This window comes from Sorghum bicolor, chromosome 9, assembly GCF_000003195.3.
Source record: "Sorghum bicolor cultivar BTx623 chromosome 9, Sorghum_bicolor_NCBIv3, whole genome shotgun sequence".
NCBI lineage: Eukaryota > Viridiplantae > Streptophyta > Magnoliopsida > Poales > Poaceae > Sorghum > Sorghum bicolor.
This window is the reverse complement of record NC_012878.2, coordinates 4,872,002-4,944,090: the sequence shown is the minus strand read 5'-3', so window position 1 is coordinate 4,944,090 and position 72,089 is coordinate 4,872,002. Positions and strand designations below refer to the sequence as shown.

General features: G+C 43.9%; 4 protein-coding genes and 2 pseudogenes across 4 annotated transcripts in view; 3 read left to right on the top strand and 3 right to left on the bottom strand.

The window, feature by feature from the left end:
* Positions 1–12,594, bottom strand: part of LOC8076007 — a 15,927-nt pseudogene extending 3,333 nt beyond the window's left edge.
* LOC110430366 lies at positions 5,780–10,980 on the bottom strand. The gene is made up of 2 exons (XM_021447995.1): positions 9,944–10,980; positions 5,780–6,179 (listed from the first exon to the last, which is right to left on the bottom strand). The coding sequence occupies exons 1-2, from the start codon at positions 10,962–10,964 to the stop codon at positions 5,995–5,997; spliced, it is 1,206 nt and encodes a 401-aa protein (XP_021303670.1). The 5' UTR covers positions 10,965–10,980; the 3' UTR covers positions 5,780–5,994.
* On the top strand, positions 13,452–15,631 carry LOC110430379 (translation initiation factor IF-2-like). The gene is made up of 2 exons (XM_021448036.1): positions 13,452–13,843; positions 15,100–15,631. The coding sequence occupies exons 1-2, from the start codon at positions 13,452–13,454 to the stop codon at positions 15,629–15,631; spliced, it is 924 nt and encodes a 307-aa protein (XP_021303711.1).
* On the top strand, positions 23,099–33,238 carry LOC8076004 (annotated as a pseudogene).
* On the bottom strand, positions 35,160–42,097 carry LOC8069531 (kinesin-like protein KIN-13A). The gene is made up of 12 exons (XM_002439266.2): positions 41,615–42,097; positions 40,343–40,576; positions 40,053–40,226; positions 39,865–39,969; positions 39,024–39,101; positions 38,837–38,918; positions 38,568–38,730; positions 37,739–38,074; positions 37,433–37,651; positions 36,731–37,340; positions 36,586–36,651; positions 35,160–35,795 (listed from the first exon to the last, which is right to left on the bottom strand). The coding sequence occupies exons 1-12, from the start codon at positions 41,792–41,794 to the stop codon at positions 35,613–35,615; spliced, it is 2,430 nt and encodes an 809-aa protein (XP_002439311.1). The 5' UTR covers positions 41,795–42,097; the 3' UTR covers positions 35,160–35,612.
* The window catches only part of LOC8069529, a 6,876-nt gene continuing 4,568 nt past the window's right edge, over positions 69,782–72,089 (top strand). The window contains exon 1 of the mRNA XM_002440576.2: positions 69,782–70,275. Within this exon, the coding sequence (XP_002440621.1) occupies positions 70,080–70,275 (196 nt within the window). The 5' untranslated portion in view covers positions 69,782–70,079. The remainder of the gene's footprint in view (positions 70,276–72,089) is intronic.

The following is a 72,089-nucleotide window of genomic DNA, read 5'->3' as shown; positions in this document are numbered from 1 at the left end:
GTAAAAGATTAGGGGAGTATGTGTATTTCCAGTGCAGAACCATATATGATGAGTTTGTCAATACTCTAAGATTCACGGCAATTGGGATGACAGATTCACGTTTAATACTCACTTTATTTTCTAGTAATTGAAGATTTTGGATATGGTATAATTGAATTGAAGACTCCTCAATAAAAATGATGCTCAAATCTCCTTTCTCCGTTCCAATAAAAATGATGCTCAAATTTCTTTTCTGGTCGAATGCAAGGAAAGTTGCAGCAGGTGGAGGTGACGTGAAAGTAGCCATGACCTATGAGAGATACCACGAAATCAGTGAAGCCAAAGAAAGGCCCTGCAACTATGAAATAAAAAATAATTTACGGAGGTAGTCATGGATGATTTGTAAGAGATCAGTCATGGAATTAACTACTTGTTGGAAAAGACATACCTTGAATGTCTTCATGTTGAACAATGAGACTTTGCCACCAGAAGCAGAAACTAGATAGCTGTCATCTTTTGATAGTGCAATGCAGGCTGTTGCTTCTTCCGGGTTGTTGCCATTAGTAGTGTTGTTTGTCATTAGGATGCCATTTTCCGGTTGCCATAATACAGGTGGAACAGATTTGGACAACTAACGAAAGTAGTGATGGATGGTTTTTAGGAAACAACCAAACATAACTGCAGTGTTGAAATTAAAATAAGCTAGTGGTCCTATCTAACCTCGCCACGTGGATTCTTATCACTCTGCTCCCATTTCCACAGCTTATGAACAGCATTGGAGCAGAGAGCCAAAAGTTCCATCCCATTATCTGTGTACAGCAAGCGCATAACCTATGAAGAAAACAAATAAAACACAATGCTTATCAGAATTATACCCTGCTCTGAATATGACTACAACAGTTAAATTCTACTGAACCAATCGGTGACTCGGTGTGTGCTATGTCATCAAAATCATAAGCACATCAATATATACTCCTGTGTGATATTCCTTGCATGTAATAGAAGATGTATATGCAAACGTTGTTGAACATACTTTGCTTGGAGATGCTTCCGGATCTGGCATACGCAGTATTTGAATATGTTCTGAGCCAACGATGTCCGCCAACTTCCATGCCTCCGTTACTAACTCAGGGGCTCTGCTCATTTCCATACATGCCTACCATTTGTTTGATACTGTTAGGAAATAAATATATTTTCATACAGCAGTTGTAAGGATTGACTTGTCTTTAATTCACATACAACTAGAAAAATGTAATTTCCTTTTTGAATGGCAGTTTAAAAAAAATCTCCAATGTTTAAAAAACGTATTTGTAAAAGTATTTGAGTAGAAAACACTTATTTTTTCATAGCTCAATCTTATTCTTTAAGAAAATTAAGATTATTTTATAGTGGCAACAAGCGTACAAAAACAAAAATGGGTTCACAATTTTGGTGAAATTTCATCAAATTCCCTAAACATCTTCTTTTCTATTGGGGTCTGATAAATTTTTGTATCGGCCGAATATTGGTGAAATTTTTTTATCTCCCTTTCCCACACTTGACGCCACCAGCATAGGCCACTCACCCGTCGTTAGTCCATCTTACTACCATTGCTCTACCTATGTGATAGGTGTTATGTATATAATTGTCGTGCATGATGTTGACAGTCTTTCTTGTGAAATGAGGCCATTTTTTTTAAAAAAAAGAATTTGATCTAAAATTCCGTGATTATTGCTAGGGGCCGAAATTTTATTTATCCATATTGTAAACCCTGTGACCATGAAGGTCAAACCATCATAAATGAATTTACTGTGAGCCGCGCGAAGTGCACAACACAAGTACAACCAATCGGATGGCGAACTATATGGCATCTACTAGAAGACGACTCCTCTGTGTGAAGGAAAATCCGGACTACCTTTTTTTTGTATTTTCAGCCTTTTTAAAATATTTTTGGCTCTTTTGATGAAATTTAACTGTTCATATTTGGCCAGAGGTGTTGCGTAATAGGAGTAGGATGTCCACAACAGGGAATAAACGGTAATGCTATATATAGAGCGTCTGATGCGCCTCATTCTCTCCAGACGGACGGACGTGGCACACGCCACACCATATCTTATCCTTTGCTGCATCCTCATCCACTCTTGTGTCTCTCTCTCTCTCTCTCTCAGTATCCACCGGCTCATTCTCTCCCACCTCGGCTCCTCCTCCCCACACCTGAGCATGGCCATGGCTGCCTCCCCGTCACCGCCGACAGCCTCATGCACCCCGGTGCACCCTCCTCCTCCTCCTGCTCCTCCACCTAAGCATCTCGTTCCCTCACCACGGCGACGCCATCCATCCACCCCAGTGGATCTCGAGCCCAACGTGCCTCCTTCACCCTAGCTCGCCTCCCCAACCTCGACGGCAGCCATGGTGGCCTTCCCGTGGTGAATCCATGGAGCAGTGGTCTCCTCATGGTCGATCCATGGAGCACGATGCAGATCTAACGGCGTGGTGGTCTTCTCCACCTAGCAGGCGACGGCAGCCCATCCCCAATCCCATCCATGGAGGCGGCTCGATCAGTACCCTCGATGGTGCCCCCAACCCATGTGCCTCCCCTCTTTCTCTTATCTCGCGGTTGCAGGAGATTTTGCGGTGTTGCAACATGTGTTCATGAATGTTGCAACTGTTGATTTGAGATGTTGAATCATGATTTTTTTTAATATTTTGCAACAATCGTTTCTGAGATGTTGTAATATGTTTTTCTGATGTTGCAACAATCAATTTTAAGATGTTGATTAATATGTTTTTTTATGTTGCAATTGTCGATTTTAAGATGTTGCAACATGTTTTTTATGTTGAACTGTCGATTTTGAGATGTCTGTAACATATGTTTTGTGGATGTTGCAATAGTTAATTTAAGATGTTGTAACAGTTGATTTTTTTTATGTTACAACAAGTTTTCTCTGAAGTTGCAACATGTTTCTTTCGATGTTGCAATGGCCAATGCCATTGTGGTGTCCTACCCCGGTCCCGTGACAAACGGCACCTGCTCCCCCAACAGGGAGACCCTAACCGGGCACGACGTCCTTTTTCCCTTTCCTTCACAGCTTCGCTGGCCGTGGATGCGGGGGGGGGGGGCGAGTGTGCTGGACAGGACGCGGGATGGAGGGTGGGGCAGGGGGGCGTCCGCACGCGTCGGGGCGGGGACGTTAGGCGGATGGGTTGGGCGAGCAAGCCTCACCATATGTCGGGGTGAGGGTACGCTTAACTTCGGGCGTGTTAGTGAACGGGGGAGGGCGTCCGATGGAATTCATCCCCATTAGACATCCGGGCGCCAGCACTTCCGGGGAAGAAAAGCAGTAAAGAAGGAAGCTTATTACCTACGCCCTTCGTCCCTTCATAAGTGTTGTCAAGATTTTTGTACATATCAAACATTTTTAAGTTTATCTAGATTTATAGAAAATTTTGTTCGCTGATTTATTGTTAGAGAAAAATACTATTGGCTGATAGAAAAAGTACAGCTTATAAGACAAGCGAATAGGCTATGAATAACATTTATGTATCCTAAAAGTTTATTATACAAATATACAATGATTAATCTAGTGGCGAGCTGATCATAGATCATCTGGTAACAGGTTTCTTATGGGTCAAGTTCAAGTCCTCGACTTGGTATGGGTGTTCGCATTCTCCTAGATTTATTCCTGATTTTTTTGGCGCTATACTTTTAGGGGTAATTTCAGTGGTAGGCGCCGCTCCCGTCGATAGCGAGGCGCCTATGGTAACTTCGTAAATCTCGTGATCTGTCGACTCAGTCTTTTTGGAGGTGCTCATAAGGGGTAGGATTTGTGTACGTGTGTTTATAGGGATGAGTGTGCTTGCTTTGTGAGTGTCTACGTTGTACTGTGTAATTTTCAAAAAAAATGTAGTGATTGTCACACAAGATAATTATCAATAGTGAACTGATCATAGATCAGTTGGTTATGTTTTTTGTAGTGGAACCTACTAATCCGGGTTCAAGTTCCTGACTTGATATGGGTATTCACATTTTTTTGATTTATTTTAGGATTTAATGGCATTATGCTTTCAGTGGTGGGCGATGTACCCGTCAAAAGCAAGGCGTTTGTGGATTTGAGATAAATAAACTTTTTTTTGTGGCTATTGCAAAGAAAGGGACATGAATTAATTAAAGAAACAATTAACAGTTATTTGGAGACAGTAGCGTTTGAAAGCACGATCAGTTCATACCTCATGGTAGCGTGACAACATTTCTCCATTTATCCTGTTGCTTAGAACGGTGGGATGTTTTGGATGGACTGTGGCCGCATGCTTCAAAGCAGCCTCCGCTTCGTCCACCTCACAGATACTGGCATCCTCACAATCCACTTCGGCTATAACTCTCTGGAGCGAACTTGTTCCAATGTTCTGGAAGCCAAGCAACTTGTCAAAACCAAGGTGCAGGTTCTCATCTTTTAGAGACCGCACACGGACATGAAACTCAAGGGATTCAAGACTTGGCATGAAAGTATTAGATGATGCTACCCTGCTGCTGTTGCACTCGCTGCCGCACAGATCAAACCAGATAGATGGACCATATATCTTTATGATTCTCAGCTTGCGAAAGTAGACAACACCTTCATCAGTACGAATCTTTATGCTAACTACTGACTTGGTGACGGTGTCACTAGAACGCAGTATGAGGCAACTGAGCTCGGGCAACTTGGCAAGGGTTTCCATGTCCTGGTCTTTCACAGCTACCACTCTCACATCCAGATAGGAGAGGTTTGGAGCAAGCGACGAGTTAATCCATGCCGGCAGTCCAGCGAACACCATGGAGTCCAAATGCAGGAAACGGAGATGCCGACAGGTGAGCGATCCTGAGTCGCTCACCAAGTACTCAAATGAAACGCTCTTAATTTCGAGTTCCTGGATATTGTGCTGATGGCCCAGGGACTCCAGCAAAGCACTCCCGATGCTCTCACTGATCCTAAAACCACGAATAAAAGCCCGGAGCACCCTCAGTTCCCTCAACTGACCCAGCTCCTTCACAAACCGCATTGCAGCATCTTCATCAGCTTCACACCATATACAAAGCTCTTGCAATGATGTCAGCTTACCGATCAAACCAGCCGGCACTCTTGTGGCAGGACATCGTAGGCAAAGAAGTTGCGTCAGAAGTCCCACCTCCTCAGGCAGTTCCTTTGTCCAGTCGTTCGGTACTTCCAGTGTTTGCAGAAACCTCAGATATCTTGCCTCCCTAGGCAGCTGACTGATATCTTGTCTGAGGTACCTCAAGTGAAGTAAACTCCCAAGATAATCCTCCGGCAGATTTTCGATGCAGTTTCCGTCCAAAGCATGACAATTTACCATTTCAACTACACGTAAAAATGGGAGGCGTGGGCTTAATGCACAAAAATCGCACCGACTGGCAAAGATGGATCTCACTTTGTCCACAGCGATATTAGCCAGCTGACCAGCGTCGTGCTCTTCAACACACTGCAGGGCTACCCTGCGAGAAATGCTCCCCTGTAGTTTCTGTCGCTCACCACCATTAAATACAGTGACAAAATTTTGTTCACTCGACACTTGATGTATCAAATCAAGAACCATGTCATGAACTGAGCATGCATCAACGTACCCTCCATGTTCTGTCTCTTGTGCCTGGATCATGCTTCTATTTATCAATTCATTGAAGCACCTTTCCCCGAGCTCAAATAATCCTAACCCTTCTGCTGCTGCTTGTTCCTTAGAGATGAAATCTTCAGCAATCCACATCCATATCAATCTATTTTTCTCTATGATACTATCTTCCGGAAATATGCTTAGATACAATAAGCAAGCCTTTTTTTAGACCAAAGGCGTTCACCCAGCTTTATTAGAAAGCGTAACGATCACCCAAGGCCTGAGCACTGGGGTTTCCAGTTTTACAGAAAAAGGCACACCTGAACAGCGAAAAACAAAACTCGAAACACTCCAAGAACCTCTAAGGTCCGAGCTACACCAAACGATCAACCAGACAAACACTCTAAAAGTGGACACCCAACACCAACAAAGAAGCTACTGTAGGTTGGAGTCTAGCAGATTGATCATCTCGTGCGCCGTAGGGTCCAGCTTTGTTTTTAGAAGTGGGCGCCATGTCTTGATCAACATCAGTGTCTTGAAGATGATCACCTTGGGAGACGAAACAATTTTTTTGTTGATAGCCATGTCATTCCTCGTCTTCCAGATTGTCCATAACGCACCTGCACATATAAAAAGCGTCACCTTGCGCTTAGCACCTCTACAATCTTCAGCAAACTCCATTAGGAAATCTGTGCAATTGGTCGGGGAGGCCGACCAGCTCAAGGAAACTCTCAAGAATGACCAAAGATATACTGCAAGTGGGCACTGGAATAAAATGTGATCGGTTGTCTCCAAATTATCACAAGCAGCGCATTCCTCCGGCCCTGACCACTGTTTTTTCTTAAGCTGGACCCCTGATTGGATTCTATCATGTGCCGCCATCCAGATAAAAATCTTGACTTTCAGAGGGATATTACATTTCCACACATTCATCAATCGCTGATCTCTAACGCCTCCAAACGTAATAGCTCTATATAAAGAACCTGAGGTGTATTTCCTGGATTGTTCTAAGGCCCAAAACATTTTATCTCTACCTTCATCCAAGTTAACCTCCATCAGCATCCCCTGCAACTGCTCCCACTCCACTCCATAAATCCCCCGGAGTTGTCTTCTAAAAAGTATACGCCATTGTCCCTCAGTAAAGGCCTGGTAAACATCTATATCAGGATGCAACGCAATACTAAAGATATTGGGGAAAAGGACCTTCAAAGGACATTCCCCCATCCAGCAGTCTTGCCAGAAACGCGTTTGATGGCCACTGACTACTTGAATCATTCTACCCCTCTGGAACCAAACTCGTATGTCAAGTAAAGACCTCCAAAATTGGGAACCCTGTCTATTTCTGATTTGGAAGATACTCTTCTCCCCCAGATATTTTTTCCTTAGAAGTTTGCAGCAAATATTGTTGTCTTCTCTCTCTAGTCTGTCAATCCATTTTGCAAGCAAACTAGTATTCATAGCTCTAACATCCGTGAAACCCAAACCTCCAGCTTCTTTAGGTCTACTCAAAGCTTCCCATTTGATCATGTGATACTTACGTTTTTTTCCAGTACCTTGCCAAAAAAATCTCGATCTAATAGAGTCAATAGTCTGGTAGTTGCCTTCATACAGCTGGTACACACCCATCGTGTACATAGGGATAGCAGATAAACAAGACTCAATCAGGATGGACCTGCCTCCGGAGGACAGATAATCACACTGCCAAGTCCCCAGCCGTTTTTCAGCTTTGTCACTGACATATTTGAATTGTGCTTTAGTTATCTTACAGTCACTGACTGGCATTCCTAGATATTTCATTGGAAAAGAGCCCATTTTACACTTAAGAACTCTAGTAACTTCCAGTTGATCTTCCTCAGTCACACCCATTGTGTAAACCTCACTTTTGTCAAAGTTTATTTTCATCCCCGACATTGCCTCATAGCAATTAAGGATTAATCTCAAGTTGTTCACATTCTCTAGAGAAAAACTCAGAAAAATAACTGTGTCATCTGCATACTGTAAATGGGTTAAACCACCATCAATTAGATTTGGAACCAGCCCCTGAATTATGCCTGCCACACTTGCTCTGGACAGCATAGCAGAGAGTGCATCCGCAACCAAATTAAATAGTAGAGGGGAAAGAGGGTCTCCTTGTCTCAAACCCTTGAAACTTCTAAAGAATTCTCCACGTTCACCATTGACATCAATACACACTCTACCACCTCTAACAGCACAATTGATCCAATGTATCCACCTCTCATCAAAGCCTTTTGCCCTCAAAACATCTTCCAAAAAGGACCAACTAACTTTGTCATACGCCTTCTCAAAGTCCAGTTTCAGAATAATTCCAGGTATTTTTTTTCACCCTCATTTCATGCAGCACCTCTTGGATAATCACTACTCCCTCTAAAATATTTCTCCCTGGAATAAAAGCTGTCTGAAATGGACTAATCAGCTTATCCACCACTCTTGTCAATCTTATAGTGAGGACTTTAGTGATAATCTTGTATATTACATTCAGGAGACAAATTGGCCGAAACTGCTTTACATTTACAGCTGGCTTCACTTTAGGTATCAAAATAATAACACCATAGTTCAGTCTCCATAACTCTAACTGACCACTGTGCAGGTTATCCAACATTTCCTTTATGTCACCTCTGATATAACTCCAAAAGGTCTTAAAAAATTCCACACTAAACCCATCAGGGCCAGGAGCTGTGTTACTCTTCATTTCTTTAAGTGCAAAATCAAGTTCCTCAAGACTAAAGGGTCTAACAAGCCATTCATTCTCATCACCAGATAACCTCTGATCCACAGGCCACATGTCAGACTCAAGACGAATATCTGGTAGTTCTACTCTTCCAAACAATTTTTTGTAGTATTCAGCGATATGGGCTTTTAACTGATCTAGTGTATCAAACATCCGATTATTCTGCTCCAGCACTGATATATGCATTTTCCTTTTTCTCCCATTAGCTATTTTATGAAAGTAACCAGTGTTCATATCTCCCTCTAACAACCAAGTTTCCCCCCCTTTCCTTTGCCATTGAATTTCTTCATCAGCCAGAACTTTTAAAAGATCTTTTTCCAGGACATATCTTTCTTCCCATTCTGATTGCATAAGATCTCTGGTTTCACTTGACTCATCCAACTCTGTGATCCTTCTCATAATATTCTGTTTGTATTTCTTCTGGTAACTGTCTACATTCTGGCCCCAACCTTTAATGGCTCTCCTTAATCTACCAGAAACTATGTGCCAATGATCTAAAGGGTTCACCTTATATCTGGAAGGCCATTTACTTTTCACCCAGTCACAGAACCCTTCTTGTTTGGCCCAATGAGCACTATACCGAAAGTAGAAACCTTTAGTAACATTTCTAGTCTCACTATTGGAATCCAGAATAAGGGGATTGTGGTCAGACCCCAATCTTGGAGTTGTCAAAACAGAAGCTAAATTAAACTCATCTTCCCAAGCATTTGAAATCAGAACTCTATCCAGCACACATAGGATTGGGGGAGTCTGTTTATTAGACCATGTATATCTGCTCCCAGTACGATTCAGCTCTCTCAGAGCAGTATTACTGATCATATCATTGAAGGCATCCATTAGACCCACATTAACATTTCCAGTAGACTTTTCTTCCACTCTTCTGACCAGATTAAAGTCACCACCTAAGCAAACAGGGAAATCTGTATCCAAAATTTTTTGCTGAATTTCCTCTAGAAAGTCTCTTTTCTGCTCCTTATGAGCTGGACCATAAATGTTAAAGAGAATCCACTCAAAACCTCCATTTCTCATTGTCAGTTTCATATTCTGAAAAAATCTACCCTGATCTTCTTCTGACACCATAGCCACCTCTTTATCAACCCCCATCAACATACCTCCAGAGTGACCTTCACTGGGGACCCAGCCCCAGTGCATGTCCCTCTTCCCTGCAAATCTATTTAACTCTCTTTGACTAAAAGCAGTTTTTATTGTTTCCTGCAGGCAAATACAATCAAAATCATGCAAAGAGATTAACTCTAATAATTGTTTTCTTCTTGCAGCATTTCCCAGACCTCTAACATTCCAAAATAGTATCTTCATTTATAACTGATAGAGATAAGATATCTTTCAAGCTCTTGTCAACCTCTAACTGATTTGCCTGTTGTAGCCGTGGAACCTCTACTGCAGTGTCACCATTTCTATTAGAACTCAAAGTTTGCTGCTGGGTAGTTTCAGAACTCAAAAGAATTTTGTTTCTAGCCTTTGATAAGGCTTCCACAGCTTCCTCCCGAGCTTGGATTAGAGAAATATTAGCAAGTCTACTACTCTCATCAGACCCCAAATTAATACCACAAGCTCTAACTATTAACTCAACATGATTAGAAGAACTGGTAATAGAGTTAGAACTTGATGAGTTACCTTTAGATGCAGCTGAGGCTTTTTTGTTCATTGCTTTCACCATCATTGTGGTCCCATCCTCCTTCAGTCTTGAACTATGCCTGATAGTATCAATAAGAATACTGGTTGATTTAGCAGACACTGGAACTGTCCCCTCTGCACACTTGGACTTAGAAGTAACTACCTCTACTTCATGATCATTATTCTTATCCTCATTCAACTCAGGCTCATCTGATTGCCCTGAGAGGTTCTCCTGTGTTGAAAAAACTTCAGGGGTCAACTTTTCTGTTGGCAAAGCATAATTTTTGTTACTCTCAACTGGCACTTCCTCACTAATCTCCATAAAGCCTAGATCTGCGAGCAATTCCCTTTGATCAGAATAATTTTTAATGGTTGATCTCACTTGCATTTTTTCTTCCAAATCAGTAATCTCCTGTATCAAGTCCTTTTTGCTGTCATCCTCAGCAACTGTCCTACTGGTTTCATTAGACCCCACTGCTCCATTTCTGTCATTATCCAGATTACTTGTTTGTCTGCCCTGATAATTTGAAGGACCAGCTCCATGAGAAGTAGGCCCCTTTGGTGGAGACTTTCCAGTCTCAAGCCAGCCATGGCTTTCCTGAGATTCAGGATCTTCTTCATCTGTCACCTCCCCATCATTTATATCAAAATCATCATCATCAGGCTTCGTAGGAGGATGTTGTGGCAGCTTATCAGAATAAAACCATGATATTTTCTTGCCCTTCTTGTTAATAAACACTTCTGATGCACCACCAATCTTATAGGGGTCTTTGCATGAAACCTTAACCCACACAGCTTTCCACTGCAGAGAAGGTATATGTACTTCTTCTGGAAATCCTACCAATTTGGCCAACTCTAAAACAGCAAACTCAGTTCTGGCAACATTAGGAATACCCATAGCTCTAACCCACACTGTCTGAAGAGTCAGGAATGTATCAGGCTCTCTATCAGTCTCCTCTATTACTGCCACCATGTCAGAAGTGATAAACTTGCTTTTCTGCATCTTAGTCAGCAAGTTCATAACAGGTTTAGAAGCTTCTAGAAGTTTATAAGCAAGCCTTTAGATGTGAAGGCAGATCATAGTAGCTGAAACACAAAATCTTTCTGGTATTGTCTACATCATCATTGCCTTTATGCCCAAAACCAATTGAGTTGTAGATCTCAGACAAGTCCTCCCCTGGTTTACTGGCCAACAAACTAGCAATTGTAATAATAGCTAGTGGCACACCGCCACATTTCTTCAAAACTTTTTCAAATTCCTCAGCTGAAGGCCTATCAAAATACTTCCCTTCACCGTCAACTATTCTTGCATATAATAATTTTTCAGAGTTATCATGAGAAAGTGGCTGTATTTTGTAAGCTTCACCAGCATATGCGGCAACTTCAGTAATGCGTGTAGTGATCACAAGTCTACTTCCACAATTACTTTCTTGCAGAGCACATCTGACTAATGTCCAGGTTTTCTTGTCCCATATATCATCAATAACAATCAAACACCTACATATTCACAAGACAGTACAAGAAATGGTAAATAAAATGAATAAGATATAAAGAACGAATTGTGCTGCTACACAATCTATAATTATTATTAGCAATGAGCCAGTGATGAATAGCAATCATTAATGAATCGGTTCTCATACTAGCTAGCTCGATCGTACCTCTTTTCCTTGACGAATTCGTTGAGTTTTCCCATGAGCTGATTTTCATCCAAACCTGTTAATTTGGAATGAGGGTAAGTTTCCTCATCAAGGGCTATGAGAATGTCTCTAAAGACTTTCTTGATGTCAGGATTGCGACCCACTGGAACAAAAGCCCAGCATTCAAAACGCAGTTTAAGATGGTCATAGACAGCTTTGGCTAGAGTGGTTTTGCCTAGCCCTCCAAATCCAACGATAGAGACGATCTTCATCTCTGTAGTACTGGACAGATCCTCGTCGCCGTCCCCTACGGACAGCATATTTATGAGCTCATCCCTCGGTCCCTCGATGCCAACAAGATCCGTCGCTCTTTTGTATAGATTCAGGATGCGAGGATCGATTGTAGTCGCAGCTACAGGCTTGGCGACAATGTTGTCTAGTGTGTACCTGCCTCGCCTTGCTGCCACCTCCTCAAGCTTCTCGTTAATGACATCTATCAGATTGGAGATCTTGTGGCGAGCCTTGCTCTTCTTGAACAGCCTGCCCACCTTTTTCCGGAGGCGGCAGAGGATGTGTGGCTCAGTAGGATCATTAGGGTCAGCCACAAGCACCAGGAATGTGTCGACGACGTCTTCCATGTCGTAGGATGCCTCCCTGACTTCACTCGCCCACAGCCTGACCAGCTCGTCGAGCTGGTCCGGTGGCACATCGCCGATCTCGCGGAGGACGGCGTGCACCACCGTGAGCTCCCGTGAGAGAGACTGAATCTTCTTCTTCACACCCTTCTGGAGGCCGTACTCCTCCTTGAGCAGCTCGCCTAGCTTGGGAAGAAGGCTCCCCATCACCCCCCTTACCAGCTCCATTGCTGCAAGCGTAGCGATGGCCCCTGCAGTATTGTCAACAAGGGGAACAGAGTGTCGTAGGCTCATAGCAAGACTCACCTAGCTAGATGCACCGCTTGTTCTTGGTCTGAGCTAGCTAGTCTGGGCTGAAGCCGGAGAAGGCCAAGACAGATAATGGTGGCAGGTGACAGCGGCCATCACCAATAAATGGTGGCTCAAAAGACAAATATATTATTAGTTAGTGCGTTCAGTGTCATGTCATCGAGATGCAAAGCTGAAGACCGCGTGGGCTCTGTGTGTGTGTGTGAAAATAAAAATAACCAGAGAGAGAGAGAGAGAGAGAGCCAGTTGACGACAAGAGAAAAGCTGAGCTTTTCATTTTCCAATCGCTTTATTAGCGTGTGTCTGCTTGTTTCACGCAGAGCTTGGAAGTTGCACAAAAGAGAAGGAAAGTAAGTGCTTTCTCTGTAATGCGTGTCTCTGTAAGGTTAGAATGCATTGTTCACCATCCAATTATGTCTTTTGAACAAAAATAAGAGATGATGATGGGAAATGTCTCACCCACTAGCAACGTGGATATTACAAATAATCAACAAGTCCTCAATGACTGGATGCAGCGATGGCAGAGGTGATTGCTCTCAGGGAGGGCCTACTGCTGGCTCAGAATATTGGATGCACTCAGCTCATTATCCAATCGGATTGTGTGGAGGTAGTAGAAACAATGATGCAAGATGGTTTCTCAGCTACGGCAATATACGACAGTAGGTGTTACCTGTTTCGCTGAAAAGAAATGGGGAAAAGGCCATTCCAAGTGCTTCACCATTCGCAGATCATCTCCAATAGTTTGGCAAATTTTATTTCCTATATCTTGGAGTTTGCCAACTCCCAAATTAATATGAGAAAGGAAAAAAGGGTCCATCTCCAATAGTTTCCTATAATTGACTTGAAGAAAAACAAAATTTTGGACCCACTCATTTTTCTCCGCGTTTATTTCTTTGCGCATCTTCGCTAGGTCGGCGATTTCGCGCTATGTCGCGGTTTGGCACCGTCGCCTGGTCACGGACCACGTCGTCACCATTTCCTACTCGCCGCACGCTGCTCGTCAGGAAAGCAAGGACCGGATCGGATCAGCTGGCCGCGGACGCTGCTAAGGCTGGACGTACGTTGCTCAGGCCTCCGGACGTTGCTCCAGCCGCCGGCCATCGAGAAGCCAGGCCGTGCAGGTATCCAAGTTTCGTGCTTGCTGATCAATACTCAAAGAAAAGCATACTACGTGAACCAGACCTGCTTCGGCTCCTCCAATCAAAAAGGAGTCATGTGCGGCTCCATGGACCTGCGTCCAACTACCTGGCAGCGACAGCGAGCGGCTCCTCCACGCTGCGTGAGGGACGGAAGCACGGAGGCGAGGCGAAGCTGGCAAGGCACGAGACGAGACGGCGCACAGGAACAAGCCTTCGCACGGCGCCGAGCGAAACTAGATGCGAGCCCGGGGAAACCCGCGCATATATGCGCACAAACCACACAATTATGCCAACTTCCCAAAGATGCCAAAGCCGGATGCCAAATTATTGGAGAGAGCTTTTTTCTAGTTTGTTAAAAAATTAAGGATGCTAAAGCCAGATGGCAAACTGTTGGAGATGCTCTAACACCCAAAATTTGATTTGCAATTAACTAGAATTAATTCAATTTATTTAAGTATTCTTGTGAGCATTTAATTTAGTAAATAAATAAATTTTGTTAAAATTAAAATTTATCATAAGGTTAGAAACTTGTTTGTGCATTCATGCTGGAGCATATTTTGATTTTTGTGCTGTGTGTTTTGTCTTAGTTTTAGTTGAACTCAAATCTTTTTGAAAATGCTTTGAAAAAAATAAGAAAAAGAAATAGGAAGAAGCTTCTCCTCCCAGCGTTCGGCCCAGCTAAGCTAGAGCCCAGCTCAGAACCGCAGGCCTGCCCCGGTCCAGCAGCAGCTCGGCCTAGTGAGCCAGCATCTGGCCCAAGCCGCATGTGCTCCATGACAACATGTACGAAACTTTACCAATTTTTTACCATAGCATCCACATATGCTCCAAAGACGTGTCGCTAAGTTATGTAATTTTTGGACTTCATTTGCATTTTATATAATTTAATAGCACTTCACGCGCAACTTGGTCGCCGTGTTCCGTGGGCGATATGTTCGATATTTCATGCGTGCTCCTGGATATGGGCTTAACATATGCTATGTAAAGCGAATATCAATTTTTGAACCGTCGAATTCGGAGATTCGATACACCTGCAGTTCAAACCCGCGTTTATCGTAGAAATTCAATTAAACCAAATAAACTAATGATATATAATAAAAAGATTTTAAAAACTACCAAAACCTTAACATATACTATTAAATAATGTGTAATACAAAACAAAAAAGTTTGAAAGCAAATATAAAAAAAAATCTTTGCCGAGCGCCAAAAGTTAGCGCTAGGCAAAGAGATGCCTTTCCGAGGGTTGAGCTAGGCAAAGTTGACCTCTTTGCCAAGCGTTGTTAGAGGGCCCTCGGCAAAATTGTGTAATGACCAACTTCATCACAACCAAAAAAACAAACAGAAAAAAAATCAATTTTTTTTTGAAAAGTTGAAAAGCCTTTGCCTAGCGTTGCCGATCTGGCGCTTGCGGCAAAGAATACTTTGTCGAGCGCCAGATCAGGGGCGCTCGGCAAAGGAGCCACCAGCCCTTTACACACACATAAGCCAGCGGAAAAAAATCTCACACACTCCACTACCGCGCCTCCCCATCCCGCCCACACACGCGCCCGCGCCCACGCCCTGCGCCGCCGCCCTCAGCTTGCCGCGGACCCCGTCCCGGCCCCGACCTCGCCTCGGCCGCGCCCGCGCCCGCGCCGCCCCGTCCCGGCCGTGCCCGCCCGCGGCGGCCCCGACCTCGCCTCGGCCGCGCCGGCGCCGCCCTGTCCCGACCGCGCCCACCCGTGCCGGCTCCGGCCCCGCCTCGGCCGCGCCCGCGGCGGCGCCGCCCCGTCCCGCCCGCGCCGCCCCGAACCTGCCTCGGACGCGCCCGCGTCGTCCCGCCCCGGCCGCGCCCGCGCCGGCCCTCCTCCGCCGCTGCTGCCCGACCGCGCCCGCGCCATCCCCGGCCGCTCTCGCCCTACCTCGGCCCCGACTGTCGACCGCAGCACGCCCCCGCCTCGTCCGCTGCGCACCGCCCCGCGCCGGTGATGTATGTGATTGTCGGCCATCGTGTTGGTGATGTATTTGTGGTTGTCGGCCACCGTGTCGTCTTTTTTTTGTAGGTTTGGAAACCTCCCCGTACAGGGAGGTGCTGCCGAAATTTTTTGTTCTCACTAATTGTTTTTTTCAGGAGGGCTCCCGTTGGAGGATAGCCGGAGGAGCACAACTCGGCACTGGCCTGCTAGCCTATCTACACCGGCACCTACGGTATAACCCCACTTTCCGTCACATATGGTCTTAGGTCACGTTACCTAGTTAGGCGTCTCCCGTCTGAAACGGATACGGTTGGAAGTATGCGAGCTTTGCATATGTATAACCGTATCTGTTTCAGATTGTCCACTTTTTTGGACAGCCCGTGGATGCGTAGACGAGGTTAGTTTCCATAGTCTGCTCTGATCTGAGATAGGGTTTCGGCCTCACCTCCGTGTTGTTCTCCGGATACACACTCTCCCCGACGTGACGTGTATCTGGAGAACAGCGGGGTGGTGTTGCCGAAATTCTGTCTCGGCTCGGAGTAGCCCATGGAAACTAACCTCGTCTACGCATCCACAGGTGGGATTAGGACCTATCCTTACCTATTAGATGGTAGGAACACGAAGTAGATGCACTTGATGTTTATGTTCATCTTTGATATGCATGTTAGATGATGGATGACCATGAGTGGATGTATGCGGGATACACAAGTAAGCATGATTTCAGCATTGAATGGGGGCAGAAGACAGAGGCTTTCTTGGACCGTGCATTTGGCAGAGGTGTGAATAGAGCGCGATTGGCGAAGTGTCCCTGTAGCAAGTGTGCAAATAGGAAATGGCAGAATCAGGAGACCATGGCTAAACATCTTCAGTTGAATGGCTTTGTGTCGGGCTATACCCGGTGGGTACACCATGGTGAAGCGCATCGGTTGAGAGAGGAGGTTGTGCGGCCTCGCCTCGAGCATGTCGATGATGGTGGTGGGGTTGTAGACATGTTAGATGACTTCGCACAAGCACAGATCCCCGATCGACGTGCGAAGGAGGCAGAGGCATCCGCAAAGGCGTTCTATGACATGATGGCTTCGGCACATAAACCCCTTCATGATCGCACGACGGTTTGTCAGCTCGATGCCGTTGGACGCGTGATGGCGTTTAAGGCCGAGATCAACATGAGTCGGCAACACTTCAATGGCATGCTGGCCTTGATTGCTAGCATGCTTCTGGAGGGCCACGTGCTGCCAAAGAGCCTGTACGAGTGCCAGAAACTCCTTGATGGACTCAAGATGCCGAACGAGCAGATACATTGTTGTCCGAATGGGTGTGTCTTGTTCAGGAAAGATCTTGAGCAGGAGAAGTACTGTCCGAAGTGCAAAGCCTCTCGATACCTGGAGGTAGACTCTGGTGGCGGCCAGAAGGAGCAGCTTACCATCCCGATGAAAATCCTACGGTACCTCCCTTTCTTGCCGAGGATCCAACGGCTATACATGATCGAGGATCCTGCTAAGCAAATGACATGGCACAAACTAGGGAAACGATACAATCCCGACAAAATGGTGCATCCGTCCGATGGTGAAGCATGGCAACACTTTGATCGCATCCATCATGAGAAAGCGTCAGAGGCACGTAATGTACGTGTGGCATTGGCAACAGATGGGTTCAATCCTTATGGTATGATGGCTGCCCCATACACGTGTTGGCCTGTGTTCGTCATCCCACTCAACCTCCCCCCGGTGTCTCCTTTCAACGTCAGAACGTATTCTTGTCATTGATTATTCCTGGACACCCGGGGAAGAAGATGGGTGTCGTCATGGAGCCTCTAATTGATGAACTGGTCAGTGCTTGGGAGGATGGGGTGTGGACATATGATCGAGCAACAAAGACCGTCTTCAAAATGCACGTTTGGTACCAGTACTCCATGCATGACTTCCTAGCGTATGGGATATTCTCCAGTTGGTGTGTCCATGGGAAGTTCTCATGTCCATTATGCAAGGCTCATCTGAGGTTCATCTGGCACAAGAAGGGTGGCAAGTATTCGTCGTTCGACAAACATCGTCAATTTTTGCCCCTCGACAACGTATTCAGGCGAGACACCATAGGCTTTACGAAAGGTGTCGAAGTCACTGAACCTCCACCAGAGATGATGACTCCTACCGAGGTCCATGCTCAGATTGGTGCTCTCGTGGAGAATGAACAAGGTGATGGGTTCGTGGGATATAGCGAGGAACATATGTGGACTCATAAGTCTGACTTGACAAGACTCCCTTATTTTGATGACCTCCTCATGCCACATTACATTGATGTCATGCACACCGAAAAGAATGTCACGGAGGCACTCTGGGTAACGCTCATGAACACTGAAAAGTCAAAGGACAACCCTAAGGCTCGATTGGACCTTGCAGAGTTGTGCCATAGACCACATCAAGAGATACAAGCTCCTAGTGGTGGTAGGACATGGAAAAGGCCTAAGGCAGATTTTGTCCTGGCCCCTAGACAAAGGAGGGAAGTACTCGAATGGATGAAGACGTTGATGTTCCCGGATGGGTATGTAGCAAATCTGAGGAGGGGAGTGAACTTAAGTACTCTCCGAGTGAACGGGATGAAGAGTCATGACTACCACATTTGGATTGAGCGTCTTCTCCCGACGATGGTTCGAGGCTTCGTCCCTGAGCCCATATGGACAGTGCTGGCAGAGTTGAGCTACTTCTTCCGCCAGCTCTGTGCCAAGGAGTTATCTCGATCCATGATTGCAGACTTGGAAAAAGTGGCACCTGTCCTACTTTGCAAGTTGGAGAAAATCTTTCCACCAGGCTTCTTCAATCCCATGCAGCATCTGATATTACACCTCCCGTATGAGGCACGAATGGGGGGGCCCGTGCAGGCCCGTTGGTGCTATCCGATTGAGAGGTGCCTAAAGACTCTTCAAAAAAGTGCAAAAACAAGGGTAACATCGAGGCTTCAATTGCAAGTGCATTCACTTTGGAGGAGACGTCAAACTTCACAACATCATTTTACGACGACACCCTTCCAAGTGTGCATAATCCACCTCCACGCTATAATGCTGATGAAATGAGTGGACCCTCAGCCTTTTCCGAGGGCAACTTGGAAGAGCCGGTGGGTCGACCACTAAGCCCTTGTCAAATGTGGAGTGGCGTAAAATCATGTTGTATGTTGTATGAGCTACGAGGGCAATGCGGACGCCGTGGCTAGGAAAGCTTGCAGGAAGCGCGTCACGGACATGTACCACGAGGAGAGAATCCAGGCCATCAAAGACTACTATGGGAAGCAGTTTGGCGAGAGCGTCAACAAGCAACAAATTCGAGAGCGGAGGCTCTCCCTGACCAAAGAGCAGTTCATGCAGGTAACTGAGCAACTTTAAATTAAGTTCCTTTCAACATTAAGTGCTATGAACTTGACTGCCTAACATGTCGATTACTTCATGACATGTAGGTCATTCCTTGGTGGTGCGAAAAGTCCCCTGAGGTGTGGGGGCAAATCGTGGACCGTTGGTTGAGCGAGGAGTGGCGGCAGCAGCACGCGACTTTCCGAGCTCACCGTTTGGCCATGCCAGGTGTGCCTCACCATCAAGGCAACCGCAACGTCGGCGACTTCGCTCGAGCTTGGGTATGTCATCATGTTTGTAACTGTTTCCATGCTTTAATTTAACTAGGCAAAGACTACTAACAAACTTCTTTTCGTTCTCGCAGTCGGCGGCGCACGGTGGCCAGCAATGCTCCTACTTCGCGGCATATACCATGTCACACAAGGGCAAGGCGACGTCCGACGTCTCCTTCAACTCGGAGGACCCGCCCGAGGCGTACACAACTGAGAGAGCCTACAAGAAAGTCACCGAGTACCACGAGGCGGCGAGGGCGATGCATGGGTTGGATTATGATCCAACGACTGACAACATTGATGCACGCCTCGTCATGTGTCTTGGAAAGGGAAAGCAACATGGGCGCTACTGGATGGCGAACAGCGTGATTGACAGCACCACTACTCCCACTCTCTCCCAGATCCGAGCACAGACCACGAGCGGCTCCGGACTCCCGCCGATACGCGAGCGGCCGGCCTATGCACAGGCCCGGGTCGAGGCACTACAGGTTAGTTTTTGTTTACTCATCATGCATTAAGGATTTTCTTCTCGCTTCACTAACATTACCTTTGCAACAATGTATAGGCCCAGGTGGAAACTTCGAACAAGAGGGCTGACGAGCTGGAGGCGGTTGTGGCTTCAGAGCGGGCGGCGCGGCTGGCAAGTGACCAGAGGATGTCAGATGTGCTGGCGTTTCTGCAGAGTTCTTTGGGTGTTACTTTGCCACCCAACTTGATGGGTCCACCTCAGCCTCCTCCCGTCGTTCCTCCCTTCGTTGCTCTCCACACTACTCCGGTGAGTAATATATATCACACATGCATGTTATTTAGCTATTTAACTTTGTCTCATGCAATCGCTGCTCTTGTGTGTAGCCTCAGTCGGCGGGTTTGAACCAAGTGGCGAACGAGCATGGGAGACCGTCGCCGCCATCAAATGGGTGGCCCGAGTAAGCACCTCCACCGCCGCCTCAGTGAGTAACGTCGAAGAAGTTGTCATGTATTCCTTCTCTTCGTGTCATGGACTTGGACTTGTTGTGTGGAACTTCATGTCATGGACTTGGACTTGTTGTGTTGAACTTCATTAGAATCAAGTTGTTGATGGACTTTATCGCCGAATAAGTGATGCTATTATGAGATATATGTGCTATTGTGATATATCCTTTGCCGGTGGTGATAAAATTGATGGAATTGTGATATAAATGGTGCTACTTGTGTTCATGGTGATATCAATGTGATATATATACATATGATTTGTTGTGTTTGCAGTGAAAGAAAGCAAAAAAAACTGGATTCCAGCTTTGCCTAGCGCAGCGCTAGGCAAAGAGTCTTTGCCGAGCGCCACGCTCGGCAAAGCTGGAATATTTGGTGCGGGAAAACAGCAACCTACCCAGCTTTGCCGAGCGCCAGGTTGGAGGCGGTAGGCAAAGACTTTTTTCAAAAAACAATTTTTTTCCTCTTTGCCGAGCGCGTTGTTGGAGGCGCTCGGCAAAGATTTCTTTTTAAAAAAAAAATCCGTTTTCTCTTTGCCGATCGTTGTCTTCTAGGTGCTAGGCAAAGGAATTTTTCAAAAAAAAATATTTTGCTCTTTGCCGAGCGCAGAGTGAAGACGCTCGGCAAAGAAGGTGTCACGGTGCATAACGGTCATGCCGTCACTTTTCTTTGCCGAAGGCCTTTGTGGCGCTAGGCAAAGGCTTTGCCGAGCGCCCGATAAAAGACGCTCGACAAAGAAGCCTTTGCCGAGCGTTTCTTTACCGGGAGCTCTTTGTCGAGCACCACGCAGCCTTTGCCGAGCGCAAATCGCTCTTTGCCGAGCGTCCCAGCGCTCGGCAAACCCGCAGTCTGCAGTAGTGTGTCGGCGAGAAAGCAGGTTTGGCTACTTAACGTTTGCGTCCCTTCAACGCCCTTGCTAATCGGATCTTAAAAGAGGATGTGTTTCGGCTAAACCTCGAAATGTTGGTTCCTCAGAGTGGGAGCCACACTTCTTATTGGCACTGACTGACGGGCCACAACGTACGGTCGGTGAGGGTGCCCCGATTACGGCATGTAGGGAGGCCACGAACTTTCCTTTGACTCAGCCACAGGAGCGGCTATAGGGAGTTAGCCCACACAGTCCATGGACCTAATTAAGGTCACTTATTCCAACAAGTTTTCTCATGCATAGCTATTCACAGGTTCTGCAAGCTTTGTGAAAAAGCTAGTTCATGGCTACACAAGTTTCAGATCTCCCTCTTGAGCCCACACCCACAACCAAGGTATCTAATGTTGTTCGCTTCCCATGCCATGCATGAACATCCAAATGAGCGTATTGGTAAGAGACTGAGAGAGCAATGTGGGAACCGGAGAGGAATCTTGATCAGACCATAGATGTAGAGGCGAGGAGATTGTAATTTCACACCTTTACAGCTTTACTGATTGTGATTATTAGTGTAACTCATTTGCTAATGAATCTTCAATATTTTTTCTCATTTGCTAATGAATATTTAGTATTTTTTTCTTCTGTTATAGTTAGCTTTCCAGAGCCTTGGTATGGCGTTTGGAAGTATGGCTTTTGGAGATTTAGGCTTATGGCCGGTTGCTAAGCTTGGCAGCGGCGGGATAGGAAACAGAGCGATTGCGCATGGCAACAATGCACGTGGTGCAGTGAAACTCGTAGAAAATTTTATTAATGAGAAGAACACACCCCACGTGTTGCCATGGGAACTACCGATTTAAAATGAAATTTAATTATTCATATAATTCTTAGGAAGAGATTAACTGTTATAAACTAATTTTAGTGGATAGTGTGGCATCGCTGACGTGGACTGAATGATGTGTCTCACTGACGTAGATATCATAGTTAATTGTGCTAGTGAATTTTAATTACAAACAATAGTGTACTGTTGAGGTGGAGACTTTGCATATAATTGGTACTGGACTGCTGTGGCATGTAAAAAAACATACTAGTGAGCTTTTGCTTTATAAGAGTATAAGATATCTACGCATTGAGTGTGAATACTTTTCACAACATGTGCATGTGGCACATGCATGTATACTAGGCCTTGTTTAGTTCGTAAAAAATTTTAACTTTGGCTACTGTAGTACTTTTGTTTGTATTTGACAATTATTATCCAATCACAAATTAACTAGACTCAAAAGATTCGTCTCGTAAATTATAGATAAACTGTACAATTATTTTTTTGTTTTTATTTATATTTAATATTTTATACATACGTTTAAATATTCGATGTGACGAGAAACCTTGAAAAAATTTGGAAACTAAACTAAGCCTTATACAGCTACTTGCAACTTAAACCAATCGTATGACTTCAGCAGATATCGAGGTCAATGATACATCACCGAGGAGCCAGATTTTGTTTTTATTTTCTCTTTGCGTGGAACGTGCTGCCTGATGCCTGTTGTTGCGTCGCTGTGCACTGCATGATAATGGACAGTTGAACACAGGTTATTGAAGCACAAAAAGTAATGGAGTCAACAACTTTAGCACCGGCTCTGCAGCTTGCTCCTGTAGAACACTCCTAACTACTCGCTCTATCTCAAATTGTAAATCATTTTAAGAATCTTAAAGAGTCAAAACATCTCAAATTTGACCAAAATTATATAAATTGAAAAATTATAAAGTTTTGTGACATTAAATAGATATACTATAAAAATATAATTAATAATTTGACCAAAATTAAAAAAAAACTACGAAGTTTTGTGGCATTAAATAGATATACTATAAAAATATAGTTAATGAAGAACTTATAATAATACTTTTTTGATATCATAAATATTATTATCTTATTATATAAATTTAGTTAAATTTAAGATGCTTTGACTCTCCAAATTCTTGTAATGACTTATGATTTGTAATGGAGAGAGTAGTATATTTTTATTTGTTGGGTGCCAACCACTGCTGATGCCGTTGTCATGTGCTTGTTATTCCTCGTCCGGCGTTTTGGCCTCACAGAACTGGAGGCTAGATCTGGACGACGACGAGGCCGGGCGTGAACCTTGAAGCTCCCACTGCTTCCCGGCGACGATCCCCTCGATCAGGGTAGGCCTTCAATTCGTCCTCTCTGTCCACGACATGCTGCTCACCTTGTCGATCACCAACACACTACAATTGCAGGCCATGGAGCTGGTGACGGGGGCGATGGGGAGCCTGCTGCCCAAGCTCGGCGAGCTGCTGAAGGAGGAGTACGGCCTCCAGAAGGGCGTGAAGAAGAAGATCAAAACCCTCTCACGGGAGCTCGAGGCCGCGCACGCAGTCCTGCGCGAGATGAGCGGCATGCCAGCGGACCAGCTGAACGAGGTGGTCAAGCTCTGGGCGCGCGATGTCAGGGAGGCGTCCTACGACATGGAAGACATCATCGACACATTCCTAGTGCACGTCGACGACAGCCCTGAGCGGCCTGCCGATCCACACATGCTCCGGCGCTTCAGGAGGAAGGTGACCGCACTGTTCAAGAAGAGCAAGGCTCGCCGGGGCATCTCGAACCAGATCCAAGAGATCTACAAGAAGCTTGAGGAGTTGACAGCAAGGCGTGAGAGGTACAGAACAGTCGACAGCGTTGTCAACACCAAGGCAGCAACGACCATCGACCCTCGCATCTTGAATCTATACAAGAGTGCAACAGAGCTTGTTGGCATTGAGGGACCAAGGGATGAGCTGATCAATATGCTGTCCGTACTAGAGGATGACGACGGTGATGTGTGTGATCATAAAAAGATGAAGATAGTCTCTGTCGTTGGATTTGGAGGATTGGGCAAGACTACGCTTGCAAAAGCTGTCTATGACCAGCTTAAACCGCATTTCAAATGGGGGGCTTTTATTCCAGTGGGTCGAAACCCTGACATAAAAAAAGTCTTTAGGGACATTCTCATTGGCCTTGATAAGGAAAAGTTCATGAATTTCAATATGACGATGTTGGATGTAAGGCAACTCATGGACGAACTCAAGGAATTCGTCAAGGAAAAAAGGTACGAGTTTAATCAGTTGACACATTGCTGGTCACTGCATACGTGCATAGAAACTTTTAGTTTAATTTCAGTAAGCACATAGCCGTACAATTCTTTCCTTATACCTTATTTGTTTTATCATCTGCGTGTGGTAGAGGCTAGAACTTTATTCTCTTGTCTAAAAAATATCCTTTTGTTTTATACATTAAGGCTGGAAGGACCTAGCATGTTCCACTTCAAGTCTATGAATTACCACAGTAATCGTGGATCCATAGTTCCATACACAAATGATTTAAAAGAGTCATAAAGAAGTAAAAATTTGTATTTCAGCAGGAAGCATATATAACTAGATGTATAAAATACAATTCTACAAACCACCTGTTCTTTTTTATTGCCGATAATGCCACTGCTTTGTTCTTTACATGCTTTCTCATTTTAATTACCAACTCATGAAGGCAATTGTGTTTGTCATGTGAACGTGTAGGTGCTTCATTGTTATTGATGATATATGGGACGAGGATTCATGGAAATTATTCAGATGTGCTATGCAAGAAAGTAACTATGGAAGTAGATTTATCATAACTACTCGTATTTCTACAGTTGCCAGACATGCAGACGAAGTTTACAAAATACAGCCACTTTCTTGTGATAACTCTGAAAAATTATTGTTTGCAAGAATATCTGACAGTGAAGGGAAGTATCTTGGCAGCCCATCAGTTGAGACATGTGAAAGAATTTTGAAGAAATGTAGTGGTGTGCCACTTGCTATCATTACAATAGCCAGTTTGTTGGCCAGCAAACCAGTGGAGGATTGGTCTGAGGTCTACAACTCAATTGGTTTTGGCCATAAAGGCAATGATGATGTAGATAATACGATAAAGATTTTGTCTTTTAGCTACTATGATCTGCCTTCACATCTAAAGACTTGCTTATTATATCTAAGCGTATTTCCAGAAGATCATGTGATACAGAAAAATAGTTTGATATGGATGTGGATAGCTGAAGGTTTCATCTCCGAGGAACAAGCAGCAACCGCAAGGGTAGGATTATTTGAGCTCGGGGAGAGGTACTTTAATGAATTGATAAATAGAAACATGATCCACCCACTGGAAGGCTACGCAGGGTACGTTGATGCATGCTCGGTTCATGATATGGTTCTTGATTTGATACATCAATTGTCGAGTGAGGAAAATTTTGTCACTGTATTGAGTGGTGGTGAGCGACAGAAACTGCAGGGAAGAATTTCTCGCAGGGTAGCCCTACAGTGTGTTAAAGACCACAATGTTGGCCAGCTGGCTGATGTCCCCATGGAGAAAGTGAGATCCATCTTTGCCAGTCAGTGCCGTTTTCGTTCATTATGCCCACGCCTCCCATTTTTACGTGTAGTAGAAATGGTAGAATGTTCTGTTCCCGAATACTACGGCAAAGATGTGTTGTATCATCTTGAGAGTTTAATTCACTTGAGATACTTCAGACTAGTCAGACCATATAGTCCCGTTGAGCTGCCTAGGGAGGTAAGACATCTGAGGTTTCTGCAAACACTGGATTTACAGAAGTGCTTTATAATGAAGCTGCCAGAGGAGGTGGGACTTCTGACACAACTTCTTTGCCTAAGAGCCAGTTGGGAAACAAGAGTGCCAGCTGGTTTGATCGGTAAGCTGACATCATTGCAAGAGCTGCGGATAGGTTGCGAAAATGAAGATGCTGCAATGCAGTTTGCAAAGGAACTGGGTCTGCTGAAGGAACTGAGGGTGCTCCAGGCTTTGATTGATATTGATGTTAGTAGTAAGAGCATCGGGTGTGCTTTGCTGGAGTCCCTGGGCCATCTGCACAATATCCAGGAACTTCAAATTTCGGAGCCTACTCTCAGATTGAAGAGGAATAAGTATGTAGGATTGGTGGGGGCAGTGGACAGCGATGCAGGATGGGTCTCCTGTCGGCATCTCCGTGTCCTGAGTTTGGACTGCTTTGTGTTCTCTGCACTGCCGAAATGGATTAAATCATCGCTCGCTCCAAACCTTACCTATCTGAATGTGGTAGTGGTAGATATGAAGGAGCAGGACATGGAGACCCTTGCGAAGTTGCCTGAGCTCAGTTGCCTCATACTGTATTCATACAGTGACACAAAGTCAGTCGTAGTTAGCATAAAGGCTCGTGCTGATGAAGACGGTGTTGGCTACTTTCGCAAGCTGAGATTCTTAAGGATATTCGGTCCATGTATCTGGTTTGATCTGCGCGGCGGCGGCGAGTGCAGCAGGGTAGCATCATCATCTTCTAATAATAATGCTATCATGCCAAGTCTTGAATCCCTTGAGTTTGTTGTCCATGTGCGGTCCCTCAAAGACGAGAAGCTGCATCTTGGTTTTGACAAGCTGCTTGGCTTCCAGAGCCTCGGAACAAGTTCGCTCCATAGAGTCATAGTCGAAGTGAACTGTAGAGGTGCCAGTACTCGGGAGGTGGAGGAAGCGGAGGCTGCCTTGAACCACGCGGCCACAGTGCATCCAAAACATCCCACCCTTCGAAGCTATAGGGTACAGGAACGTCATATGCTGTCTCGCTACCAAGAGGTATGATGAACTGACAAATGCTTGCAAGCACATTATATTTTGTTGACCCAGGAATTATATTCTTGCATGCTTTTCAAACGCGCCTACCGGCTTGACTTTCCTTTTTTTGCATTAGCTTAGGCGCAATGAGAAGTATGGAATTCATCTCTCTCTCTCTCTCAATATCAGAGAAAATATATAAATAAGAACATAAGCATACAAGCATTGGCGGACCTAGGCCTAAGGCCACTAGGGCCAAGGCCCTAGTCATGATCCATATAATCTACATACACTTTAATAATTATCAGAATTCATCCCAACAACTTTCAAGCCAGCAACCAGACCAGGTAGATAAGAAACACCGACGCCTCTCTCGTTGTCTCGTCCTAGTCTTGCGTCTCAACCCTCTCGCTCTGATGCTCGCGCACTCACGTCGCCGCTCGTAGTGGGTGCCGTCGCTTGCTAGTGCCTCATTGTGTTGTAGTCCTACGAGCAGGTGTCCGCCAGCGCCTATCAGCTGATGAACCCATCCCTACGCCGTGGGCACAAAATACTGCCTCATCTAATGGTGTACGGGTCATCGTCAAATAAGGAGATGAGCGTGAAATATAGGGGCCGTGTTTAGTTCCATTGCGAAAACTTTTTAGGTTATTGTAGCACTTTCGTTTGTATGTGACAATTATTGTCTAATTATGGACTAACTAGTCTCAAAAGATTCGTATCACAAATTACAGGCAAACTTGTAATTAGTTATTTTTTTAGCTATATTTAATGTTGTATGCATGTGCCGCAAGATTTGATGTGACGAAGAATCTTAAAAAGTTTTTAGTTTTAAGAGGAACTAAACAAGACCTGCGATTCATGTATGCACAGGTTGCAAGACCACACATATATATAAATTACGGTGTAGTTTTCAACCTTTCGCTAGGAGAATTTGGCCCTAGTAATCCTGGGTCCGCCACTGCATACAAGAGTTACTCTAAAATCGATATATCTCTAGCTCTTACTGTTCGAGGCGTCCTAATAGTTACTCTAAATTTACAAACAAGGACAGCCATAAAGAAGAAAAACCGTTCATCTCGTTCAACCTTGCATGCATGTATTCTAGTGGCCGTGCATGTAGATCAACTCCAATAGCTTGGCTAAAATCAGTAACTAGCCAAATTTCATATATAGTTTAGTCATTTGTAAAATAAAAACTTCAGCCTTTGCTATTTCTCGACTTCACATAGTTAGCGCACGTGGTTGGCTTTATATCCAAACCAAAAAGTAAAGGATAGCCAGTTTCCTATTTTAAAAAGCTAAATAGCACATTTGTTGGAGACTACTTTTTTATTCTATAAATTATAAATAGCATTTAAAAAAAGAATAGACAACCTGTTAGAATTGCTCTATCACCATGGCCCACTTACCGTTGGATATGTTACTACTATATATCCACCTTTTTTTTTCTACCTCCACAGTGGTAAAAAAGTAGGTATAATAAGCTTCCTAATTTACTCACAAGAGCTCTGTACAAATATGAATAGTAAAATTTTATCAAAAGAGCCAAAAAAATGTTTAACAAAAGGCCAAAAAGGCAAAACAAAAGGGGGGCATAGTTTGGATTTTTCATCACAAGTAGGCTAGCCTCAATGGAGTTTCATCAGGTTTCATAGACATTAATTATGCTAAGTATTAAAGAAGAGAGATGATAAGAGTTTTATGGGAGTATAGAGAGTTTTATGAAGATTAAGCTATTCTGCACTGTTTATAAAATTTGGATGTATTAGAAAATATGACATAAAATCCCCAATGAGATGATCTACCACTCATCAATGCCATAGTCCACCATCCGGTTGGCTATGTTGTGCACCTTGCTCACACGACTAATGCCAGATTCGTTTATTAATTATGATGATTTGATCTACATGGTCACAGGGTTTACAATATGTGTAAAAAAAGGTTCAATCTCGACTCTCGAGGAATGAGCACGAAATTTCAGATTAATTTCAAACAAATTCATTTTTTAAAAGAAATGGCATCATTTCACACAATAAACACTGTCAACGCGTCGTGCATGATAATAATTATATTAACACTGAAGAAATGACAATATATCATTGTAGAATGTGGCTTTTGCCATAAACCACTAAAAAACTGGCCTTTGACAAAAAAAATATCACATAAATGACGAATATCACATAAAGGGGCGAGGGCATAATAGTCGTTTCACGTGTTTGTCTATTAAAACCAGATATAATAATGGGTTAAGTGTCTTATAGCATAGTACCAAGAATTTATGATGTTTTTTGACAAAGACTAATTTTTTAGTGGTTGTCTATTATTAAAACCAAATATAATAATTTTTTATTATCACGTGTTTGTCTATTGAAACCTGATATAATAATTTTTTAGCCTAAGATGGACTGACGATGAGTGAGTGGCTATACGCACTGGTGGTGTCAGACTGTGTGAGTGGGGAAAATTGAATAATTAATTTGTAGAAATTTAGGACTTTTGATAGGGATATAGGATAGAGAGGCCACTTCTAGACGATTTGGAGCAATTTCAGGCAGAAATATGAATTCCACCAAACAAATTCGGATGGTACAAAAATTTATCAAGCCCTAGCAGAAAAGACGATATTTAGGGAATTTTGATAAAAATTCCCTAAATTATAAAGACTTTTGGTTTCGTATGCATGTTCAAAACGATCTTAATTTTGCTAAAAAGTAAGATTGTACTATGAAAAAATTATGTCTTTTTACCCAAAGATTTTTACAAAATATATTTTTTTAGTTTTTTCTAGTTGTGGCCTTGTTTAGATCCATTTTTTTATTTTAACATTTTGTATTTGTAATTATTGTCCAACTATGGACTAACTAGACTCAAATAATTCGTCTTGCAAATTATAAATAAATTATATAATTAGTTATTTTTTATCTATATTTAATGCTTCATGCATGTATCGCAAGATTCGATGTGATGAAGAATATTCAAAAGTTTTTAGATTTTTGGGTGTAACTAAACAATGCCTATACGTGGAAGACATATTGCTGCAATTCCATCCTCACAAACAGCCTTAAAGCCGACATATGTAACCCAGAACAAAATGACATTTATGAAGCATGGTGACTGACTACTCAAGGACCATTAAAAACGCATGGAAAAGGACCTCAGTTTTGAAATGTGTATATTGTATTCCTGACAGGAACTCATGCATGAGTTCGGAGTGCCCAACTGAGTGTGCACGTGCTTCTTTTTGGTTTTCCTTGCATTTCAGTATATTTATTTCCTAACTGCATGAAACAAATGTTAGGCATGTATGGAGATGAGCAGAGCCTCTGAGTTAGTAATTAAGGCCTGGAAATTGGCGGACATCGTTGGCTCAGAACATATTCAAATACTGCGTATGCCAGATCCAGAAGCATCTCCAAGCAAAGTATGTTCAACGTCGTTTGATGTACACCTTCTATTAAATGCAAGGAATATCACACAGCAGTATATGTTGATGTGCTTATGATTTTCGTGACATAGCACACACCGATTAGTTCGGTAGAATTTAACTGTCATGTGTATATTATATTTGCTTTCTTCATAGGTTATGTGCTTGCTGTACACGGATAATGGGCTGGCACTTTTGGCTCTCGGCTCCAATACTGTTCATAAGGTGTGGAAATGGGAGCACAGTGGCAAAAATCCACGTGGCAAGGTTAGATAGGACAACTGGCATATTTGATTTCAACAATGCAGTTATGTTTGGTTGTTTTCTGAAAACCATCCATCACACTACTTTTTGTTAGCCATCCAAATTGGTTCCACCTGTATTATGGCAACCGGAAAATGGCATTCTAATGACAAACGATACTCCTATTGATGGAAACGTCCCTGAAGAAGCAACAGCATGCACTGCACTGTCCCAAGATGACTACTATCTCATTTCTGCTTCTGGTGGCAAAGTCTCGATGTTCTACATGAGGACATTCGAGGTGTGTGTCCACTTCAGTTGTCCAAAACAAAAGTATTTAGTTCCATGATTGGTCTCTCACAAATCATGATTACTTCTGCAAAATAATTTTTATTCCCTAGTTATGCCGTGGCCTTTCGTTGGCTTCACTGACTTTGTGGAATCTCTCACAGGTCATGATTACTTTCATGGCACCTCCACCTGCTGCAACTTTCCTTGCATGCCACCCACGAGACATTAACACCATAGCTATAGGAACAGAGGACTCCTCAATTCAAATCTACAATGTCTATATTAATAAGGTGAGTATTAGACATGAATCTGTCATCCCCTGTTTTGTTAATCTCAAAGTATTGGAAAAATTCATTTACGGTTCTCAATGGAGGTGCAGTAGTGTACTCCATTGTAAAATAGTATGTTCTTGTTTCAAACTATATATATCCCCTCAACTTTTACTTGTGTATCTATCACAATATCATGAGGTTGTAAATGCTATTTTGCATATGTTCTACCCGCTAGACAATAACATCATAGCTATTGGAAGGGAGGACTCTTCAATTCAAATCTACAATGTCCTCGTTGATGAAGTGGGTATTGAACATGAATATGCCATCCCCTGTTTGCATGAATCTCAGAGTATTGGCAAAACTCATTATATTTGGTTCGTACTAGAAATGCATCTCATTTTCAGACTATATGTCCCCTCATCTTTTACTTATGTATTCGGATATCATGAGAGTGTAAATGTTATTTTACATACGTTCTTTTTGACATAACAAATTATGTACTTTTTGCGCACTTTGAGGACCTCATGGTACACATATTACATAGCAAGATTGTGGTATCTCCTGTCAACACTATGAAAAATAGTAAGTACCTCGTGGTATGACCCAAAAAACCTTCATAAACCAACATAGTTTGTTAGCTCGACATTTAAAAATTTGAGAATTCTTAATTATAGTGATTCTTCTATCTGGAACATTATGCTTAATGTACTAACTACCATTTAGTTTATATTTAACATTGACATGCCAAATATCTACTTATCTTAAATTGAATTGCACAGGTTGAAACTGTGATCACAGGTCATCACAAAAAGATAACTGGACTAGCATTTTCGCTATCAATGGCGGTGCTTGTATCTTCAGGTGCTGATGCTCAGGTGTGAATTCTAATATATATCAAAATCAGGACTGGTGATTTTGTTTTTGCTTATAAATTTAAGGGATGCTGAGTGAAATACAGTCCAATGTTGTGGTAGTCATATATATATATATATATATATTATACATACATATATATACACACACACACACTCCACTTTCTAAAAGATATAAAGATTTATAAATATAGTATTGTTTCTTTCCGAATAATTGTTTTCTTGCATTTTTGCAATGAAATGATATTTGCAGCTATGTGTTTGGAGCATTGATGGTTGGGAGAAGAAGAAATCAAGATACATCAAACATCCATCTAGTTCCGGTGCTTTAGTTGGTGATACAATGGTGCAGTTTCACTATGATGAAATGCATTTTTTAGTAGTTCATGAGAGTCAGTTGGCGATCTATGATTGTCAATTGGAATGCTTGTGCTCGGTAAGTCATTCACAACATTTGCATAACAATATATCTGCATCTCTTAGTAATCATATGCAGTCATGTCTATTGAGTCAGAGTACTAACATATTATTACATGATTTACATCATGCTTGTAGAATGCTCCTAATCGTGTCAATGCATTATACACACTGATATTTAACCTTTCATAACTTCATAATGCAGTGGTTTCCAAGAGATGCCCTCCCTGCTCCAATTTCAAGCGCAGTATACTCATTTGGTTGTGTGTTGGTCTTCGCTGGATTTTGTGATGGCGCAATTGGGATATTCGAAGCGAAATCTCTTACGTTCCGGTGTAGGATAGCACCTTCTGCCTATATACCATCTTTAATATCTAGGTATATGTGTAGTTTCAAGCACTTCCCTTTTTTTGTTTAAGTGGTAGTTTCAATTCCGGTAACCAATGTCTTGTTTCTATTGCCTCTCTTGTTTTCCAGCGGTGGTGAAATTGTCTATCCCACGGTTGTCACTGCACATCCTTGGAAGCCTAACCAAATTGCAGTCGGCATGAGCGATGGTGCAGTTTATGTGCTGGAGCCGTTGGATACAGACGACAGACAAGTGGGGAGCGACACCTCCTCAGAACAATGTCCACCCAGTAATGTCAGCAGCAGCTGATTAGCCGATGATTTGACATGGCAAATCTTGCTCCGACTACGATGATAGATTCAGTTAAATATTTTGCTTGGCCTCTAGATACATATACAGTCAAATGGAACTGATTTTTTATGCACCCATCCATTTATGTGCACACCATCTATCGGCTGATCTCCTTGAGATCTATATATCTGAGACTTGTGTTTTCAAGTCGTTAAGGACTTCCTTATTTGTAATAAATACGCACGTTGCTAGTGGGTGAGACATTTCCCTCCCCATCTCTCTTCTTCTTTATTCAAAAAACATAATTGGTTAGGGGGCAATGTATTCGGGCAATGTATTCTCTTATCTTATTATAAGCTGGCTTAGGCTGAATTGCAATACTCTTTTTCGAGAAAATTCTCTGCGACCGGCACTGAATTAGCATCGTGACTTGCTAAAATAATTATGAGAAAAGCATTCAGGTAAAAAAATACAAAGGGAAATGTGAATGGAAAATTCTTTTTTGTTATTTAGTCCTCAAAACGCACTATCATCGTTCCTTACTAGTTTTTAATTTTCATAATTTGCAACCATGACCGTGTTGATCTTTGAATAATTAGATGGTATATCTTCAAGCTAAACTTATTGATGTTCCAACAGAGCACTTCCCATGTTCTAGAGTTTACACTTTATTAGACTCATAAAAACTGATGAAGAGCATAGTAGGACTCACAATACGTATTAAACATACGTGCAAAAGAAACCACAGATCACGAAAGGAAGCTTAATATATAGGATTGTCTGGGCTGGAATGTTTCAATATCCGGGTATGTGAAGTTTCAAGCAGTTCCTATTTTTTGTTTGTGAGTGATAGTTTCAATTCAGGTAACCAACGTCTTGTTTCTATAGCCTCTCTTGTTTCTAGCAGTCGCTACGCATCCCTGGAAGCCAAACCAGATTGCAGTGCGGTTCTTGTGTTGGAGCCGTTGGTTACAGACAACCTACAAGTGGGGAGCAACGTCTCCTCAGAACACCAGTGATGTCAGCAGTAGCAGTGGTGACAGCCAACTCTAGACGTCTGATCGGCTGACGACGAGGTGACACAGTAATGCTTGTTTGGCCTAGAACACCAGATTCAGTTAAATATTTTGGCTTGGCTGCTAGATACATATATATTCAGTCAAATGGAATTGACTTTTTATGCCAGATCTATCGCCAGATCTCCTGAAGATATTGAAACAAAAAAAAAATGTAAGAAGTCTACAACGACATGAGTGATAGGACTGCTAGTTACGTGTATACCATCTATCGCCAGATCTCCTGAAGATCTACATATCTTGCTCGCAAAAAAGAAGATCTACATATCTACTAAGACTAGTGTTTTCATGTCGTTATAGACTTCTTACATATTTGTAACTAAGAGGATTCCCATGCGTTGCCGCGGGTATGAAGGAGGAGTATAAGTATATAACTCTTTTATTAGTATAATTGTAGATATTGTATTCATAGTGGATGATGTGTCTTGTTGATGTGGATATCATAATTCTTGTGCTAGTGAACCTTAATGCAAATGTTAGTAGATTGATGAGGTGGACAACTTGCATGTCAAGATAAATTGATAGTGGACTGCTGAGGTGGATGCCTTGTATTTTAAGATAAATAGATAGTGGGGTTGATAGTGGATTGCTGAGGTGGACGTCTTGCATGTTAAAAGAATTAGATAATGGGTTTTGCTTTATAAGAATTATAGATATGCACGTTGCTAGCGGTGAATGAGACATGCATTTCCCTCTTCATTGTTCAAAAACATAATTGGATATCGGACAATATAGCTGGCTTAGGTTGAATGAGTGATGTGAGATGTCGACATGCACCATAAAAATCTCGTTGGGGAAAATTGTCCTTGGATAAAATAGTATCATCGTAAAAAGAATACAAAGGGAAATGAGAATGGCAAAATCTTTTTTGTTATTTAGTCCTCTAAATGCACTGTCATCGTTCCTTAGGTATCAATTTTCATAATCTGTAACCATGATCTTGTTGATCTTCAAATAAGTAGATGGTATATCTTCAAGCTAAACTTATTGATGCTTAGGACCTTCATGACATGCTTATAGAACCACAAAAATACCATGAGTTTCAACTTGATTTATACCTTATGTTGGAGACAAGCGAGTGCCCTTCTAAACATTTGGAGCTTGTCCAGAAAAACGAACACTAAGAAAACGTCAGTGGGTGTCACAGTATGTGACCCATAAATGCTGACTGTCACAGCAGGTGTTCCCTGTTCTCGCTGAAGAAATGGGGAAAGGCAATTTCAAGTGCTTCAGCATTCACACATCCTTTCCTTCCTCAATGCAAATAATATCAGTAATGAATATACAACAACAATGTATCTGTTTCCACAAAAGACCCCACGGCGAAAATCAGACCCACTGATATCTGCAAACAACAGTTCCAATTTCTCCTCGTACAAAATGGGGAAAAAGAAAGACAAAGTGGGCAAGCCATACATCCGCCAAAAAAAAAAAACCACACCCAAGCAGCCCCACTGTAAAAAGGACTATTACCAAACTGGTTACCAACCCTGACAAACCCAAATTGTCCACGGCCATCAAAACCGCCCCCAAGACACTCCCATGTGTCTTCTATCACTGCGTTGCTTGGGGCTAGCATTTACTGCTGGAGCACAGGTAAAAAAAACAACTGATGGACCACAACTGAGCTGTAGCAATCAGATTACCAGGCAAAAGGCCAGAGCCATCACTGATCATACTATCTGGAAGGTTTCTTGCGGCTAAGGATCTCTTGCTCTTTGAGGCGGTGCTGGAACCGTGCCAAGCGTGCTTGGAGGCTGACCAAGCCTGCAGCCTTGCGTGACAGCAAAAAGCTCAGTTGGGTCACATAGTTGTCAATCAGGCTACCTGGTTGATCAACTTCTGCCAAAAGGTTCATCTCCTGAGACAAACAAAGCATGTGTTTAAGCAGCTTGGCAAGATGAACAATATTGTGAAGTAGCGGTATTATCAACCGGTGACCATACAACAAAAGAACAAGGAAGTCAAAAGCAAATAGATAGCGTAACGTTAATTCACAAAATATATCATCCCCTCTTTATGATAACTGGACATGTATGTGCACATATGTGTACTAGCTAATCACATTTCTTCCTACGAACACACAAATATCATTATAATAGCGTATTATATAATTAAAAGAATCTATCAAGGTATGATTTGTCCATTGATTCTCTTACAATATAATATCAATTACTACAAAACTACGCTACTAAAAGGCATGTGAAATACTACCTCCATCCCAAAAAGGATGCAATTCTAGGTCTGGTCAAAGTCGAACTATCTTAAGTTTGACGAGTTCATAGAAAATATTACCAATATGTATGATTCCAAATAGATATACCATAAAAATATATTTTTATGACGGTTCTAATGAAACTTAATTAGTATGATAATATTAGCATCTTTTTATATAAATTTGACCAAACTTCAAATAGTTTGACTAAGCACTATTCACATCGGTTTTGGGATGGATACAAGTTTATTGATATATCTTTTTGACCACTAAGTAAAACTAATTAAAATTTCAAAGCTTACAGTCTTTCTTTTTCAAATCTAATTCGCCATACATTCTAAAATGGAGGTGGTAGTATACATTAAGATGACTTATTTTATACAGCAGTCAATCTAAGAACATCATCATGGACATTATTCGGTAGATTAAGACTTACTTCCCGTACAATCTCCATAGTATTCTCAATCTCCTTCCTGTGAGCTGCAATGAGGGCCTCCTCTTCCTAACATACAAAAGAGAGTTTATCACCACAGCTCGATGCAGGATAAAATAAAACAGCAGTTCCATGAATTGTTCTTTACCTCAAGAATTGCATCAATTTCTACATCATCACAAGAACTTTCCTTTTCAGATTGCCTTGATGAAGCTGAAGCAGATGCTGGCCTTTGCTGCTGTTGCAGCTGCTTTGCCTGCTGCACCTTATACCCAGCCCGACCTGTCTCAGGACCATTATCCTTTTTCATGTAATTGCTCTGCCTATCAGATTTCTCTTCTCTATAAGCCTTTCTCCGAGGAGGTGAGACTTTTGTGACTTTCTCCTCCTCCTGTGTGCTTGCTGAATTCTGAACCAACTGTGCCTTACTAGTGTAAGCAGTTTGTGTGGACTTCAAATCATACCTCTCCCTGTCACTACCAGATGCTGCGCCGTTTTCTTCTCTCCCTCTATTAGAATAACTTGGAATCATACTAAAGGAATTTCTGTCAGGCTCCGCAGAAGGGTTGGAGATAAAATTTTCAGTGCCTTTCCGGAAAGTATCAACTGGTCTCTTCTCTTGAATCTGGTTAGGAATTTCTTCAGCTTCAGCAGGCAGTGGATATGATGGAGCCGACGAAGACTCCCGGCTAGAAGTGGTGGTTGGTACTGTAGATTGCTCTTTTCTTGTGTTTCCACCCTTGGAAAGACTTTTGACCCTGTTATTTAATGAGAAATTTACTAAGTTAATGACAAGAAGCATTTTTGAAACATACAAATCATGTATATCGCTTGGATATAGCATTGCTACCTATCAGCGTATCTCAAGGTATTTAGTGTGTGTTCACATGAGCCTGCATTTGGAGAAATGCAAGAAATCATCACCGTCCTAGAGTTACCAACAAATGAGTCACGAAGAACCTCTGTAAGCTTGCTTCCTCTGAAAGGAATGTGTATCTGATCATTATCAAGAGCTCGAATGCATTCCTTGAGAGCTAACAGACTTTTATTTATCTCTGCTCCCTCAATCCTGATATATGATAACAAGTTGATGGTTAAAATAAGTGAGATGGGAAATCAACAAAGGGGTGCAAATCTATAGAGACATAAGCAACACCTTGTCTGTCTATCATTATCAGTAGTATCAGCACCACGCTCGCTTCCAGCAAGATCAATAAATGATATTTTCCCCACAGCCTTTGTATTCTTAGCTTCATTAGCATCACGATCTCTCTGTCTCCTGGTATCTTTTACAATTATATGCTTCTTCACAGCCAGTTGCAGAATAGCATGTGACCTTGATGATTCCTCATTGGCCCCTGTTGACCCTGTGCTCCTGGCTGCATTCCCTCTTTCAATATATTCCTTGACAATTTGAACATCAGAAACCTCAAATTCCTGTAGACCAACAATGCAAACTTGTTTCTTGCCATCTTCCCTCATCAGTAATTGCCTATAAAACAAAGATAGAAAAAATCAGTTCAGGTAAAATCATTTGGACATAAAATCCCAAAAACAGTTTTTAGGCCCATATTTCAAACAAATATGTTTCTTAAGTTAAATTTTCAAAACCCAAAAGGAAGTGCCATTGTTTCAAGCATAAATATTCCCTTTCAGTAATTGGTGAAACATATGTTTTTCATCAATGATGCCGTTTTACAAATAAAAGCATCAAGCAGCATTTCGGCCTAATATCCAAAAACATGGATTTCTATGTATAGAAGAAAAGATACTTTGAAGTAGACAACATGCTTCAACGCCGCACCAAATATCATGAATAGACAAGCACACACATGCACAAGTTCACCCACACACAAGGAAGAGGGGAAAAGACAATGTGACCATGGTATTCAATACATCAAAAAACATGTGAAGGTAGAAAGGTATGTTATTTTTAAATATTTAAGTAGGTCACGTAACCAAAAAAAGATAATCCAAAAACTAACCTTCTGTCAGATAGAAGATCAAAGAGTTTCCCACCATATATTTCGAAATAGCTAAGCCACAACTTAAAATTCTGATTCCGATAGACAGGTTGGTGCAATAGACGAACCATGTCTTGTGCAGCTCTGAGAGGCAAAGGTTGCATGGTGTATGTCTTGCCACTGCCTGCTCACGAATAAGATAGGTCAACAGAAACTATAAGAAACCACGATGCAATTATGCATAAAAATATATATTGATACCCCTATAATAACAGTTTGTACTATCTAACCTGTTTGGCCATAAGCAAAACATGTTGCTTTTGTTCTCTGAAATATAATTGGAATTATGGGCTCAACTGTTTCACGGTAAACCTGTCCAGAAAATTCCACACAGTTAACTGTAAATTAAATGATAATCATTTTGAGCATACACTCTCCTGCTTGTTCAAGACAAAAACAGATAAGAAAGTGCAACACCTCATCATTGGAGACATGTTCGTCCAGAACAGCATCAAAACAAAATTCATGCTGCTCCACATAGGCTGTCAGATCCACCTTCCATTGGAAGAATACATTAGCAGACAGCATAAAAGTAGTGAAAAAGAAAAGGTCTCAAGTACTCGTGAAATCTTAAGATTATGAATTCATGTTTATACTACAGCATATCAGAATTATTTAGAACTGTTTTGGAAAACATATATATATAGCTGATAAGTAAAGGAAACAAGCAGCATTTCAGTTAGTTTCAATGCCTTTTTTTCTCGGTAAATGTTCTAAAGGACTATTTTAAGCACCGCAGGTTCACTGCATAGGTTTATTAACAAGCTCAGGAATGTGTAGCAGCAATGTTAAACCCAAGATGCTAGTCAACAGAAGAAATTAAGTAATCATTAAATTAGAACATATTAAACCAAAATGGTGGCAAACTCTTCCAGCTCATTCCAACAAACAGGCACACCCCAACACAAATATATACACACATCACTGGAAAGCTACAAGTCTACTTAGTACCCATCTGGTAGCAATCTAGCACAGTAGGCACTAAGCATGGAATAGTATCAGTATTCCAGGTTTTGATACATAGTTAATATAACTAGCAGCACGTAACATGTTAAGCACATGAGGACACTGATCGTGGACATGAAGTACAACCATAAAAGAGTTAAAGGAGTATCTCTACCTACGTTGACCATCCAATGCATCAGATAGACATTTAAGTGTAAAATGGTTGGTTTCCATAACCATGAAAAGAAATTAAACAAATGGTTGTAGCTTTATATAAGCACAACAAAACTTCCTGAAGATGGGTCATAGATACCTTCAGCTTAGGCTCGTAGACTGTCAAACATGATGAATCATGCACAGTTATAATGTCTTCTTCCTTTCGAGATAGCTCCTTTCTGTTCAAAGGTCTTTTCCTTACCTGAAAATGTGAAGAAATAAGTCAAGTATGTCAAGTATTAACCAGACTCAAGCATATCACTGACTTGAACAAGGTTAACATACCACTACTTTAATCTTTGCTACATTATTTTCTCGAGAAGTGCTCTCTTTTTCACTGGTCACCACACCATAATTATCTACTGGGACTTGTTGACTCCCTGATATCACATCCTCATCATCATCATCAATATCCTTTGGGACAAAAGGTGATGGCTCAAATGGTTCCGACGCTACATCCTGCCAACAGAAAAATAATAAGCTTAAAATAGACTGAATGAAGCTACTTCACGAATCAATATGAAACACTGTTTCAGCGCATAGATCATGCAATCACGAATGTTTACAAGGCATACCTCAGACAGAAGCTCAGTATCATCCATAGCATGAAGGTCTAGAAGTCCAGCACCAAGTTCCCCTCTAAGTTCGGGTGAATAAAAGCCCTCCACAGGGTTCCCACCACCAAAGCTCTGAGCCGTTGGTGTGTAAGGCTCAGACATTGATGTGGGTACAGACTCTCCGTTAAAATTTAGACCTCTTAGAAGCGTATAAAGCCTCTGCTTTTCCTCAATCGATTCTGGCCCATAGCCCTATGAAACAATAATAGTAATGGCGGTCATCATTTATGCAATCGCACATGTTATGAGAGTATATGCATATGTAAACATCCTATCACTAGGAAAACCATAATACTTTTATGTAGTGGCATGCAATACATGAAGGAAACAGTGTTAGAAGAAAACAGAAGTATTTATTTAGTTGCATCACATGTAACAAACAAGGGCTAAATAAGTCACATCAGACATATGCATATGCGTTGAAAGTTAGTTTCTAGTTTTAACTTTGCTCCTTGTCAACACAATTAAACAAGAATCATACCAGATTCATGTTAGTAGGGTTTCCTGGATGTCTCAACTTCCAACAAACCCATGATCGTTTCTTGCTGCAATCAGTACAAGTTGCCTTTTATCTGAACCATACTATTTCTAATATAACAAACAATAAACAAATGAACCAAATCATCTCCTACTGATGGTCAGACTATTTTCCCCATAGGAGTATGGTATTCAAAGGCATTCCAAAAGAAATGATAATCAACAATCAAAATATCACCTAAAGGAACCATAAAGAACAAAAATTAAGTCATGGATTCCATTTTAACGATTCACTTTCCAAAGTCCATTTAAAAAATAAAGAAAAGTTTACACATTGCATAAAGATGTTTGTAATCAGAGATGGCTATCAGTTAGACAATGTGGGTTTGCCCATGAATTAATGGGCAGGGCATGCATTCCATACAGCTCATCACACTCCTCCATTAACAAGCCGTGAAAAAGCCTAGAAAAAAGATGTTGTAGATTGTAATCATGCTGCCGTAGCCCAGACAGCCAGACGACAGAAACCAGTTATTCATGAAGCCAAGCAGAACCCGATCGATTGTGTGCAAAGCAACAAACCCTAAAGCGAATCGCGGGATTCCAACGCCTGGTATCGACAGCAACCCGATCCGGAACACACGGCACCGGAACGCGCCGATGACGCCACCATCGCGATCCGCATTCCAACAGCTAGATCACGCATTCATCTCCCGAGCCGACAGAGAGAGGCGGGGGGCAGATGAACCTCACCTGCATGAGCAGGCTGGACAGCATGCTCCCCGCGCCAGCGCCACCAAGCCCAGCAGGCATCCCAGCGCGGTAGTCGGCGGCGCCGCCAGCGCCAGCGGCGGAGGAGGCCGCGGCGAGGTGCTGCAGCCCCGCGGACTGCAGCCAGCGCGCCGTGACTGCGTCGCCCGAGTCCCCGCCCATCGCGGCCTGCGCGCCCGAGGCTCCGGGCTGAGCCCCCGCGGCGGCGGCGGCGGAGCCCGCGCCGCCGCCGGCGAGGCGCTGCGACCTCCGCTGGGGCGCCAACTTGGCGGCTGGGGGTGCGGCGGCGGGATCACGCGAGTCCCCGCTGGGCGGCGGGGGATCCGGCGGCGGCGGCGGCGGCGGATCCCAGATCTGCGCGGGCGGGAGGGGGTCGGGAATGCGAGCGCCGGATTTGAGAAGGGCGAATTGGGAATGGGAATTCGGGGGAGGAAGAAGAGAGTTGGGCGGGGCCTATGCCTTGCCTATGCGGGGCGGCTGGCTGGCTGGCTGTCTTCTCGCTTTTTTATTTTTTTTTTCTCGCTGCAAAAAAGTTATTAAAGGAGTGGCAAAAGGTGGCTGCAAATTGGAGTTCCTGAACGGAGTTTCCTTTCTGGTTTTTCTTTCAATTTTTTGGCGAGCGAAAAAAATAAGGGTGGTGCTTTGTTTCAAATTTTAGAGAATTTTGTGTTTGAAAAGGACTTGTTTTTTTTTTGTGGGGAGAAGAGGACTTGTTTGTGCGTTTTCGTAGAGAGGATGGCCGGCTTGTTTTTTATTTATTTTATTTTATATCAACTCAACATGTTGGTGTCTTGTGTGTCATTAGTGGTTTGTGGTAATTACACTTTAGCTACTACTGCTGCTTACTAGCACAACTGCACAAGTGGCGGAAGGTGGGGTTAGAAGGGCATTTTTTACACGGCCTTTGCGCCACCAATCAAATTACACACATTATCTCACATTTCTCTTAAATTTATCAGCACTAATTGTCAGTCATGAAACAATGGTTTTTTCTTACAACAAATCAGTGTTAGCATCTGCAGGAGCTGAATTTTCAGCCAGCCAAACAGATGTGAGCAAAACCTAAGATTTAACAAACCTATCAAAAACTTTACCAAAACTTGCAAGTCCTAGATACCTATAATGGGCCGCATAAGAGCAACTCCAAGAACTTGGTTATTCTTGTTGTGGAGACTATTTTAAAATTTGCATAGTAAAAAGTATGCTTCAATAGATGTGTTATCTGATTTTATAAAATAGAATTTTGGTTATCTCTTGATTTTCGGTGACCATATATAGCCAACCACTAACACTGTCTATCTGATTTTGTAAAATAGCAAGACTGCTGTGAACTTCTTCTTTTTTTTAAGAACTTTTCTATTTTACAAAATGGCTAAGCAATAGAATTTGGCTACTAATTTTAGCCAAGCTCTAGGAGTTGCTCTAAGTTGTTATACCAATCCATGGCGCACCTATATTGAGCCAAGGGGAAGAATAAAAGGACTATGATTTAAAGTATCCAAAGGTGTGATCAAAGTGCTAGGCATTTTCACATTCATAGGTGAGGAAAGTATGTGAATAGTATTTTCTCCGTTCCAAATTATAAGTCACTTTTTTTTTATACGTCTATTTTCCTATGTATCTTGACACATGTTATATCTATATAGAAAAATAAACATACAAAAATATGAAAACGACTTATAATTTGGAACAAGGAAGTATCATATTTGTGTAGACGCACTCAGTGCATTTGCTTTGATGGCCGAACTCCTAGTCCATAAGCACATTATCACTCGAAGAGGTTTTGGTTTTTATTTCTAAATATATTGTTAGGGAGAACCGGTAGACTCTTCTCGTGATGAACAACAATAGGAGAACTTCAGCAAGCAGATTAGCAATGGAAATAACAATTGTCTCCGCAATTGACATGTTTATTTAAAACTCCCCTCAAGGTTTAGAGTAAAACACCATTAGACCGACTAGTCTGCCGATGAGGAGAGTCCTGCAAAGGGAAAAGCTATATGAGTGCATTTGGACCATCGGTTTGGCCTCCTAGATGCTTTTTCAAAATTGCCAACTTGAACATCCTCACCTTAGGGACTTGGCATTTCAAATCATCTTTTAAAGCATGTTCACTCCTTCCTCAACACATCACCAGGTCCAATGTATGTACGAAGTTAGTTCAAACCTAATGGCACTAGACAGCCATCTTCGCTTTACAATTCTCGATGTTAATAGTACGACTATCTATCCTAGCCTGACTATGCACTTTATTGCATCTCGGGTTGTGAGATAAAAACCTCTATCTTATACCTTTGCCTTCAAACTTATTTTCATCTCCTCTTTCTTCTCCAAGTGTGAGCTTTGGCTTTATATGGCTTCATCTATATCTCTATTATCTCCTAGCCTTACTCATCACTCCATATGGACCCTGGCTCAATCACAACTCATTTAAAATATGAGTCCACTCTATTACCAAAACCAAACACAGGGCTTTCAAAAGCCCCTTAGGGCATGTCTAGGTTAGGGTATGTGATGAGGACATTCAAGCCATATGGAACCCCAGTGCATCACCAGTTGCATCACTTACACCCACATGAGTGTACAAGGGACCGATTACACGCAACCGTGCGAAGTTAGTCCAACAAGAGGTGCACGCTTTCCTCTTTGAGTTACATCCTAATATTATTAAGAACTATATGCTGCCTAAATCGTGTTACTCGAGTTTACACAAGAGGCTACACTATCGTGTTACATGAAGGACACTCAAGGTTATGCCATGGGCACAAAGATTGTTGCCCAAGAAGAGAAGGGTGACACGATAAGTTCTAGGAGTACATTGTAGAAGTCTCAATGTCCAGTGCAAAACTATACCATCTTGAAAAGAGACATGGGTCATAATATACATGGTTGGAAATCTCATCAAGTCTAGTTTTCAACCCAACAAACAACTCCTCATTTGGAGTCTCGAGCAAAGAGTAATTACCATTTTACTAAAGGTTGCGCAGAAGCCCAGAAGACACACGGAAATTGAAGACCACCACGTGAATGCTTCAGCCAGTTAGCCTTCCACCTCTCAACGTGGAGACTTTAGTTCATAACTATCTAAGAGACTTGTTCCTAGTATAAATACCCCCTCTATACTACTAAAAACAACTTTTGGTCATTTAAGAACCTGATATGGTATTGCAGTTGTGGTACTGGGTGTTTTACACATTTGTTCTTGTGAGTTCTTCTTGAGCTTATGAGACATCTCTCTGAGGTCCCCTACTTTGTGCTCTATGGTTTTCAGTTAGGCTACACTGTATTGTGTGGATTAGTCTCGGTTTGTGGTTATGCAATCGTTCAAAGATCGAGTCGAAGTCCTCAGTGTTTTGGTGTCTCTCTCCCTATCGCTTGGTCACATCCAACCTTGTTCAGGTATAAAACTAGTTACCCGTTGTCTCTATAGCAAGTTATCCTTTGTTCACAAACCTGCTATCATGAAGATCGAGTCATCCCGTTGCTGATTCATATCGGTACTTATTAGTATGCACCTTAGGGCGTCCTACATATAAATACCCTTAACAACCACCATCTTTGAACTTGGGTTTGCATGTAAACTTTAGCTATTGTTACTTTCTTATAACTTTAGCTATTGTTACTTTCTTGTAATGCATGTTTCCGCTAGACCATTTGTTCTACTTTACTTAGAACCCTAGCATAGAGTGAACTAGATTCATCCCATGGAAAAGTCTATCAATCGTTTGGTTGTCAACTTGTTCTTCGATTGTTAGCAAGCTTAAGGTTATTATTGCCATGTCAAGAACATCAATAATATAAGCTTGTTGTACCTACATTGGTGTATCCAGTGAGGAATTAAGAGGGGGGATGATCTTGAGGCGGCTAAATCACAAGGTGTTATCCAAGTTCCAATTCCACTAGAGTAGTTCTTTGCCTCCTCCGATGGGGACGAAATGAATAGCCCTCACAATCACTTCTGGAGCACTCTATAATCTTCAATTGATTGCTTCAATGGAATATTGTTGTTTCAACTCATCTAGGTTGCGATAAACACTAATAGTAACAAGCAAACCCGCAACAAACTTGATCTCTAATGCAAGTCGATGCAATCTCTCAATGCAAATGAATGTATTGTATCGGCAATGGGGGGTCAAGAATTGTGCTAAACCTGGACACACCCTATTTATAGCCTCCCCACGCACCCACGAAACTAACCATTGCTATGTGAGTAGCAACAAGTTGCACGTTCCAGTGTTGAAAACATCTAGTTTTTTTAGTTTTCTAGAAATTATTTACTGAGGCGATTAACAGAGACCATTTCCATTTGTTAGAGACAATCAACAATATTATATCCTTTCTCTTCTCATAATCTATGTGCCATGTCATCATTTTACTGATGTGTTACCTCATCAAATGCAAATGAAACTCCTAGAGGGACGACCTTATTTACTCATGATCATTGCATTCCGCATTAGGGGGACTTGGTTAGTCACCTACTTGGCCTCTGTGCAGTGCCCTTTTTGTCTTGATTGCGATTCGCCCTTCCTTATAGGCAATCGCCACTCGATCACCTTGGCCTCAGAAATGCGGAACACAAAATGTCATCGACATGAGAGACGATTAGACAGATGGTTCACTCTAGCACTTAGCTTGAACTCATCTCTTGGGCTCTCGAGCAAGCCATATTGACGAGTTAGATGTTGCATATATGGGCCTAGGTTTCTTTGGACTAAGCTTTAGGTGTTGCATCCAGTGTACCCTTTTAGGGCTTGCATAATACTTATGTTTTCTGTAATTCTTTTCTCTTTCGAGTCTTGATCAATGTAGAGGATCCTCGATAATGTCAACATAATAACAAAAAATATAGATATGCATAATCTATCTACTAACTAAATTTTCTTTAAAAAAATAAGGGGGTGTTTGGTTAGAGGTATTAAAGTTTAATAGGTACTATAGCTCTTTTGTTTTATTTGGCAACCGGTGTCCAATCATAGATTAATTAGACTTAAAAGATTTGTCTCGTAAATTACTGTTAAACTGTGTTCCGGTTGTAAGGCTGTTAGGTTGTTCCGGTCGGCCCACGTGCATTCCCAGCGCAAGGCAACAACCCGCCGTAGCAGTGCCAGCCTCGTCAGCATCTAAATCGTCTGCAGGTTTGATTTTGAAATCTAGAGCTATTTATAGTTTGAGTATAATTTAGATAATTTTTTTCTAAAACTTTATATAATCTAGAATGTTTTTAACATATTCATATACCTAGCTATTATCTAATATAATTCTTATTTCGTCAAAAAACCGTCCACTAAATTCGGTACAAATAGTAGCATGCATAAGCGTTGCGTGTACACGTACTTCACGTGCCTACTACGAGCAGACCTGGATGCTAGTAGTTGCGATGCGATGAACCGCGAGATCCTCCATTGAAGAGAGCCAACGTATCTGGTCGTGATCCGATTGCCACAGCCTCTCCCAGCAGTCCCAGCATCCATACGGCGGCCTGACACGCGGAATTTTGGGCCACTCCCTCGTGTCCCAAAATAATCTTTTCAAAAGGCGTTGTTTAGTTCACCCGAAAACAAAAAACTTTTCAAGATTTTCCGTCACATTAAATTTTGGAGCACATGCATAAAGCATTAGATATATACGAAAATAAAAACTAATTACACAGTTTGCCTGTAAATCACGAGATGCATCTTTTGAGCCTAGTTAGTCCATAATTGGATAATATTTGTCAAATAAAAACGAAAATGCTACAGTACCGAAATCCGAATTTTTTTCAGAACTAAACAAGGCCTAAGTACAGTCTTGTTTAGGCCTTGTCTAGTTTTCAAAATTTTTTGGATTGATATACTGTGGCATTTTATTTTTATTTAGTAAATATTATCTAATTATAGACTAACTAAGCTTAAAAAAATCATTTCACGATTTATAGTGTGCAATTAGTTTTTATTTTCGTCTATATTTAATGCTTCATGCATATACGGCAAGATTTGATGTGACAGAGAATCTTGAAAAGTTTTTTATTCTTGGGTGAACTTAGTTCACCCAAAAATCAACTTGGGGCACATGCATAGAGCATTAAATATAGATAGATTATGCAATTAATATTTGTTTTTATACTTAATGTTCTATGCATATGCCGCAAGATTCGATGTGATAGAGAATCTTGATTTTTTTATTCTGAGATAAACTAAACAAGGCCTAAAATATTTTTAAATCTAACCAAATATATATAATAAATTATTAGTATTCATGTGTATAAGTAGGAAATATACGAGTGCATTGCTACGGGAGAAGAGTCGCGTGGTTGGAGACTGCATTATCCTTCTTCCTCCTTACCGATGTTGTCTCTAATCATGCTCTCGCTTTGTGTACAGTGTACACTGCCTCATGCACCCCTCAGCTGCTGCCCTCGCTATTAGGCTTCTAGCATCCACAGTCGGCATCTCACATAGGATCACTACCCCACCAACCTCCCATGACGTTCTACCCTAACCACAAGACTTCTGCCTACCACTCTAGCACGACGCCCCCGCCGCTAGCCCTACGCAAATTCCCATTGCCCCGACGAGCGGTTCCCATGTTGTCTCGACCACCATCATCGCCATGTTGTGACCATCAACTCAAACCCTCTTATACGCCTATTTGTCAGTGAATTCTCTCTTGGAACTGTGACCTCCAATGCTAAGTGGCTCTTCTTTCTCTTGCCAGGACACAAACGTGCGATCCATCACGTGTCTGAGTTTTTGCTAGGAAAAATAGAAATACAAAAAACTATAAAAAAAATATATATCAAACTATACTTAGGAAGAGAAAAATAATAAGACCTAAGAATATGTCGACAAAGTACTCACTTACTCCGGTATTATATAGATTTTGCGCGTCTCACCGATCCAAGGTAGACCATTAACAATTTTTGTTTAGTGCTAGCAATTGTGCCCATGGGTTGGTAAATGCGAATTGTGGTTATTTGTATGAGCACAAATCATTAGTCTGAACTATCATATAGGACATGGAGGGTGTGAGCGCGTTTTGGAAAGTAAAAGAAATAGGATACTTATAATTTATTTATTATTTATTATTTTTTGTTTATAAGAAAAAGTGGAAGATAAAAAATTTAAAAAATGCAAGTTATGCTTACTTGTATGAGCACCAACCATAAGTATAGACTCACATACGGTACACAGAGGACGTAAGCGCATTTTGTAAAGTTAAATAAATAGGAAACTCATAATATATTTATATAAGAAATAATGAGATAAAAAGAGAAAAAAGTCACGTAATGGTGGGAAGAGGAAACCGAAAAAAAGAAATGTGAAAGAAACGGAAACAACAGATGGTTCATGGAAAAAAAACACGGACATAATGTTATCGTATTTGATGACGAGTCTAAGCCACTTCAAGATTAGGTTGGACGAAAATGTCAGGAGACAAGAATTTTTTTCCTCCTTAATGCTCGTGCATTGCAATGGGATGTACATATTACATAGTCACTTCGCTAGCTTGTAGCTTAGATTTATTAATAATCGTATCAATTTATCTTGGATCTAGACTCCCTAGCGTACATCGACGTACGGTAATTTACATGAGCACGTGAGGATTAGATTTTATCTAATAATCATGATATATGTTTATATTTATTTTGTGATCCTACTATGCATCGACTAGCTAGATACGTTGCTCTAGCTTAATATAGGGCCTGTTTAGATTGGGTATAAAAATTTTTTGGGTGTCACATCGGATGTGTCGGAAGGATGTCGGGAGGGGTTTTTAGAAACTAATAAAAAAACAAATTACATAGCTCGTCAGGAAACTGCAAGACAAATTTATTAAGCATAATTAATCTATCATTAGCATATGTGAGTTACTGTAGCACTTAAGGCTAATCATGGAGTAACTAGGCTTAAAAGATTCGTCTCGCGATTCTCAACTAAACTGTGTAATTAGTTTATTTTTTTATCTACATTTAATGTTCCATGCATGTGTCCAAAGATTCGATGGGATGGATGAAAAATTTTTAGGTGGGGAACTAAACAGGGCCATAGCGTTGGAAGAGCAGGACATATCCATTAAATGCTTTATGCTTTATAAATATAGATTAATTTCTTTTGATTGGATAAAAACTTTAAAACATGGTATTCCCTCCGTATCTGTTTTACTGGACGACGTTCCGGCGTTCCCGAGAGTGGTTTTTGACCCGAGTACCCTTGCGCTGCTGCTGGTTCGCTTCGCCAGGCATTAAACACCAACGCTTCGAAGCCGCCCGTTCGCATCGCCAGGCGCCGCTCGCCGCATGCGGCTCGCCCGCCGCCCGCCTCGCGTCCAGACCGAAAAAGATGGAATGCATGCAAAATCGCCATGCAATCCAAAAAACAACGCGGCTACTAAAGATGGAACCCTCAACCTCACCCCTCAAGACGTAGAGCCTTAGCCAAATAAGCTACGTTAGTTTGTTGCATAAGATGCACCCTCAGCTGTATTTAATAATGACAAAACAGGAAAGCTAACCAATGACACCTTGGTAATCACACTCATGTCCTAAACGTCATCTAAAACTGATATGGAGGGAGTAAGTGTTTTAAATGGATTCTAGTCAGATGAACTTATACACCAATTGACTTGTAGCTATTAACGTCGAGTTTGTTGGAAAACAGGTACATCAAATTGACCTGTAACTATTGTTCATGGTAGCTACATAGACTGCGTCTGTCAATACATGGCTAGGCGGAACCAATACGTCTTTAATTCAATTCCATACTAATACTATACTCAAGTTGTTCTAACTTATATGAGCTACAAATATAGATTATTGGATAATAAATTATGTAAGTCATGAATTATTTATTAGATTATAAAAGAATAAAGAATTCAAAGATTTAGCTATATAGACTACGTCTACATGGTTAGACGAAACCCAATACATCTTTAACTGAACTCGATACTAATACTATATTCAAGTTGTTCTAATTTATATGAACATATAGATTACTGGATGATAAAGTATGTAAGTTATATGGAATACTTATTAGATTATAGAAGGATAAAGAGTTAAAAGATTTATAGTACTATATTTGTTATTTATTGTTTTTACTTATATAAGAAAAGATAAAAGAAAAAAGTAGACAGAAAAAGTCACTTACATACCTCACGCTGGGAAGTGGAAACGCAAAAAGAAAAAGAATCGGGCTGGATCGTGATTTTTTTAGCTAATGGCCAAGACCGAGTCAGTTTATGATTATAGGTTGGATGAAAATCTAAAGTGGATAGAAATTTTGCCTCTTTATTATTAGGTATAGATATAGATTAGTGTTACTAGATAAATTATTGAATAGGTTTCCATAATACACATATTTAAAGATATAAATATTGATAATATTTTCTATAAACCTAGTTAAATTTAAGAAAGTTTGACCAGTACCTATCGCATAGTAATACTTGTTTTGGGTTTTAATATAAACATTGGAAGCTTTGGAAAGAAGCTAGTCTAGAAAAAAGTCTAAAAATATGTTGTTAACTTTAGATTTAATTTATTTTTGTTTTAAGAAGTTTATAAGTTGTGCCAAACATGTCTTTTGTTCTACGTGGGTCACTTGCCGATAAGTGGTAAAGTTAAAACAAACCGCACTTGGGGCCGCCATGCCTGTGGTCGCATCGGGCGGCTTCGTCCTCCACCACGTGGCGGACGCGGAGGCTTCTCGTTGCCTACCTGTTCACGGACACGTCCCGCGCACTCACCTTTGTTGCTGCCGCTAGGGGCACAGCCGCCGCAAGCCATTGCCATGAATGGCGAACCCTACCACGAGGCCCTCTTCGCAAGCATTCTCCCGGACCTCTCCATGGCGGCCTTCGCCTCATCCATCTTCTTCGACATTAGGCTTCCCAAGCTTAGCCCCGTTGGCTTCCGCTCTCTCATTGTCAAGACCGATGTGCACAACTTCAGTTTGATGTTTTGTTATCTCTCTCAACCTCTAGAAAAGCATGAACAAGTGTCTGCCACTTGGTCACGATGTATGCTTAAGTTGATGCAACTTATGTTAGCCGAGGTATTTGTAGCTTATATATAAGGGTATCCTAGGGCTCCTACCTGTAACCTTGTCAGGACACGTAGGTTTAGACGACGATGATGTGGAGAAGAAAAAAAGGAGAAAATAATGGCTTGCAGAGACGTTAGAGATACCCATAGAAGAACTGGTGGCTTGAGCAGACAACAGGTGTCCGAGAGAGAGACCGAGGAAGTCACAAGTAAATGCGAAGAAAATGTTACTTTAGTTAGAAAAATAAAAGCGAGCAAAATAGTAACAGTATTGGATCCTGAAGTAATAGCCTACATTGAGTGGTTTGTTATACGGTGGCGAAGATAGAAATAATTTTAAGGTGTGGCGAAGTTTATAAAGATGAACCATCTAATTTGCATCTCTGCAATGGCTCGGCTAACATCATATATGAATATATGAATACTACTTTTATTGACATATATAATGTATCGCAGCTGCCGGACCATGCCAGATACCTGGCTCCACCCATGGTTTGTTAATTACCTCCGTTCTGTTCAAACTTTGATTTTTGTAGATCACTGTGAACCACTGCTTATACCCTGATGTTTTTTTTTGACAACTGCATATATTATATATTAAGCAGCCATTTTACAGAAAGGTCCTCTAAGGAAGACTAAATTACAACTGGATCCAAAGACCGGATAAGCACGACAACTACAACGGAGGCGTTGACGACGACGGATTCGCCGGTGGAGGGTCGTAGAGGCGCCGAAGGCGTATACACCCAGATGGAAGGCTGCGCCAAGCGTCGGTTGAAGGTGGGGCGACGGAGCCGGTGAGGAAGCATGCGCCGAGCGACCGAAGAATAAGGTTGTTGCCGTCGCCGGGGGTAGAGGATGGAGCTCTAAGTCGGGACCCAGGTGGAGACGAAGTCGACGCGACAACACCGCAAGAAGAGCTGTCTGGATCAGCAGGAACGATGGCTGCAAAGTAGAGGAGGAGGCGGAGGCGAGACGCGGTGGATGCGGGTCGGAGGAGCACGGATCTGGGGGGCGACGCGAGGAAGGCGAGGTGGAGGAGGAGGAGGGGGAAGCCGAGCTACGGAGGAGCAGATTTATTTTATTTAAACGTACCTTGGTAGGAGCCTCGTCGGCGACGGGAGCTGCAGCAGCAGTGACAACGACGGCGACGGCGAAGGCGACCACCAGAGGAGACCTCATCGCGGGACCTTATACACCCTCAGCCTCGCGTCAAATCAAACCTCCGTCACCTGCGTCGCGGGATCAATTCTTCCGTTCGCACAAATAAAGAAACCCCCGTGAATACTTGAGCTCGCGAAGCTCCTCTCCCTCGCCGCCGCCGACGACGACCTCCCCCGCGCAGAGTCGCTCTTCCTCCTCTCCGTACCCCACTCCCCGGCGTCCCCCACCCTCGCCAACCTCCTCCTTCGCGTCGCCCGCCGCGTCAGGCGCCACGCCCGGTGCCCTGCTCGCGTTCTTCTCCCGCCTCGTGGGCTGCCACGGGCTGCGGCCCAACGTATTCTCTTTCTCCACCCTCCTCGCTGCTATCGCCCCCACGGGCATCGGAGCGCTCCCCCACAGCCGCGCCCTCCACGCCCGCGCGCTCGCGAGCAGGATGCTCGCCCTGACCGGCGAGAGTGGGCACGTGATGACCAGCCTCGTCGGCGTGTACGCGGCGGCCCTCCAGCTCGAGGACGCCCGTAAGGTGTTCGACGAAATGTTAACCAGGGCGTTGGCCGCGTGAAACTGCATGCTCGCCGCATACGTTCAGTGCGGCGAGGTGGACGCCGCGCTGCGGTTTTTTGGCGAGATGCTTAGGAGGGACGCGTGTTGGGGAAAAGCTGCATCCTTCCCCCTGGTAGCGTCGGAGGTTATCCTTCACCTGAGGAACCTCCGACGCCTGAAACGTCGGAGGATATCCTTCGACGGGAAATGCTAATGTTGACGACTCGTCTGGTCGTGCAAAGTGTGTGCAGGGACTGAGACACCGGCGGAGGTCCACGAGCGAGGAAAGGTTGGAACCTCCGACCCTCCCGGGTCCGAGGATGGCGGGAGAACGCAGCCAGGCCAAGGAACCTCCGACTGGACCAGACTAAGGAGGAACTCCCGGGGTGGCCGGTTGGAGCAACCTCCGACCAGCCGGGCTGCGAAACCTCCGACACCAAAGCGTCGGAGGATCCGCAACTGGGCGGAGGATCCGAGCCTCCGACCTGCTGAGGCCCCAGTCAAAGGATGAACGAAGGGTTTGCAATGTGAAATTACGCGGGTGTATTAGGGTCAGTAGACTGCGATGAAAGAATATGCTGGAATATTCCCCCACCGTCACGGGGCATTTATGTAAATGTCATTGGGTCGGTTTCCGGGCCCTATATAAGGGGCGTGATGCCGCCATTAATAAGAGAGAGCATTCACTGTATTCACCTACTGTTGAGCCCACTGCCTGTTGGAGCTCAGACCTCTCACGGCACCGAGTGAGAAGGTTCACTATTCACCGTACTGCTGGGGAGTGCGGAGAGCATCTTCCCAACATTGGCGCCCACCGTGGGGCCTCGAAGTATAACCTGCGATGGCTGGAAAGAGAACAAGCACCACAAGACCTCGGGCAGAGCCCTCCAGGAGAGGAAGGCCGAGGAGGGCCGTGCGGAGCGCGTACGCGACCGTGGAGGGAGAAGGTTCTGAGGGCGAGCAGCCAGAGAACGAGCAGCCGGAAACACGCCGAGAACCTCCTCCCGCCGCAGACCCGGCGCAACCCACGGCCGCGCAAGAGCTCCAGCAGCTGCAAACGCAATTGCGGAACCTTCAGCAAGAGCGAGACCGGATCGCTGCTGCCTACGCCGCCAGCCAAGAGGCAGCGGTAGCCGCGACGCAAGCGGCCGAGATCAGGCAGCAGCTTTCACTCCTGCAGGCAGAAATCCTTAGCATGCAACCTCCAGCTCAGCCGACAATTCAGCCCGCTGTTCTGAACAGCGCCGGCCCAACATTAGATGTGCAACCGACAAACTACGGTGGCGTGCTGCGGGGCACGTTGGACCTTCGTTCCCCTTTGTCCGAAGGATTGCAGACCTCGTCTTGGCCAACAACCTACAAACCAATCACGCTCCCTAAATTCAGCGGAAAGGCCGATCCGCGCCAATTCCTGATGAGTTTCGAGGCAGCCGTGGCCTCAGCTGGAGGGAACGAGACTGTGATGGCAAAATCCTTCGTGATCGCAGCCGAGGGAGATGCCTTGGCATGGTATTCGATGCTGAGACCCGGGTCGATCTATTCATGGGAGAACCTTCGAGACAAGATTTTAGCGAATTTCCAGGGATTCGCAGTTGAATCACTGACCTCCACGGACCTATTCCAGTGTCGCCAGAGTCAGGGAGAGGCACTGCGGGAGTACTTCCAAAGGTTCGTGCAGACTAAGGCGAGAGCACCCGGCGTGCCGGAGGAGGTTGCCATTGAAGCGGCCATCAAGGGTCTTCGCATAGGGCCCTTCGCGGCTCATTTGGCCAGAGAAAAGCCAGCATCCATGCACGAGCTGTACCACGAGTTTGAGAAGTATTGCAGGTCAGACAACGACTACCGCAAAAGGTTGGAAGACCAAAACTCTCAGAAGAGGCAGAGCAATGATAGAAACTCACAGAAAAAGAACCTCAGCCAGGATGGACGCCGGCCACAGCAAGAGGCTGGTGGACAGATGATGAATATCGAGTAACCGAAAAATGACAGGCCGGAAAATAACCGTCCACCAGCGGAAGCGCGAAGCTCGGGACGCATACCCAATCAAGCCGGAAGAGGGGGTCGAAATGCGGGATGGCGAAAAAATCAAAGTCAGCGACCACGGAAACAGTATTGTTTCTTCCATGGAGAGGAGAAGGGTCACTCCACCAGAGATTGCCCAGATGCAAAAGAAACTCAGGAGAGGATCAAGAGCAGGTCAGCTCCGCAACCTCCGATACCAGTTGCTCAACCTCGGGAAGTAAATCACACATTCCCTCAAACCTTCTACCATTCATATGTCGGAGGTTCAAGCCAGCAGCACCCAGCTCCACTTCAGCCCAGCGCGCTAGCCTCCGCTTACTATCCCAGCTTCCTACCAGCTTGGCGCCCAGCCCAGCAAACCGCGGACCACAACCTTCCACCAAACTATGTTCCTCCACGACCTCCACATATCACGTACATCGAAACCCCGCAACCCCACCAGCAGTCAGTACCTCCTCCCCCAAACCAGCTACAGCTACTCCAAGCCCCACCACCACCAAAAACCGAACCCCACCCTGATAATCAGATCGGCCCTCATACACCCCTGCCCACAATTGGAATGATCTTACCAATAGCTGGGGGGTCCTCAATGGAGTTCCAGACAAAGAAACAGAAGAAGGATCACCTCAGGCTCGTCAACAACGTTGCAGTTCAAGGGCCAGTGAGATGCACTGATTGGTCCAGAACCCCAATAACCTTCACCGAGGAAGATCTAAGATTGGAAAGCTACCCTCACACAGACGCCTTGGTCATAACAACAAATGTTGCGGGTTGGGGAGTAAGCAGGATCTTAGTGGATTCAGGGAGTTCCGCAGACATAATATTTGCTGGAACCTTTGACCAAATGAAGCTCAGTAGAAGCCAACTCCAACCTTCGGAGTCACCTTTGATCGGGTTCGGAGGAAAGCAGATACATGCTCTGGGGAAGGTCGCCTTGCCCGTATCCTTCGGCACAACGGAGAACGCAAGAACAGAGTACGTCACCTTCGATGTGGTAGACTTGCACTACCCATATAATGCAATATTCGGGCGAGGATTCTTGAACAAGTTCAATGCGGCCGCTCATATGGGATACCTGTGCATGAAAATCCCGGCTCTGCACGGAGTGATAACGGTTCACGGAAGTCAAAAGGAGGCAAGGAACATAGAGAAAGCAATCTACAAGTCCTTCCGGAACATAAACTCCGTAGACTCTACGCAGCATGAAGCTTCCCAGCCACCAGACATGCCAAGGGGGAAAACAGACCTGGCTGATCAGGAGGAAACGAAATGTGTCCCTCTGCAGGAAGCTGTTCCAGATAAGAAGGTCACCATCTCCGCCACCCTCGGTAGAGAGGAGGAACTCGAATTGCTAGACGTGTTGCAAAAGAACCAAGATATCTTCGCTTGGAGCGCCGCTGACCTACAAGGAGTCAGCAGAGACATAATAGAGCATTCGCTGGACATTGATCCGAGGATGAGGCCGAAGAAGCAGAGACAAAGGAAAATGTCTGAAGAAAGAACCTTAGCCGCGAAGGCAGAGGTACAAAGACTCCTGGACGCAAAGGTCATCAGAGAAGTCATGTACCCGGAATGGTTGGCAAACGTAGTCCTGGTCCCCAAGAAAAATGGCAAAATGAGGATGTGCATAGATTTTACGGATCTCAACAAGGCTTGTGTCAAAGACTCATTCCCCTTGCCAAGGATAGATATCTCTGTGGACAAAGCAGCTGGTTGTCAGAGATTCTCACTGCTGGACTGTTTCTCCGGTTACCACCAAATTTGGCTCAAAAAAGAAGACGAAGGAAAGGCAAGCTTCACAACCCCATTCGGCACGTATTGCTACACCAGAATGCCAGAAGGTCTCAAAAACGCTGGAGCAACCTTCTCCAGAATGATGGGGAAGGTTCTAGGAAGTCAGCTACAGAGAAACATCATAGCCTACGTCGACGATGTTGTCGTCATGAGCAAGCGCAAGGAAGATCATATCAAGGACCTGCAGGAAACCTTCGTCAACCTTAGATCTGCCGGGCTGAAACTTAACCCGGAGAAGTGTGTGTTTGGGGTCAGCAAGGGAAAAATGCTGGGGTATATCATCAGCTCCGAAGGAATTAGAGCTAACCCAGACAAGACAAAAGCAATCATGTCAATGGCAGAACCTTCAAACAAGAAAGAAGTGCAAAGACTGACCGGCCGAATAGCAGCCCTCAACAGATTCATATCAAGATCGGCAGAACGGAGCCTCCCATTCTTCAAAGTGCTGAGAGGAGAAGGTAAAACAGAATGGGGTCCGGAACAATCAGAGGCCTTCAGGCAGCTCAAGAATTACATTGCAACCAACCTGGTGGTAACAGTGCCCGAGCCAGACACTCCACTACTACTGTACGTGGCTGCCTCCGAGCACGCTGTCAGTGGTGTTCTAGTGCACGAGACAAGCGACACTAAGGGAACGGTGCAAAGACCCGTTTACTACGTATCCGAAGCTCTGTCAGGAGCAAAGCTGAACTACACGGAGATAGAAAAAATCGCGTACGCGGTCCTGTGTGCATCGAGGAAGCTCAAGCATTACTTCCAAAGCCATGAGATTAAAGTGCCCACTTCACAGCCATTGGGTGATATCCTTAGGAACAAAGAGGCTTCCGGACGTATAGGAAAATGGGCGGCCGAACTATCACAGTTTGATATTACCTATGTCCCCAGAACCTCCATCAAATCTCAAGCCCTGGCTGACTTCATGGCAGATTGGACACCTTCGAACAAAAACGAGGAGAAGGTAATCGATCAGCCGTGGACGCTGTATACAGATGGCGCATGGGGTCAAGCGGGAGCAGGAGCAGCAGCCGTTCTAATCGCACCATCTGGACTCAAACTAAAGTTTGCTATACGACTCGAATTCAAAGCAACAAACAACATACCTGAGTATGAAGGTCTCATCCTCGGGCTGAACAAAGCTAAGGTTTCGGGAGCAAAAACCCTACTCATCAAAACAGACTCCCAGGTGGTGGCAGGGCAAGTGGAGAAGGAATACCTAGCACACAACCCGGAGCTAGCAAGGTATCTGGCCGTCGTAAGAGGCCTGGAGAGAAGGTTCAAGGGATTCACTCTGCAGTACATTCCAAGAGCCGAAAACTACGAGGCAGACGAGCTAGCGAAAGCAGCAGCCAACAACACCCCCTTGCCAGAAGGAACCTTCCACCAGATTGTTGCAACACCCGCAACCGAAACGTTGCCAAAAGCCTTTCGCTCAGTCCTGCTGACAGAAAGCGAAGATTGGAGGCAGGCAATAGCTGATTGCCTCAAAGGCAAGACAGCTGTAGACGACGAAGCAACAGCCAAGAGGATGGAGGCAAGAGCAAGGAATTACACCTCCATTGACGGGATCCTGTACAAGAAAGGCGTAGTCCAACCTTTGCTGAGGTGCATATCACAAAGCGAGGGCAGAGAACTCCTACAAGAGATACACTCCGGGATGTGCGGGTCTCACATTGGACCTCGCGCGTTGTCTGCTAAAGCATTAAGACAAGGATTCTACTGGCCAACTCACATTAAAGATGCTGAAGAAATAGTGAAGACGTGCAAAGCCTGCCAAACCTTCTCACCAATTCAGTCAGGACCTTCAGCACTAACTCAGCTCATACCAGCATCATGGCCGTTGCAGAGATGGGGAATGGACCTGGTAGGACCAATGCCAACTGCCCAGGGGGGAAACAAATTCGCCGTCGTGGCCATCGAATACTTCACAAGATGGATCGAAGCTAAACCACTGACAACCATAACCTCTGAAACAATCAGGAAATTTTTCTGGCAGAACATAGTCTGCAGATTCGGAGTTCCACGCTTGCTCACAGTTGACAACGGGAAGCAGTTTGATTCAGACAATTTCAAGGAATTCTGCCATCACATAGGAACCAAAATTGCTTTCGCGTCTGTTTATCACCCAGAGTCAAACGGGGCCGTGGAGAGAGCAAACAGAACAATATTCTCCGCAATCTCCAAGACCTTACTCAACCTACGCAAGGGGAAATGGGTTGAAGAACTACCAAGAGTTGTATGGTCACATAACACAACAGTTTCAAGAACAACTGGGTTCACTCCATTCAAGCTCTTGTACGGGGAAGAGGCAATGTTGCCCGAAGAAATCAAACACCAAAGCCTGCGTTCCATGAAGCAGCAGTTGGCTGAAGATGAAGAGTACTGCAAAGAAACCTTAGAATCAATAAGACTTGAGGCAGTGGAGAACATTACCAGGTATCAACAAGAAACAAAGAATTGGAGAGACCGCAAGGTAGTACGAAAAGACATAAAAAATGGGGACCTGGTGCTCAGGAAAAAAGGAGAACACCCAAACGCTGGTAAATTGCAACCCAAGTGGGAAGGACCTTATACAGCAATACAAGCGGGAAGGTCGGGATCCTTCTACCTGAAAGACCTCGAAGGTAGAACCTCCACCCACACGTGGAACGTCGACAATCTACGTAGATTTTACATTTGAGTGTAAGGATGACCCCTGCAAAATAAGCGGCGGCATCCACATCCCTAAATACGCTAGTTTTCTTTTTCTCTACTTTTTCGCATTCCAAGGTCTGCACTCTTTTCCTCACAGGGGTACTCCTACCAGGAGGTGAGGTTTTTAACGAGGCAGAACCTATGTAAAAACCTCTGAAATATAAAGAGGAATCCACCCCAGAACCAAAGCCCAAAAGTCGAAAAACAGCCAGCAACGAGGCTGTAGCATTTGACAAAACATCACGTGATCACAAGGACCCTCCGCAGCTTTCATCCAAAAGCTAAGAAAGCTCGGAACGTCCTCAAAGGTGAAAAAACACCAAATCCTTAGCAAAAGACCTAGCCAAGAGCCGGGCAGCAAGGATAACATGGCCAAAAAGTGAAAAAGTCCTGTCCTCCTCAGGCATCACAACATGGCCAGAAGGAACAAAACCTTCAAACCTGACAAAGACCTGAGGAGAATCAGGCATCAGGAACTATATTATTTTTGCCAAAAGGCAGCGGAGGTTTAACATTCACAAGACAGACCTCGACAAAATTCACATAACCTTCACCAAAATAAGGTCGAAGGTATCCTGCTACTCCAAGCAGACCCCCAACAAACAAAGTGTGAAATTAAAACGAAACTACAATAACCCTCAGTCAGGTACAGCAAAACCAACTACCGCAACAACCATCAATAACCCGACAATAAACTTTAACCTAACTAAGTACATAAAATAAATGCACGAAAGCCTATAAAACCAGGCTCACCCTACCCCCACCCTCAATCAGAATCAGTATACAAAGACCCGAGCATCGAGTGCAAACCTAGCAGTCAAAAAGCAAAAATCCTAGGCCACCATGGAAGCAGGAGTTAGCCTCACAACACCAACAAAAGTTTGTATCGCACGAAGCTTCGTAATACTAGAACTCCGGCGTTGTGATGAACATCGACCACAAAGTCGTGTACAGCCACAACAGAAACAATGGAAGTCAGACTCAGAGGTCTCTGAAGGGTATCGCACGAAGTCTCGTAACGTCCCTTCAGAACCTCCGACTCAGATAGCCGAAGGTTCTCCTCGACAACACTCCACGGGAGTCGAGCAAAGGAAAAAAATAGCACAATTCAGCGAAGGATCCTTCGCGCAAAAAAAGTCGAAGGTTCTAAGGCCAAGAAACGGCGACCCTCCGCGCAAGAAAAAATCAACAACACCTTCGCAACATCAAGCATCAAGAACAAGCAAGCCACAGCAACACAAAGATCCTTAGGATCAACACCACCGTGACGTTGCAATATATACAAATGCTGTAGCGCGAAGGTTGTAATAAAAATGAGATCGAAGGTTGTAGCAAACTTAAAAACTTTATTATTGATGAAGAAATCATTACAAAAGTTCGCTTACAAGAAAAGAATAAAATCATCCTTCGACACATAAAAAGTCGAAGGTTATAGGTAGCTTGTACAAGTTCAACTTACAAATCCTCCTTCCACTAAACAACCGAAGGATCCATGAGTCACGTACAAATTATAGCGCGAAGGTTGTCAAAATTAAAAGGTGCGGAGACCATGTGGTAAAAATGTCTGATCTTTATTAACCATATACAATGTACATAACAGAAGCTTACAACAAAAAACGAGAAACATCCTCCGACCGTAAAACGTCGAAGGTTCTAAGACCCTCGCACAATTCTAACATACGAATCTGGAAAAAGCCTAAGATCATCACAGTAATCACGAACAAGGAAATCAACTAAGTCATCTATACTACGCGTAGGATACTTATGGCGCCACCAGTCAATTAGATAACCCCTCGCGTACAAATCTCCACACTTGAACGTCACCGGGGTAACGTAACTTCCTTCGACAAAGTTCGAAGGAAGATCTTCCAACGGAGCAGAACTCACAACCTGCGCAGAAAATAACTTCAAAGCCAACACAAACGAAGGATAAAACCAAAAAGCCAAACGAAGCTTTCGAACCTCCGGAAAACCTTGAAGAAAAGGCTCAGCAACATCCTCAGAAGCCTCCGCCACCCAGCGTACCCTATCCCTCTCACCAAAGATGCGAAGGATGGGATATGGCAACTACATAAACACATCAAATCATGTCAAAAAATACAAGTAAAACCTACGATAAACGAAAAGAAAAACAAAAACCACCACCTAAGCCGGAGGCCATGAACCTCGGCGCGCAAGCGACTGGATAAATCCAGATCCTTCGCCATCAATATCATATCCAACAAACTCGAACATATCCACCAATCTCATGCTAGGGAAGGCAACTCGCCAGTACTCTCACAATTCGCCAGAAACATAAATCTCTTTGTAAAAAATCGAAAGGGGAGTAATGAAATGATCCTGCGCAGGTCCTCCGCCAGAGACCTGCGCAGGATCAAAGTGTAAAACAAAGGCTTATCTGAAAACAACTTAATATATTACATCCTCAAAAGTCTGTACAAAATAAACAAAACCTCCGGCCTTATTTACAAAAAGCGTCACATGCTTGGACGCAAAAAAGACTAAGATAAACCTAAAAACTAACAAGCCTCACACCTGAGGCGGAGGAGGAGCAGAAGTCTCGGGCAGCTCTGAAACCTTGGCACCAGATCCCTCCGGAGCCTTGGCACCAGCATCACGAGCCTCCGCTTCAGTCTGGGTCGGAGGACGCGCCTCCCTCGGTGGACGCGAAGGACCGGCCTTGTCAACCTTAGCCTCCTTCTTCGCAATCTCCTACAAAATACCCATCTTAAGTAACATTGCAAAACAGCAAAGCAAAATACAAAAAGAAAAATAAAAATAATCAACAATACCTCAGCGCGACGAGCCTCCGCCATCTTCTTCGCCTCAGCCCGCCTAAACCTAATCCAGAACGAACTGATAAAGTTCCGGACAGATTTGCGCAGGCTAGGGGTGCCTTCGCCAACGTCCTCCGCCGCAGCAAATTCCTCCTTGGCGACTCCCTCCGCGTGAGAGCAACCTCCGCGGCGTAAAAGCCTAGCGAAAGAGCTAACCGCGGCCAAAGCCCCAAAATCAACAGCACCACCGACAAAGTCGGGGAGCATGCGGATATGAGACTTCAGCCATGCGAGGGCAGCCCCAACATCGCCGCCGGGCGGAGGAGCAGAGGTGCTTCCCCCAAACTTCGCAAGCGAGTCGGCATAGAGCCCAACAATAGCTGCAGCCTCCGCTTCCGCCTTCTGTATGCGAGTCTGCAGCTCAGCCGCAGACGTCCGCTCAGCGTCAAGCTCTTTGCGAAGGCGTTCAGCAATGTCCTCCGCCTTCTCGGCTCGCTGCAGGGCTAAGTCCCTAACTCTCCTCGCCTCAACGACACTTGTGCGGAGGACCGCCGCCGAAGCTTCGGCATCTTCTTTCTCTTTCTTCAGAACCTCCGATCCAGCCTTATAGTCATCCCTCTCCTTTCTCAGGGAATCAATCTCCTTCCTGACGGAGGAAAACTCCTTAACCTCCTCCGACAGACGAGCCTTCTCAGCCTCCAAGGTCTCGTTCTCCTTCTTCAGAGCACCAATCGCCTCATCACGGCAGATAACCTCCCGGGAGCAACGCTCCTCCAAGGCGGCAGCCATGTGATGACCCTGATCAAAAATAAATAGTTACAACAAACCTCCGAGTGAAAAACCGCGAAGGAAGATATAACAAATCACAAACATACAAGGCTATGGTGCTCATATTGCACGCGAAGGAGCGTGTCAAAATCCATGCCGCGGAGCTTCTGACGAAAACGATCTGTAAAGCAAAAACAAGTAAGAAAAAACATTGTAAGAAACAAAAAACCTTTGGCGGAGGCCAGAACACGAACCTCCGACCAAGGAATGAACCTCGCGCAAGGCATCAGTCCAACCTGTGATCGAAGGTTCAGAAGCACCTGCGCATAACAAAAACAAACCTTAGAATAAAATGCCAAAAACAAACCAAACTGTTGAACCAAAAAGAAGAAACTCACCGGGACCAAGAACATCAGCAGGCGAAGGCCTGTTGGCCAACGCAGAAGGCGCAGGCTCACGCGGCGGAGGAACGGCAAGTCCTTCCTGCGCAACGCTGGCGCCTTTAGCCATCTCCTCCGCGGTAGCTAGCCCAGCAAAAACATCCGCTGAAAGATAAACCACAAACATGAGACCAAGTCAATCAAAACTTGCAGAAAAACAAATAATCAACAAAAAATCATTACCCATGTACAACGAATTAATACCGTCACCAGCCGGACGAAGGGGAGCCTCCGCCCTCCTGATCCTCCGAACAGAGGCGGACTCAGCTTCGTCGCTGGACTCCACTTGAACCTCCTTAGGCGGAGATCCTCCTCCACCCAAAGCCTCCCGCGCAGGACTCTCGGCCACCACAGGATTCGCCTCCCGCGCAGGACTCGCCTCAGGAGCCTCCGCGTCGGAAGACTCCTCCCCAAGAAGGGACGCAAAAGGCGCGCGTATAGAAGAGACCGCGCGTGAGGCCTCAACCTCAGGAACTCCACCAGCAGGAGCAGCCTCCGCAGGAACAGAAGCCACCGAATTGGACTCGGCAGCAGAAGAGCGAGCGGAGGAAGACTCCACAGGAGTCTCCAACACAACCTCCGCCTTGCGCTTCTTAGCAAGTTGCTTCACAGCGCCGCCACCCTTCCTCTTCCTAGCCTCCGCCGCAGCAACGGCCTTGGAGGAATCCTTCTTCTTCTCCAACCCCAACAAAACATCCGGAGGAACAACGTAATCCTCATATTCAATCCTCAATTCCTCAAACACTCGGTTAAAGCGGGGCATCGTGCCCAGTGCAGACCTCCGCTGGAGATACTCCTTCTCCGAAATCTTCCCGACGATCCTCCGAGTGGAAACCTCCACTCGATCAAGGAAGGACTCCTTGGTCTCATCCTCCGGAATACCCGCGCCAAACCGGGGAAACGGCAAACCTTCCGGAGGACCAAACACAGGGACTTGCACCATCTCAATGGTGAACTCATCGGTCCTGCGGCCAAGGGGCCAGTAGTCAGCAGCGACCATCTCCTCAACCAAATCCCGGCCTCCGGAATATCGGCATGCCAGCGCAAATGCCTTATCACAAGCAAGTCGCTCCTCCGACATCTCCTGCGAAGGATCAACCTTCGAGAAAGGCTTCAGCTCCTTCATCAAAGACGCGTAAGGATAAACTTTATCAACGCTGCCGTCATCTAAAGTCTTCGACGCAGCGGGGGTCCTCACGTAGAACCAGGCTCTCATCCAATCCTTCTCCCACTTACCCTTTTGGCAGTAGGAGATCTCGCACCTTGGCCCAGGCATTGTGCGGCGCGGCATGAACGCGCAGCTTCCAAACTGCGCAATGCACTCAACACCTTCGGCATCCTTCACCTTCTTAGGTTGACGCTGAAGTTCAAAATACGAGCAGAAAGTATCAATGTGAGGCATTGCTCCGTAGGATTCACACGCCCAGGCGAACTTGCTAAGTGTCAGTATCCCATTGGGACTGAAATGCTGTAGCTCCACGTTGAAACTCTCCATCACTTCGCGAAGGAAATGATATGGAGGCATCCGAAGCCCGCAGGTGAAGAAATCCCTAAAAACAACAGCATAACCTTCACCAGGCGCAGGCACCGTTTGACCCGCAGGAGGAGCCTCCGCCCGACCATCCTTGAAAAACCTAGCCTCAACCATGTCAGCGATATCCTCCGTCCTCACAGTCGACTGCCCAAACTCAAAAGTAATCGCCGCCATCTCCTCAAACTCCTTCGCACTGATCAAGTCACCAACAGAAGCTTCGACGTCAGACAACGTCTCCTCCAGATCTCGAGCTGCGGCCACCTCAAGCATCCACTCCTCAAACCTCCGCAGCCAACCTCCAGACCTCACACTAAGGAAATTGCGCAAAGGACCAGAAAAATCTGACCTCGAAGGACGCGGTGAAGGAAGCTGAGCCACCGTAAAACCTCCGACAATACTTTAGAACTAAACAAAAACGCACGCGAGCAGCTCAGAGAGAAAGATGTAGCGAAGGAAGGTGTGCAGGCAATGAGCAGCAGGGGTGAGAGCTCAAAGCTCCCCAGCATCCCCTTTTATAGGGGGGGGCCTGCGACCGCGCGGCCGTTGCGATTCCCCGCGCCCAACGGCTATAAGCGGAGGAATCGGCCAGACCGTTGCGCTTCGTCAACTGCGATGAAAGAATATGCTGGAATATTCCCCCACCGTCACGGGGCATTTATGTAAATGTCATTGGGTCGGTTTCCGGGCCCTATATAAGGGGCGTGATGCCGCCATTAATAAGAGAGAGCATTCACTGTATTCACCTACTGTTGAGCCCACTGCCTGTTGGAGCTCAGACCTCTCACGGCACCGAGTGAGAAGGTTCACTATTCACCGTACTGCTGGGGAGTGCGGAGAGCATCTTCCCAACAACGCGGTGGCATGGACGACCATGATTGATGGGTGCGCGAATGCTGGGAGGGCAGCAGAGGCGGTGGACCTGTTCTGGAGGATGAGAGGCGCGTGTCAAGGATGACGCAGTGACCATGGTTGCCTTGTTGACGGCCTGTGCAGAGGTCACTTGAGCTTGGACGGTGGGTGCATGCACGTGTGGACTTGGAAGGGTGGCAGTGGAGAACATACTCTAATCCATTTGTATCTCAAGTGCGGTGTTGTAGAAGATGCACGATGCTTGTTTGGGATTTTTGTTTTATTATTTCTTTAATCGATCTCTACAATTTTGTTTTTCTTGTTTGTTTGTCCAGTAAGGCAGGTGTAAGTATCTCATTTTCTATGTACTCGTTACCAAGGTTATAAGACAAATGATGAGCATTTGTAGATCAGCTGTGTTTCTCAACTTTTCTACATAGCATTTGTTAAAATCAAATATAACTGTAATTTTCATATAGACTTTTTTGTTAGTGGGTAGGTTTGTTTTTTAATTTTATGATTTATTTTAGTTTTGTAATTTTTTTTCTAAATATCGCCGTAGCGTTAGCACGGGCAATATACTAGTAAAAACTAATTGCACAGTTTGGTCGGAATTGACGAGATGAATTTTTTGAGTCTAATTAGTCTATAATTAGATAATATTTATCAAATACAAATAAAAGTATTACTATTTATATTTTGTAATTTTTTTTAAAGTAAACAAGGCTTAGGCTGTGGTCATGGTCATGCTGAGTGACGTCGTCGGGTCGGCCACCACGGAGGAGCCGACGAGGGAGAGCTTGGCTTGGGCCCGCAGGGAGCGCTAGTCAAACCTGTGTGCGGTGGGTGTGGGTGGCACATAGGGATAGCGCGAGCACACCACACCACACCAACCCGACCCCACGCACGCCTCACGCCCAGCCCCAAGGTGCCCACTGACGCACGGGACCCGGCGTCTCCGGACCCACAGGTCGTAAAAGCGGATTCGCTGCGGACACGTCGCCGGCTGGCGGGTGCCCGTGCCTCTCCTTGTGGACTTGTGGTCGTGGTGGACAGCGGACACGTGCACTGCTGTTTTCTTTTCTTTTCTCATTTTCGGACTTGGTCTCGTTTACTTGTAAAATATTTTGCAAAATATAAATAGTACCAATTTCATTTGTATTTAACAGATATTGTCCAATTATTGACTAACTAGGCTCAAAAAATTTGTCTCGTCAATTCCTACCAAACTGTGTAGTTAGTTTTTATTTTCGTCTATATTTAATACTTCATGCATACGTCTAAAGATTTCATGTGACGGGGAATTTGAAAAATTTTGTAAAATCTTTTGGGAACTAAACAAAGCCCTTGTTTAGATGCGAAAAGATTTTGAATTTCGCTATTATAGTATTTTCGTTTGTTTGTGACAAAAATATTGTCCAATCATAGACTAATTAAGATCAAAAGATTCGTCTCATGATTTACAGGTAAACTGTGCAATTAGTTTTTATTTTCGTTTATATTTAATGCTTTATGCATGTGTCGAAGATTCGATGTGACGAAAAATCTTGAAATTTTTTTTTGTTTTTAAGTGAACTAAACAATACCTTTTTAACTACGCGTGGGTGCAAGTGCAACGTACATTACCGATTTTACCACGGTGATTATTATTATCACTATTTTTTCGGATGGCACCCTATAGCTTTTGCAAGTTCCACGGATGGCCCTTACTTGGATGCTACTCATACTCCACCTGTGCCGGGCTGCAACTGCCAGCTCTTGGAACGCAAGTCAAATTCACGAGAATGCTCTGACAAGCTTCTATTTTTTTAAAAAAATTATCGTCATATTAAATCTTTAGACGTATGTATAGAATATTAAATATAGATAAAAAAAATATACAATTTACTTACAAATTACTTGCAATTTATAAGACGATATTTTTAAACTAGTTAGTTTATAATTAGATAATAATTACCAAATACAAACAGAAAATGCTACAATAACTAAAACAAAAAAAAATCACCAACTTAATAAGGCGTAAAGAAAAGTAGTACCCCTCATTTGACCGGCTTATTATACGTCGTTGGGCATCTTCCATTCCATGTGCGTGATTCTGAAGTCGGAGCATACTATTGTCGTATAGGTTAATTAGGAGTACATTCCATCCGATTAATTAAATTAACTCGCTCGTGCCTTGGCATGTTATTAGTTCATTCTTCACGTATCTATAAGGCTAAGGCATAAAGTGTGCTAGCCTCAGCAAATATACATATTTGTGCGTATGTACGTACATAAAAAGCATCGCGTGCTACCTTGACTCTAAAATAATCATGGTTCGTTTTAGTGTTCTTAAGTTCATCTTTTCTAATTTTTGACCGAGTTTGTAAAAGTATTTATATATTAATGAATGCACATCTAAAAGATTTCATGGATATTAAAATAAATCCTTAAACTATAAAAATAAGTGGTCAAAAAGTTTACCAAACCGTAACCAACAGTTACAGTTACGACATTGTTTAAACAATGGCCAAAACGCTCGTTTATCTTAACAGTACTATTCTAAGCTAACAAAAACTGATCATGTATTTTGCAAGACGTAAAATGTACACAACAATTCCAATCATTAGGACATAGGAGTGTATCAATCTTGAAATGTTTTTTCTAAATGACATTTGCAATATCTCACATATATTGGGATCCCATTTCTTCACAATGTGAAAATCAGAGGCCGGTTGCTACCTTATTGCACCAAATTTCAAGCAATTGGTACATTGGCCAAGGCAAATGTTCTTTTTTTTGGAAAAAGGATACTAGTGTATCATATTTTTCTCATTTTCCAGTCCAAACAGATTTTCATTCTTTTTTACATGCAACACATATATGTAAATAAAAGTAAAATAAAATCTTAAATATAAACCATGGCAGCCATACGTCTATCTACATCTAAGATTCGATTATACGTGCTCCATTTAAAAAAGTATGTTTAGAATTCCAGACATCTTGTTAGATCATTCATCTTATTCATTTTTTATAAATATTATATATTTTGTTAAGATTTATTTTTTTATTAAAGATACATTACTAATGAGTTATTTATTTTATAACTTACAAAAAAGATTTAAATAAAACGAACAGTCTCTAAAACTAACAGTAAAAAAGTAACTTTTTTTATACTGAGGGAGTAGTCTGTTTACAACTGACCGTTAGAGTTGTATTAATACCAAAGCCTTGTTTAGTTCCTAAAAATTTTACAAAATTTTTCAGATTCCTCGTCACATCGAATCTTTAGACGTATGCATAGAGTATTAAATATAGATGAAAATAAAAAGTAATTGCACAGTTTGGTCGGAATTGATGAGACGAATCTTTTGATTCTAGTTAGTCCATAATTGGACAATATTTGTTAAATACAAACGAAAATGCTACTATTCCTATTTTGCAAAAAATTTTGGAACTAAACAAGGCCCAAACTTTACGAGGTCCTCATTGCAAAAAAATCCGTCTTATTCCCCTGCGCCGCCCCCTGTTTTTTTTTTCCAGCTTTTTTTTCTCGCTCTCTCTATCTCTCTAATTTTCTCGTGGAGGCGAGCAGATAGACAGGAGAGAGAACGCACGCAAGAAAGAGAGAAAAAGAGAGGGACACAGGAGGGAGGCGCTCTCCTCGCGATTGGACAGGGCGCGAGCACCCCGAGGGCGCGCGCGCGATCCCCGAGGCACGGGGAGGTGCCAGCCTCGCCGTCGCCGTCTCTGGGGGCGGCCGTTCCGAGCTCCGTCCAGCCTTGGCCCGGCTCGGATTTGCTGGGATCCGGTCCGGCCAAGAAATCCCGCGGTTGGTGAGGAGGAGAGGAAGGGAGGGGGGGAGGAGGGGATGGGCGTCGGTGCGGCGGAGCCCAAGGAGCCTGCGGCGGCGACGGCCGCCGGGGCGCCGGCGGAGGAGGCCGCGGCGGGCGGCAAGGAGGACAAGGCCGCGGCGGTGTCCTGCTCGATCTGCCTCGACGCCGTGCTCGCCGGCGCCGGGGAGAGGTCCACCGCCAGGCTGCACTGCGGCCACGAGTTCCACCTAGGTAAATTGCCCCTGGATCTGTCGGTGGATTGTTTTGTTGCTTGTGGTTCAATTAAGGGTAGGTGCTATTTTTGGGCAGGACAAGCAAATTGGATGTGGGGACCCTTAAATGTGGCCAAATTCGTGAATAAATGGTTTGATTTTGCGGAATTAGGATTGTTTCACAATTTATAGCTGCCTCCGTGCTGAATTTTGGGCTAGAAGTTCTAAAGGTCGGATCTTTTCAGCTATATAGGCATATGCTTTTGTTGCATGAACAGGTTTCGTGGTTGAATTTTTGCTACTTTTAGCTGGTTCCATATGTAGGTACTGTTTGTGAGCTAGATTTGATGCCTGAGGATGATTTGGGAGTGTACCCGGTTCTGAATTTTAGGTCAATGTTCCTAATGTCTGTTTTTCTTTGTGTAACAAAAGCAATTTTGTGCTCTATTAGTCTACTTGATAAAATGCCCCAATTTTTTGGAACAATTTAACGTTAGGAGGATGGTTTGGGCAAGTACACCAGGTGGTTATTGCAAGATTTGTGTAACTTTTATGTGGTTTTTGTCTACCTCTTTAAAAAATCGGAAGTGTATCTGCGTTTGTTTATGGTATAAGTTGAGCCTGTTTGGCGTGACTTTGAGGCAATGTTTTCAAGGCAGTAAGGTGAGGCGTGGCGAGTGATTACCGCCTTACGCTTAAGCGAGTAAGGCGTAAGGCGAGGCGACGCCTTGCCGACTAAAGGAAATTTTAAAATAGCAGCTCAGAGCAGTATATAGATGATAAAGAAAAAAGGAAAGGAAAAAAAGAAAAAGGAAGGAGGAGTAATAAGTGGTCTGGCCCAGCCCACGTGCACCAAGCAGCCCATGTGCCCCTCACCCTCGTAGCCCTAGCGCGTGTCTTCATCTCTCTCCTGCACTGCCCGCTGCCGCAACTCTGTTTTGACTTCCGCCTCCACCCATCTCGGTCTCTTCCCTCCCGTTCCGCCTCTGCTTCCACCCACCTCTCTCTCTCTCTCTCTGGAGGAAGAGGAACAGAGGAAGCGGGATGCTGCAGGCCAGTACCGATTGGGGGAAGATGGCCGTGGCCTGCAGGCGGCCGCTCCTTGCCGCGGCCTGCACAGGCGGCCACACGGCTCGACGGTGGTCGGTCGACAATTTCTCCCGTGAGCGCAGGCGAGCTGCAGCTTCTGGTTCCCCTCCTGCTCTCCCGCTCACTGCTGTGGAATCTTCTGCGCGCCTGCTTTCTCCCTCCCGCTCTCCCACTCACTAGTGTGGAATCTAAGGCGAGTTGTCTGCTATGGCGTCGTGTGTGCAGCGCCTTGGCGCTTAAGCGACGCCTTGAAAACATTGCTTTGAGGTGAGCAATGGGGAGTTCTCCTAGAAATTTTGGGGCCGAGAGCAATTTTATTGTAACTTTAGTATATATTTGGATTTTGGAGCTTGCTGGTTCTTCAAAGGGATTTAAGCACATTTCAAATGCAAATATTGAAACTTGGGAAAAACTAAAAATGACACAAATTTGAGGAGTTGTCAACTTGATGATCTCATTGGACAGTCCTTGTTGTCTGCTGTAATGAATTTAATCTCATGTCCCCACCTATTATATTCCTTTTTATGCTAGGTTTATAATTATATGCAATTTAAATCTTTAGTAAATACTAGGCTGTCATCTGTTTTAATATGATCAGTAAGAGGATTAGAGGAACTTTGCAGGTTTGTGATTAACTTACCCTTAGGGGTTGCTTGGATATATAGACTATAGAGATTCAGGTAAAATCCTTCCTGATATGTAGGGACATTTGACTAATATCTAGCGCACTCAAAAGAATTTGTG

Coding starts and splice junctions, on each gene's coding strand:
- LOC110430366 (XM_021447995.1), bottom strand. CDS start 10,964: ATGAACTTGCTGACTAAGATGCAGAAAAGCAAGTTTATCACTTCTGAC. Junction 6,180..9,943: donor AGCCTCAGCTGCATCTAAAG/GTAACTCATCAA, acceptor TTATATGTGCAG/GTGCGTTATGGACAATCTGG.
- LOC110430379 (XM_021448036.1), top strand. CDS start 13,452: ATGTCGCGGTTTGGCACCGTCGCCTGGTCACGGACCACGTCGTCACCA. Junction 13,844..15,099: donor GGCGAGGCGAAGCTGGCAAG/GCACGAGACGAG, acceptor GTCGAGCGCCAG/ATCAGGGGCGCTCGGCAAAG.
- LOC8069531 (XM_002439266.2), bottom strand. CDS start 41,794: ATGGGCGGGGACTCGGGCGACGCAGTCACGGCGCGCTGGCTGCAGTCC. Junction 40,577..41,614: donor TGTCCAGCCTGCTCATGCAG/GTGAGGTTCATC, acceptor ATTGTTTCATAG/GGCTATGGGCCAGAATCGAT. Junction 38,075..38,567: donor GATCTTCTATCTGACAGAAG/GTTAGTTTTTGG, acceptor TTTGTTTTATAG/GCAATTACTGATGAGGGAAG.